The 72,089-nt window shown below is 35.6% G+C and overlaps 3 protein-coding genes and 1 long non-coding RNA gene across 4 annotated transcripts; 2 read left to right on the top strand and 2 right to left on the bottom strand.

Annotated features, from left to right (window-relative positions):
- Window positions 15,318–30,234, bottom strand: LOC109819842 (probable nucleoredoxin 1). Its single transcript, XM_020385776.1, has 4 exons — window positions 29,856–30,234; window positions 25,429–25,911; window positions 24,544–25,023; window positions 15,318–16,235 (listed from the first exon to the last, which is right to left on the bottom strand). The coding sequence occupies exons 1-4, from the start codon at window positions 29,964–29,966 to the stop codon at window positions 15,744–15,746; spliced, it is 1,566 nt and encodes a 521-aa protein (XP_020241365.1). The 5' UTR covers window positions 29,967–30,234; the 3' UTR covers window positions 15,318–15,743.
- Window positions 47,385–48,148, top strand: LOC109819792 (equilibrative nucleotide transporter 6-like). Its single transcript, XM_020385705.1, has 2 exons — window positions 47,385–47,716; window positions 47,823–48,148. The coding sequence occupies exons 1-2, from the start codon at window positions 47,567–47,569 to the stop codon at window positions 47,928–47,930; spliced, it is 258 nt and encodes an 85-aa protein (XP_020241294.1). The 5' UTR covers window positions 47,385–47,566; the 3' UTR covers window positions 47,931–48,148.
- Window positions 48,734–50,029, top strand: LOC109819793. Its single transcript, XR_002241634.1, has 4 exons — window positions 48,734–48,896; window positions 49,029–49,136; window positions 49,285–49,387; window positions 49,518–50,029. It is a non-coding gene; the product is annotated as an uncharacterized LOC109819793 (long non-coding RNA).
- LOC109821647 (RNA polymerase-associated protein LEO1-like) lies at window positions 70,271–71,745 on the bottom strand. The gene is made up of 3 exons (XM_020387819.1): window positions 71,506–71,745; window positions 71,276–71,410; window positions 70,271–70,600 (listed from the first exon to the last, which is right to left on the bottom strand). The coding sequence occupies exons 1-3, from the start codon at window positions 71,743–71,745 to the stop codon at window positions 70,271–70,273; spliced, it is 705 nt and encodes a 234-aa protein (XP_020243408.1).

Below are 72,089 nucleotides of genomic sequence, written 5' to 3'. Positions count from 1 at the left end.
ACCACAATAATAACAAGCAACTCCAATCACAGCAAGAACACACAATATACGTGGTTCGGCAAATTGTCTACGTCCACGGTGTAAGGAAAGGGGAGTTTTGCTATTAGAAATCAAAGAGAATACAAGTTAGGGTTACAAATCTTACCAAAACCCACAAATAAGCCCTCTCAATCTCTCCAAATGGCTCCAACAATAGAAGCCCCAAACCTCCTCTTAGTTCAGCTCAAAATCCTCTCTCACAAACCCTAAAAACGAGTTAGGGGTATTTATACAACTCACAAACGAAACGGGTCTGGAACCCAGAACTCAGTCCAACCCGCTTCCGGCCGCCCGCTCGATCGTGCTTTGCGCGCGACCGCTCCAACGTCCTGAGACGGGCTTAAGCTTCAGGACTCCCGGGCATCTCGCGGTCGACCGGTCCACGGTCGACCGCAGGAACTCTGCTGCAGCAAGCGCGGTCGACCGTGACGGTCGACCGTAAAACAATCAAGGGCACAGTAACCCCCGTGCACGAACGCGGTCGACCGCCAACCTGTCAAATGCAAATACTGAGCCTGAACCTACAAATATCAGTAGTCTCTTTAAGTGCAAAGCTATTCTAGTCAAACACAATATCTAGTCTGCATGATTTTTCTCTTGTATGACTGCCATTTCTCAAGCCATTTTACTGAGGTCTCATTAGTAGCTTTGGTTGCTAATCAAACTATTCCAAATTAAGATATGCTTAAAAGTAAAATTTTCATCTATCTCCTTTTTCACTTTAAGGCAAATAATATGGCAATAATTGAAGAGAGAAGTCATCTATCTGATACAACAGAGGTACATCTTAACAAATCATGATGTTCCTATTTGTCCATGGGAAAACCTTACTGTTAATTTTCTTGTAGTGCCTGAAGCATTGTTGAGATTCTTTAGTTGCTTGGACCATTATCAAATCCACACAGTCATGAAGCCACTAAAGCTATTTGTGCCTATTCTTTCTCTTAGCATCTCTATGGGCTTTAGAAACTATAGAAAAATAGCTATCGGATTTTGTTGGGAATTAAAGGAAGAGATACTTAGGATTGGAGTCGGCTTTTGAATGGAGTAATAGGCTTTGGAGCGGTTCTTTCTAATTCTTGGCAGTGAAAATAAATTCAGAAATTAGAGGGAGGGAGATTGAAGTGTACTAACTTAGTTGTGTAGTGGACAGAGCTGGAAACACTAAAAATGCAACACTTATTTAGTCTGGAAGTGTACTAACTTAGTTGTGTAGTGGACAGAGCTGGAAACACTAAAAATGCAACACTTATTTAGTCTTGGTATAGCACAAGTGTAGGTTGTAGTGGACAGAGCTGGAAACACTAAAAATGCAACACTTATTTAGTCTTGGTATAGCACAAGTGTAGGTGATCAGAACCCAAAATCTTGATTAGTTTCCTTCTCAAATGGTAGCCAGAGTTTGGTGCAGCATGAGACCATAAAGTTGAGACAAAAGCCAGCTAAAATGGTACTAATTTGTGGAAGCTATGCATTTTAATGAAAATCACGGATAATTCACTCGCGGATATGTATGGTATTATTCTAAAAAGAATAGAAGAAGATGTTAAACGAGAAGATTCCAAGACTTCATAAATTTTGAAACTTGACTTTGGTATTCAGAGAAGACCTGCATTTACAAAGAATGAATCATGCATCATGACTTTCTGTCTTCATGAGATATATGATAATCTATATAATATAACGATATGCTTACAGTCCACTGGTGGAGATATAATGGTTGGACATTGATGTAGTCGTCTACTTCATTATGAAAGTTGGGTTGACTGTACGATTTTTTAAATCATCATTTCGGCAATATTTGACACCATCCTTCTAATTCTCATGCAGGTTTCAAAGACTACTTCCTTACAACGTACACTAGTGCAAAGCAGGGTTGCCCCAACGGTTACAACCGTTGGGGCAAATCATGACCCCAACGGTTACAACCGTTGGTGCTAAAAAAAAGACCGTTGGAGCAAATTGCATTGGGGCTGAGTCAGCCCCAACGGTTGCCAAGTTTGCCCCAACGGTTCTAACCGTTGGGGCAAATATTTTTCTTTTAAAAAAAAAGAAAAACTTTTGCCCCAACGGTTGGAACCGTTGGGGCTAATATTAGCCCCAACGGTTCCAACCGTTGGGGCTGTTATACAAATCAAATAAAAAAACCAGTCAAAAATATTATGCACAAATACTCAAAACCTGTCTAAATATGATTATCATAGAACAAATTACACTCCAGAATCATGGAGAAATTGGAATTGAAAAATCTACCAATTATTTAAAAAAATTTGAAAAAGAAAACTTCATTAATACATAGCAAAATACATGATGCCTCCCATAGGTATGGGAGCGTGAACATCAAATAGTGAGATAACCTCACTATACCAAAAGTAAAAATTACAAAAACTGTCACAGAAGACTTATGGGCTTTACAAAGCTGGAGCTCCTGAACACAAATACACAAAATACTTGTGAGCTCAACATATCTAGCTCCTGAACAAACAGAATACAAAGACTGCTTAGACAAGAACTAGCATGAGAGCTGTCCACCATGTCCTCGTCGTTGATCCCCTTTGTCATTTCTGCTGGAACAAGCAAGTCCACAATCGGAAAAAAACCAAGAAAATCCACTGCTACAGCAAGATTGATATGGATAAAAAGCCATTTCCAGCAATAACAACCAGCACCTGCTACAGTGAAAACCAAAATGCTCGACTGCCATTTCAAGATGCAAAACCGAATCCAGCAAAATTCCAATGGCCGAAGCATTCATATCCAGCAAAGAGAAAAACCAAAGCCCATAGTACTCCAAAAGCCAAGCATCCCAATTCCATTATGAAAGAGAACAAAACCAAAGAAAAGCCACTGTTCATGGAAAATAATACAACCGAAGACCTTTAGGTACCCGAGGATGGTGTCATGTGTTGGAGGCAACATTAGGAGCGCCATGGCCATATCTTCAACAGCAGAGCACCCCAATACCCAGCAAGCCCACAACAAAACAGCCGAACTATCAATGCATGACCCGCTACAGTGACATACACAGCGCACTATTGCCATTTCCAGCGGCATTTCCAGCATCATATTCTTCTGTAAAACCAAACCAGCAGATTTCCAGTGATCATGGCATCCATTCTTCAGTAAAATCAAACCAGCAGATTTCCAGCGGCATTTCCAGCATCATATTAATCTTCAGTAAAATCAAACCATCATATTCTTTAGGTGTAAAGAAGAAAATCCACCTGCATTTTATATGACGTCAATGAAAAAAATTAGAAGATACTCTGTGTTTTTCTATTAACAGTATACCTGTGGCGCATGTTCTAGCAATTCCAAGAATGGACGTAATCTCAATTCATATAGTATCTTTGTGAAAACATCCATGCACAATAGAAGCTGAGTATTCTCTATTATCAGATAATTAAAAGGAAATTTCACAACAAAATCAAACAGCAATATACATGACAGAACCAAATATAAAAAGCTACAGCACACAAGTAGGAGATATTCAGAAAATTGAAGCTTGTATTAATCTGAAAAAATAGAATGGTGCAGTAAAGCTGACTTAGGCTGTATACGGAGTTTATATTGCTTTCACCTGGAGATCATATTGGAACACTAGTATAAAATGAAGAATCATGAATGGAGGAGTTGTAATCAAACTGGTCAATAACATGAATACAACGTAACAAAGTTGACTGCCCTACCTGAATATTATTGCATTTGACTCTGATGTCCGTTTCCAGTCAACGACGTAACAAAGTTGACTGCCCTACCTGAATATTATTGCATTTGACTCTGATGTCCGTTTCCAGTCAACGAATATTGGAAGTGTTAATAGATAGTCACTGTTTAGTGCATATGTCATCATCAAATCCTAGGCTGATAATTCTTTAAATTGAGCATCGGACAAAAGTTTCATAAATGATTGCTGAAAATCAGGGGCCATAGCAGCTCTACATGTGATAGCCCATTGTCAGATGAACTAATGGCCATATCCAAACTACATCTATCAGATGTACTCGAATCAATCAACCTATCATCTGCATCCAAAACAACACGATTCCCAATCTGTGTCACATCAGCTGGAATCCCAAATGATACAGTATGATCTGGAGTTTTCACCCAACGTGGAGTAGCATCACTCTCCACCCGCTACGATGTCCCAAAGATCTGATCACCACTCTCCACCTGCTGAGAGTCAAACGTGACATACCTGCTCAGAACAAAGTCAGAAGCCAATACCTGATAATCAAACACGCCTCTGAATCCCAAATGTGCTATCGAATTAAATCTCACATCCACGATGTGACCGAGTGCTGGGTAGCCAAACATCTGACGCAACCCAAAATCTGAAGCAGCTCCACCAGATCCCATATCTATACATGCAGCAGTCGGCAACCTATACATGAGACGGCCCAAACATGTCGTAGCCTGCACACCAATGCCAATGCTTGACATCAAACGCCGATCCTCCTCCAGAAATGAACAGCTGCCCCAATCTGCCATCTCGCCTTGTCGCCTCAAAGTTTCCACACCAATGAAGTGTCTCCTATTGCCGTGAGCTCGACACAAATGCAAGAAAGAACCCCTACCATAATCAGAACGTTGGGTTACCTTTCTACCAATACACTTCCTCTATTTGTTGCGGGCTTCTAGGACTTCACACCAACGGGACTTGGTTGCAACCCATCAATGCTAGAGCAATCCCCAACTGCGGAAACCACATACCTATTACCTCCCAATAATGCTCCCTTGGAAGGCTCCCGAATGCCTGAATGAACACCCCTCAGAAAACCCCTCGAATTATGGATAAAAGTGCCAAAATCCACCTCGGTCTTCTCGCTCATACTAATGGTTTCACAGGACTTCAAATTGCAGGTCAAAGCACTCATCAATAACCTATGCACGGCATTACCAATCAAATAACCCAGCATCAAACAACGCCACACTCTAGCCGAATCTGATGAAGTCGTCATCTCCCTATCAATCGCCGTGCTTCCAAGCAAATAATACGAATTGCTTCTTCTGACGTCCTTCATAACAATCATGGACCCCAATGTGATCTTCAAACGTGCATCCTCCAAGGTCACTTTATATATAGTCAGATGCCACCAAAGCTCCTAGTGAAATGATGTTCTTCGACAACTGCGGAACGAACCTCACTCCTTCCAACTCCTGATCACTCCGTCATACATCTGAATACGAACGGTACCAATACCACCAATAGAGCATGTATGTCCATTACCTATGAGCACAACATCTTCTCTTTCCAACTTCTGAAAGCTGGAGAACCAATCCCTCCTAGGGCATACGTGGTATGAAGCACCCGAATCCAATATCCACTCTGTAGAGTTGGCAACACAAACTGACGGTAGTGCAGACAATGAATAGCCTGAAGAATCCGAATATGAATTGTTATCACTAGTCTTGACAACATTCACCTCTGGAGCTTGTACAGCTTTCCCCTTATTCTTCTCGGCTCGATCTAACTTTGGGCATTCTGCTTTCCAATGTCCATCCTCTTTACAAAAGGTACACTAATTCCTACGAATCCCACGATGTGCACCTCTAGACTGCGACCTCCTGCTTCGGTTTGAACCACGGTCATGAACTACTAATGCATCTCCCGATGCCTTCTCGGAGGACTCATCAACACTCTTCCTCAACTCATAATTCACCAACGCTGAGGTCACCTCCTTGTAACTAACAGTAGTTCTTCCATTAATCATAGTTAGGACAAAAGTATCATAATCATCATCGGGCAAACCATGATATCCACATTGGTCATGTCTGAAAGTAGCTTTGTGAAGTTGTTAACATGCTCCCTAATGGAAACTTCCCTCTTCATCTTGAACTGGTAAAACCTCTTCTTTAAGTGAAGCCGATTCTCAATGCTCTTAGTAAGATACTTTTCATTGAGTGTTTCCCACATCTTCTTCGCTGAAGTCTCGTTCATCACATCATAAATAAGATCCGGCGTCAAGCATGACCGAATAACTCCACACGTCCTACTATTCATCTTCTTCCAAACCTTAGCTTCCATCTCGGCAGGTTTCTCTTGTAACTCAAGAGTCTCCTCCAAATTCTGAGCGTCCAACGCATCCATCACCTGGCACCTCCACAAACCGAAATTGATCTTACCATCAAACTTCGGAACATCGATCTTCATGTTATTGATGCTCAAACTATGTATCGTCTTCGTAAGGGATGATCCTGATGTGCTTGCTTCACCCATGTTGTCGATCTAACTCTTCAAATAGGAATCCTTCAGTGAATCCTTCAAACAAGCCTCAAGTCGAACCCGAAGCTCTGATACCAATTGTTGTGCGCGGCGCGGAAGCGGTCGAATCACACAATCCAAACAAGAGAGATCACAACCAAATAAATAAGCACAATCACCAAATAACACAAGAGATTTACGTGGTTCGATAAGTTGCCTACGTCCACGGGGCAATGAGGGGGGAGTTTTTACTATAAGAAATCAAGAGAATACAAATAGAGTTACAAATCTCTCCGATCAAACCCTAAAACAAAGCTCTAGATCTCTCACAACTCTCTCACAATTGGATGCAACAATTCTCTCTTCAAGGCTGCTCAAAATCGTCCTTGAGATACCCTAAACAATCAGGTTTTGAGTTATATATAACTCAGAAACGAATCGGGTCAAAAACCGAAGCCCAGCCCAGAAATCATCGACGGTCGACCGCGGCGGGGCGCCGAACCACAAACCCGAGGCGGTCAACCGCGGCGGTCGACCGCCAGTCTGTCTGGCTGGTTCCTTCCTGTTTCCTGTAATTCTTCATGTGTGGGGTTATTGTAAATAATTTATGTTGTAATAACTGGTAATGTGGCCTCTTGGTGGTGCAACTTGCTGCGTGCGTGTGTGGGGTTATTGTAAATAATTTATGTTGTAATAACTGGTAATGTGGCCTCTTGGTGGTGCAACTTGCCTTTTTTTTCTCTATGTGATTACAGTTTTTGTCTTGCTTCTCTGATATTCATAAAAAGTCAAAATAAAGCAATCTTTTATACTATGTTTGCTCTTTCAGGCTAGTATGAAGTATGTTGACTAATTTACTTTGAAGTTTTCTATTTGCATAGCTCATAAAGATAAAATTACTTTCTGCGGGGACACAGTTAGAAATTTTATTCCCTTCTCCGTCGTGAGCTGCAACAGATTTTGAGGTTTTTTTAATACACCGGTGACTTTCAGATTTCATCCAAGTTGGGATTCATAGTTAGCATTCTGATTTCACCCTCATCAACATTAAATTCAGAATACTCTTAATTTGCTACTGTGATTAGTTCTTATGATGGTACTCGTCTGTTCTACCAATATTCATCTCTCCTAGCTATTAACGTAATACCAATTACTCTATGTCATGTTAGAATTCGTGCATAATCGAGTGAAAATAATTACGAAGAACAAACACGAGACTAAATAATTACGAAGAACAAACACGAGAATAATTACTCGTCTGCATCGGAGAGATTTCACTATAAAAAGAGAAAGGAACACAATAACTAAAAAGGCCAAGCCCTCAAGGCTCTCTCTCTCTCTGTTTTTGTTTTTGGTTTTTCTTTTTCTTGTTCTTTTTTTTACGGAGACAATGACGGCTAATCCTCCAAAAAAAAGATATATACACATTAGTAATAAAACCCTCAATTAATTAGCCCTTAATCATAAGCGGATCCTAACCATCTCGAGAGCTGCTAAACTCCATCCGAACCAACGCATGGAGCGGCAATTTGAGTGGGCTTGGGCTTCAATGATCCAAGCCTTGGGCTTCAATAATCGAAGTAGTGTATCAACTGCCTAAGAGTCCAATATGCGTTAGGACTCAAATAATAGCATAAGAAATCCAAATACCAATGGGATTTAACGTCATAAGCTGTTGTGAAACTCCAGCGGCATAAGGGTTAATAATTTATGAGGATTATTGAGGGTTGAGCTGCCTTAGGGTGCATTTGTAGGGGCGTCGATAAAACAATATTGAGAAAGTGAAGAACTCATTCGGATTGTTGAGTCAATGTAGAGATTTTTTAAAATTATGCCTCAAAACCTACTAATAATTCCTCCTGATTATGAGCTCTTCTATAAAGAGAGTTTGGTAGCTGCTTGTGCCTTTGAATCCCATTGAAGTATTGGCAGGTGATGCCTTTATTAGAGTCATAGTTAAATTTGGTCCCCAGTGGGATTCGGATCAAATACGGATTAGTAAAAAGCATGGTTTCATTTCAATTAGTGATTTTAATTGATTGGTTGCAGCTCCTGTCATCCAACCAGTGGACAAACAAGATTAGCCTAACTTGAGAGCGAATTAGAGGTTTTTGTTACCTGTTAAACTTTCAACCCTACAAAAGCCGTCATTGTGTCTGTCAAAAAAAAAATAGTTAGAATAGAGAAAGAGAGAGCTTAAGAGTTTGAGGGTTGAGGCCTTTTGCCTTTTGTGTGTTCTTGTATCTCTTTCTCTTTTTATAGTGAAATTTCTTTGACACCTTTGCTGTGGATGTAGCCTGAAATTGGATGAATTTACTGTGTTTGCGATTGCTCGTCTTTATTCTCGTGCTCGTTCTTCATAATTATTTCCGTCGATTGTGCACGAATTCTTTAAAAATGCCAAATTCATCCCAAGCTTTACATATTTGTTAAGAATTTTGAATCTACAAAATAAAATTTGATTCATCTTTTACATAAAAATTTGGACTTGATAAATGAAACTTCAGCAAGTAACCAAACATTTACTTTGTACTTTTCCTTAAATATTACATTAATGCGTTTAGTGGCATCATTAAATTAAGGGTTATTTGCATATATACCCCTAAAATCATGGGTATTTACAAAAATATCCTATAAATCTTAGTATTTGAAAAACTACCCCTCAATCAATTTTGGTAAAAAATTACCTTCAAAGCAATTGGTCGTCAATATTGATAAGTTAATTTGTATTCGAAATGTCTAAACCATCAACAAAATAGTCAATTTTTTGGCAAGAAGTTGATGATTTGTTGATTTTAGGATTTTTTTTTTCCAGGAAGTTGATAATTTAAGGGGTAGTTTTGCAAATACTAAAATTTGGGGGGTATTTCAGTATTCATCTCACCCAATCATTGACAAATATGATTAAATGAATGTCCAAGGAGTTTGTTTCTTCCAAATTAGACTCCAAACATGCATTTGCCTAAAGACTACTTCCTTTTTTTTGTGAACATTCAAAATTGTGACCCTTTCCTACGTAAAGAATTGTAACTTCTCCCATTTCAATCTCAAGGAGATCAAAACAGAACTATCTACTCCCATTCAATACCAATCAAAAGTCTTTTGTTCAACCATACTGTTGTATCCAAGAACCAGTTCACAAAACTATCCATCCGCTCCATGAGATCTCATTAGCCTATCCGCGGAGAATACATTCAGTTCAGTCTCCTCCTCCCAAAATCCTCCACTCCTCTCATCATCACCATCGCTCACCTCTCATCATCGCTCGCTTAAGCCCTCAATCATTTCTTTCCCTTAGCTGGTCACCTCTCCACCACTATCGACTATGGCACAATGCCATCTTCGATGTCCATCCTCATTGATTGCAACAATCAAAGGAGCGAAATTCGTCATTGCGTCTATGAAACACGTATCAATATCTGATATTGCAACTCCTCTTAAAATTATTACCCTTCCTTATAAAGTCTTTGTTTCCTCTCTGTGGAGCAACTAGCAATGGTGGTCATTTTCTTGGTCGTTTTCTGTTGAATTGAGAGGGGTGATGGACACTAAGAAATATATTGTTATTATTTCTTTAGTAGTACAAACACTCTAAACTCTCAAATACAAACTCTCTCTCTCTCTCTCTCTCTCTCCTTCTTTTTTCTTCTTCTCTCTACTACTGGGATGATTTTTCCTAAGAGTTTTGGATCTTATTTATAGCGTTTGGAAAAACACTATACAATAATTTTATATTAATTGTGGTGGGGCCCACCAACTTTTTATTTTCAAACTTCACCTAAAATCTACCTAACAAGTTGTTGGCTGACTTTTAATACTCCCCCTCAGCAACAAATTTTTTACCCATGAGTCCAAGAATTCTAACTTCCTTTTCAATGCTTGGATTTCCTCTTTTACTGTTTGTCTCCATTCTTCACTCTCGTATGCTTCTTTGAAGGTAGATGGTTCCTTCACGTCTTCTATCACAGCAAAATTAGCATACTTGGGATTCTGCTTCCTGGGTCTCGTTGATCTTTGAAGTTGTTCAGTTGGCTCTTCTTCGATGTCTTCTATCTGGCTCGGGCGCTCTTCTTCTGGCGTTGTTTGATAAACATCAGTCTTCCATGGATTATTCTCCTTTGAGGATATTGAAGAACTTGGTTCTATCTTCTTTGACTGCTTCAGTTCTTCTTCTTGACTTGGCTCCCCCTGCTTCTTCTGCAACTGATCCTCTAAATCATTAGAGTCTGGTAGCACAACTTCTTTTGGAGTCCACCAAGATGAAGCTTCGTCAAACACAACATTCTTTGATGTGTAGCACCATCCGGTTGTGGGATCACAACATCTCCATCCTTTTCTTTTATTGTCATATCCCACAAATATACATCTTACAGCCTTTTTGTTGAACTTGCTGCGTAAGTGACCAGGCACAAAAACATAGCATACACAATCGAAAACTCTGAAATGGCTTACGGTTGGGTTAGTATTCCACAACTTCTGAACGGGTGACATGAACTCCAACTTTGGTTGTGGTAGCCGATTGATCACATGCGTCGCCGTCTTCATACACTCTGCCCAAAAACGTCCCGGTACGTTCTTGGTGTTGGCCTTCTTGTTTTGATGATGTTTAACAAACAATTTATCACTAATGTTGTTTGTCTAGTATTTGTGTTTTCGTATTTGTTGTAGACAAACAAAATAGTTGGAGGATGGATGAAATAGAGCTTCAACGATCATATCCAAAGGAGGTTGGCGGAATGTCGGTGAAGCCTTGCAATTCAAAGTTAAAGATCAAGTTCAAGCTTCATCCGCGAGATTACCAAGTAGAGCTTATTGAAGACCAATCAAGCTTGGGTAATTTAGTTTAGGAATTTATATTATGTGTGTTAGTACTTTAAGCTCAATCATATACACACATACACGTTTTGGATTTTGTATATATATAGTTATATATATACATATATGTTTTGGTTTGATAGTTTTCAAGTTTTACTATGAAACAAATGAATAGAATTGGAAAATACTATTTTGTTTCATGTTTATATGCCTATATATGATTTCCCCTTTAACAAGCTTATATTTAATGAAATCATATTTAGTGTTTTGAATATATTGCATAGAATATGCAAATTTATGAAAATATTGTATTTCTAGATTATAGACTTCATAACAACATGTTATATCTTTTATCAAGTCTATACAATCATTTCATAAGGTTTCAAAATGTTGTTTAAGTCAAAATATCAAAATATCAATTTTCAGGTTTTCATGTTTTGGACTATTTTGTAAAATGATGATATTTTTCATTTGGGAAGTCCTTTTTCGAAAGGGGTTTTTGGCTGAGCTTTGAGTGGGTATAAATACCCCTTTGCTGATTTCTTTTCAAGGAGCTAAGAGAATGGTTTAAAAGTTTTAACAAGGGTTTAAACTTGTTTAGTGTTTGTTTAAGTTTGTTTTAAGAAGCTTTTAAGCATTAGAGTGTTTTGGTTTTGTGATTCAATTCAACAAGAGCTTGAGGAGATAATCTATTGGTGTTTGGGCATCCAACTCTTCTCCCTCCACTCTTGAGATCTTGAGAAGTTTTCTAAACTCAAACTCTAGCTTTACATTTATATACTTGATTGATTATCATTGTTCTTAAGCTAGATTTCATACTTGAGTTTAGTTGATTTGATCTTATTTACTCATTGTTACACACACACCCACATTGAGCTTATTGTATCTTTCATACATAGTATAGTTGGGTGGTGAGAGATTGTAACCTTGAGTTGTGCTTTCATTGTGTTCTCATCTATTGTAGAGAACAAATTTATATTTGTTACATTGTGAGTGTTGTAAGGTTTTCGGTGAGCTAGAAACCGAGTGTGAGGAGTGACGTTGATCGGTGAGCGTTGAAAACCGACACTGTGAGGTGTAAACGTTATTCGGGTGAACGTAGAAAACCCGGTTGATAGTGGATTTCTCCCCGGGAGTGGGGAGCGGAGACGTAGGACGGAAGGTCCGAACTCCGTGATCATATCTTGTGTTTGAGTGTGCTTTGGCGTTTATTTATACTTGTGTTTATAATTCTTGTCGCCATTGTCATTAGCTCATTATTTATATGATCCACTATCTAGTTCATATTGTTTACCCTTGTGTTAGTTTCATATCCTTGCATATATCATAGGATATATCTCTTTGTTGTTCATATTGCTTATCCTAGCTTATATATAGTTGTTATATTTCATACTTGCTAGGATAACTTATTAATTAATTTTAATTGGCATTTAATTAGATTAGATTAGCATAAGACCCTAATCACCCCCCTCTAGGGTCTAACACTTGGCACGGAGCATGCTTCTGCAAATTTCAGCGAGATGACGATTCTTTCTTTCAGCTATGCCATTTTGTTGTGGAGTATTTGGGCACGTTACCTGTAGTCGAATCTTGTGCTGCTTCAGGTAGTCGTAAAACTCCTTTGATGTGTACTCTCCCCCATTGTCTGTGCGTAGACAACGAATCTTCTTGCCGAGTTCTCCTTCAACCTCATCTTGAAATTGCTCGAATTTGTAGAGTGCTTCAGACTTTTCCTTCATAAAATTAACCAAGACATATCTCGAGTAATCGTCGATGAAAGTGATCATGTACCGCATCCCACCGATTGATTCTTGTTTTACTCGACCAAATACATCTGAGTGTACAAGCTCCAAAGGTTCCTTGGCTCTGAACCTTTGGAGTCTTGACACAATTTTCCAAGTTCTTAATATATGCCCTAAGGGCACATTATAGAAAATTCATTTTAGAATACAATTGTAAAATTAGTGTGATTATTGACAATGCGTCATTTAGTTAAATTTAAAATTGATAGGATGTAACCCTACATGTCCAGTCACTAAACAGGCCTAAGAACCCCATTAAACAATGGCTAAATATCATAAACACCCTTAACTTTGGACGATTATAGATATAAATCCTCATAACTTCCAAAATATCAGAAAAAGCCTCCTTAAGTATAGGGATTATAAAAAAAACCTTTACCTTTACAATTTTCTGATGAAGACGCCCATTGAGATTTTATTAGAAAACCCCCTAAAAGCTCAAAGTAAAGGGGTTTTTATGATAAATCTTAAAATTAAAGGAGTTTTTCAAATAACCCCCAAACGTAAATGGTTTCTATATTTTCAAAGTTGCGGGGGTTTTCCGATCATCAAATTTTTTTTGGGGGGGTCCCGATAATCATCAAAAAAAAGGATTCGGATCCTCTCCACTACAAAAAAAAAATAGTGGAGGGACCACTACATAATCACGGCCATTGATTATCTAGTTAATGGTTGTGATTTTATCTTGTAGTGCAAATGGGGGGGGTTCTGATATTTACCCAAAAAATAACTAAGAACACTCTAGATGTGGTGCTTCATCGATGTTACATCAAATCGGATCAATTAACATGACGTATATTAATATCAAGATGATTAGAGATGGAACTAGAAATTCATAAGAGTGGTATCAAAAAAAGTATGCATAAAAAGTCTTTATATTACTTTTTCTATGGTACATGGCATCTTGAAATTAGGCGACTTAAGTTAATGAGTCGGTAATATAGGGTGACTTTATCATAATGTGATCTCACAAATAAAGCTCAATACAAAGTTTGTTCTCTATAATGGATGAGAACGCAATTAAAAGCTCACTTAATCACACCCACAACCCAAATTACACAATGTGTGATAATACTAATGAGTTTAGTAAAAATTCTCTATAGGTTGTGTGTGAAACGATAAGCAACCAAACTCAATTGTAAATCTAGCTTAATGAAATGATAAATAACAAATATAAATATGTAAAGCTAGAATTGAGTTTAGTAAAAATTCTCTAAGATGACAAGAGTGAGAGAGATGAGAGATTGAAGCTCAAACACCAAAGATGATCCCCTCTTGTGAAAACTTCTTCACACAAAACAACTTGAAAACCAAACTTAAACACCCTTAAACTTGTTTTTAAAATTCTCTTAGTTCTACAAATAGTTATGACAAAGGGGTATATATAGGACAGAATAAATCAACCCAAGAAAACCCCAAAATCCCAAAAAAAAACAAAACAAAAAAGTAGTCGTTATTGCGCAATGGCTCTCTGATAAGTCGACTTACGACAGTCGTAAGTCGACTTGCATGAGTCGACTTATATGAGTCGACCCAGCAGATAAAAATACACAACTGCACTGCACGTCATAAATCGACTTATGAGTCAACTTATGAGTCGACTTAAACGTGCACAGAAACTAAAAATGTACAATAAAAACCAACTTCAAATCTTGTTAAAAAATATCAAATAAATTTCAAAAAATGTAAAACTTTAAAAAATATTTATAAACATGAAAATAAACACGTTACAAAAAGAATTTTTCAAATTCCACTTAAGTTAATGAGTCGGTAATATAGGGTGACTTTATTTTAAGCTTAGCCCATTAAGGATTAGTGGGCTCCGAATTTGGGCACGTTGAAATTTGGCCGAGGGATATGATAATTTGGTCATGTTGGCGAGTTCACTTGTGATTCTGTTGAGAGTCGAGACTCTAAGTCGTTCTGGGCTTTTTAAGCTTGATACGAAATGTGGGTTTCATTCAGTTCGTTCTATTATCATTATAAGCGCCGCGAAGGGAAAAGAACAAAAATTAGGATTTGATAGATAGGAAGCTCATCTTAGTTGATTTTGTCGAGAGGAGTTTTGCTACAAGCAGTAGTTGTGGATTAGGTAGGAGCTAGTGAAGCAAACCCTCGTATTTTTCTCATTTATCTGTCGTTGTAGGAGCCTCAAGCTTTACTGAAAGCTTTCAAGTGTTGTGGGTGCGTCAAGGTCAAGCCCCTCCCCCCTTGTTGTGGATGTAACCGCGGGCTGTGGTCATCGAGACATCAGTAACCATACTAAAAACAATAAAAAGATATCAACATCTGCATTTATATTCAACTGCGATATGAATGCATAATGCAAAATATGTGCACGCAGACACACGCATCAATTTACTCCCCTATTCATGAGACACAAATATGCAAGTCTTAACCTGATCCCAAATGAAGTGCAAAAAAAAATACGCGATGACAAAAAGATCATCAAGAACTGTGACAGTTCCCAACAAAATATGCTTTATTAAGGAACATGTACAGCCGATCAACACGGTGTCAGAAAAAAGAGAAGACGGTTACAGCAAGAGATATTACACCTTGACATGGAGATATTCTAGCTGTTTACCATATTATCAACATAACATGGCTGGACTCCAAACCAAACATTCTTGCAGGACAGGTAGAAATACATACAGAAATCATACATCACATAATTTTTCAGAAACACCCTTTCGAAGCAGCTGAATTTGGTACAAACCGTCTAAAAAACAAGTGTGCCCCCTCAGCAGTCTCTTTAGCTTCCATATCACATATCACACATCATTGCTCAAAATCTAAGGAGCAAGCTTATTCCTCCTATCACAATACATATACAAATTATGTACCATAAACTATCACAAACGTAAGCCAAATCCCTCATACTAAGCTTTGCGGCACACATCCCCATCACATACATATCCCTCCTTCTCAATCTTCATCTCGTCATCATCGTCATCGTCGTCGTCATCGTCGTCCTCCTCATTCAACCCTAACTCCTTTAGATGCTCCTCAGTGAACGGGTAAGCCTCTGCTCCATGTTCCATTATCAAATCTCTCGCCTCCGTTGTTACTGTCTTTCCCGTTGGTCCAATTGCCACTAAGGATGGAATGCCATAGACTTTGAAGGTTTTGCAAAGTGATTCCTTTCTATCATCGCCAAAGGGGATAGCGAGCCATGGCATTGATGCGTAGTAGTCATCAAAAGACTTCTGGTCTTGATCGCTGGATATGAAGACAAGTTCAAAGTTTGGGTCTTTGGCTTTGATCTTGTTGTAGACATCAGTGAGTGTTGGGAGAAATGCACGACAAGGGGGACACCAAAGAGCAGAGAAGTAGAGGAGGATGTTTTTGCCCACAAGTTCAGAGACGGGAACCTTTTCATCACAACAAACCAACATAAATTGCTTCCTCAGGCTTGAGATTAATGAATAAATTATAAATGTCCAAAGTAGCAAATACACGTATGAGGAACATAAAGAGGACATAAATGTGGCAATAAGGAGTGAAATTTTGGATCAATTTGTAGATGTGGAAGTTTGGATAATGAGTGTGAAAAGTGTGAAAGCATGAACAGCTTTAAGGTAGAATACCATCACGCAGACATATTGCAATTTGTACATGTTTAAACAATAACAATACAAATCTCTCTCTTACTATTTATAATAAAATTGCAATTTCTATTCTGGTAGGGCAATGCAATTTACGAACTGGTAATGAATCCCAACGTTTAAGATTCTCCTTTATTCAGCAGTAATATTTTGTTAGGTTTTTATTTAATAAGTCCAAACCCATGGGTCGACATTCAAAAATTAATCACAAAAAGTTTCGACTTGTGTCTTACATTCTTAAAGGTGAGTGTTTATTTATTTAAACTTTCTAATTGTTCAGCATCTCTGCAAACCATACTCAGAGACAACCTCATAGGGTATTAACATGTATGGTATAATAATTAAACATAGAAATAGGAAATTGTAAAATTTCGGTGTGTAATGCGAGACTGAACCAATTCTGTGGGAGAACCCATGGTCAGGACTATTTATGTCCATTGCATCAATTGTGAACACCAATTTGAAAGGATGTTTTCTACAATAAGAAACAACAAGGGAAATACTTAGGACAAGAATGACCATCAGTACATCTATAAATTCATTGATTAGAGAACTTGAATTACAGGCATGATCAACATTGCATCGAAGAAACACAGAATCGTGGGGGAAAGAACGAAGCTAAACAATTCAATCAAAATTGTCGGATATTAAAGAAAAAGTTAAGAAAAGTAAATGAAATGCACTTTTATGGAAATTCCAAGGAAAATCTTTTGGAATATATAGCTTGAAATTGAATGCTCCCAAATATCAGATCAATCATATCTATTGGATGACTCCATTGAGCGAGACAGAATAAAATGCTATGAGGCATGCGGGTATTTTCGAAGTACCGGTATCCAATTCATACAGGATACTTAGTGACTTAAGTGCACACTAGTCAAATACATCCATAAATATTTGTGATGTATTCCAGTCTTCTTGATATACGTTGACTAAAAAACCAAAAAGTTAAAGAATGATTTGTTGACTCATAATTCAATTTAAGTTGCATATATCTCATTCCCTCGCATACTATTAGATGAAAAGTAGAAGATAAATAAATGTTGGCGAAATTACTTCAATTCTATGATTGAGAAGTTTATTTTGTGATATACAGACCACTACATTAAAAACTTAGTGAGGGTAGAAAATCTATACTATACTATAAAAACGCAGTGAGGTCAAAAAGTATTTTGTTGGAATGGAGGACAACTCATACGTTCCATTATTATTTTAAGGGCATAATTGTAATTTTCTCCTAAAGTTTTTATCTACACACTGAGGTGCCGTAGTGTCGTACATGGCCCCACATAAAAATTCAAAGAAAAGAAAGCGCTACCGGTGAAGATAAGGCGGTGAGAGAAAGATCTTCCAATTTTCAAAATAAAAAATTAGTTTGTTTTTCATATAAGACCCCAACCTTTTTAACTAATTGAGATTAGACTCTTTATTCTTTATATTTTGGGGTATAGAATCTCAACTCCATGAGAAAATAGTTCTCGTATAACACCCAACTTTTTCAACTAATTGAATTTTATTTAGTAGGAGCAGTGGCGACTACCCCACGTCGTATTAAAAGAATTTAACAAAACAGACCTCAAAAAGTTACAAATATTGCCTCAGACAACAAAACAAATTCGCCTTTAAAAAAAAAGCCTCAAACAAATTGAGATCAAAACTTTTGTTCCTTTATTTTTATGAGCCTCTGGGTATCAAAATTCAAAAGGAGCTCTTTGTATAAGAATTAGGATAAGCTATGTTTTAATTTTTATTGCACATGCAGTAACACTAATATTTTAAAAGAAAGGAGGAATATCCTTAAAAGCTACTTAAGACATGAGGGCAATTTTGCCATTTTACATGAATATTAAATCCTTCACAATTCACTATGTATCATCTCTCTTATACACAATTGATTCGAAACACTGACCACATTCCTTCTCTAGCAAACAACACAATTAAAAAAACTTTGAAAGTAAAACATTCTAGAAGAAGATACAAACCTTTCAAATAAAAATTAAAAATAAACTAAAATAATGCAATTACAATTATTAAACTAGGAATCTGAAATTTTCAAGAGGAAATTTTGTATATCAAATGCAAAGTAAAGATTTTTTTCCTAATCATTGTATAGCTCTTAGGATAGAATACAATGGTGGACACAGCACTAAAATATCTGTTTAATTGCTAAATAAATCTTTGAGAATTAGAGCTTTCAAAAACATAAAATGATGTACTCGAAGTATAAAATTAAAGAATATGACATAAAGATTTTTTCCTAATCATTGTATAGCTCTTAGGATAGAATACAATGGTGGACACAGCACTAAAATATCTGTTTAATTGCTAAATAAATCTTTGAGAATTAGAGCTTTCAAAAACATAAAATGATGTACTCGAAGTATAAAATTAAAGAATATGACATAAAGATTTTTTCCTAATCATTGTATAGCTCTTAGGATAGAATACAATGGTGGACACAGCACTAAAATATCTGTTTAATTGCTAAATAAATCTTTGAGAATTAGAGCTTTCAAAAACATAAAATGATGTACTCGAAGTATAAAATTAAAGAATATGACATAAAGATTTTTTCCTAATCATTGTATAGCTCTTAGGATAGAATACAATGGTGGATACAGCACTAAAATATCTGTTTAATTGCTAAATAAATCTTTGAGAATTAGAGCTTTCAAAAACATAAAATGATTGACTCGAAGTATAAAATTAAAGAATATGACATTAACATTTATAGTTATAAATTTAAAAAATATAATTTATTTTATTTTAAAACTCTAGGTTATGACTATCCATTTCTTCTTTATTAATATAAAACTTTGAAAAATGTTTTAATACCCAGCAGTTGCATTTACACGTGCAAAGTTTCCAGAATGACTATAATGTTTTAAGATATCTAGTGGGTTTCTCTCGCTCTCCCCAAGAATAGGGGAGAAAATGTCAACAGTTAATTACCAAAGGGATGTCTCAGCTATAAAAATCATACTTATCATATCTACGAATGAAAAAGACTAGTGAGTTTAGTAGGAAACTGTCTAAGCAATGAAAAACTTTTTGTGTCACGATAAATAAAAACTAATGACGTGATATACTGTCCATCTAAACAAAATGTTGTTAGATTAAGTCTATTGGGTATTGGGTTAATAGGCTGTGACCCGTTAACCATACCCCTATTTGTATGACTATATATATCTCTCTCTAGTATCTGAATGAATTAATCAAGTTAGGGTTTTTGCTCTCTCAATTATCTCTTTCTACATGGTATCAGAGCTTGAAACCCTAGCCGTCACAAATCCTCATTCAAAAACCCTAGCCGTCGCCGCCTCTTCTCCTTGCCGCCGGCACTACCGCCACCACTAGCCGTGCCGCTACAGTGCCGCCGCCGCTACAGTACCATCGCCGCTACAGTACTGCGCTGCTACAGTACCACACCGTTTGTTTTATCCTTTTTTTTCTATGGCCTTGAATAGGTGATTCGAGGCCACACATGACCCGATCCGGTCATCTACTACTGCCTATTTTTTGATCTGTTCTTAGTCTATGTTTAAAGAACAGATCTCTACTACTGCCCTGATTATTTGACTACTACCTGCCTATCACTATTGTGCAATAATATCGGAAACAGATCTCTCCTCCTCTTCTACATCTCCCTCTGCTGCTGCTGGTCAGACTTCTGCGCCCAAGGTAGTCTTGGGGACTACAATAAAATTGAATGGTACAAACTATCTGCTCTGGGCTCAGACTTTCCGCATCTTCATTGGCGCTCAGAGCAAACTTCCACATCTTCTGGCCTCTCCTCCACCCACCACAGATCTCACCTACAGTTCCTGGCTCTCGTCTGATTATTGTGTTATGATGTGGCTCCTCAACAGCACGGAACCACAGATTAGTAGCAGTGTTATGTTCTTAACCACTGCGAAGGAGATGTGGGACAGTCTGAAGATTATGTACGGAAATGAGAAGAATGCTTCCCGTGTATTTGAGATTTATGAGCGACTGTTTACGCTCAAACAGGGAGATAGGTCAGTTCCAGAGTTCTTTGGTAAGTTAAAAGGACTGATAGACGAACTGGAGATACATCAGCCTGCAGTAGCTGATGCGGCGACGCTGTTGGGATATCATCGTGACTTGGCAGTGTCCAAGTTTCTTTCTGGATTGCACCCTAACTTGCAGTCCCAGGTGAGAGGACAGATATTGGGTGGAGATATCATCCCCTCACTGACTGCTACATTCTCCAGAGTCATGCAGGTCTCTACTGGTGTTTCTTCTGATACTTCTGCACCGTCTTCACCTTTAGTGGATCAGTCTGCCATGTTCTCTAGTAGAGGCAGAGGCCGCGGTCGTGGTCGTGGTCGTGATCGTGATTCTTTGGGAGGACGTGGCTCTTTTAGTGGGAGACAGGGTGATTCTGATAGGGGTTCACGTCAGTGTGGTCACTGTGGGAGGACCAATCATATTTCTGATAAGTGCTGGGAGAAGTTTGGTCGTCCTCAATGGGCCTAAGTAGCTGATGCCGAGTCGACTCGCTCACCTATTTCTACTACTATTTTTAGTAATCCAGCTACTACTGTTCCTACTGTTCAGATTTCTCAGGCAGATTATGAGAGGTTACGCCGGCTAGAGCTCTCTCAGAACAGTCATTCGGCTACTCATGCATCCTCTTCAGGTATGGATGCTTACATAGCTTCTCCTCATGAACCATGGGTACTAGATTCTGGAGCCTCCTCCCATATGACAGGTATAAAGGATCGTTTTGTCTCTTTACATCTTTCTGATAAGTTTCCCTCTATTCGCATCACTGATGGTACACTTTCTTCAGTTCTTGGTGCTGGAATAGTTCATGCTACTTCCTCTTTAAAACTCACAGATGTGTTATATGCTCCTAAATTCCCTGTTAGCTTATTATCCATTAGCAAGTTTACAAAACACAATAACTGTAAAGTCACCTTCTTTCCTTCTTATTGTGTTTTTCAGGACCTAGCAACTGGGATGACGATTGGTTCGGGACATGAGAGAGGAGGTATGTACTATTTGGACGACAGTGTGCCGGGTGCTGGTCTTGTTGCAGCACAGCCTGATTCTACCTTACTGTGGCACTGGCGTTTGGGTGATCCTTCACTACAGAAACTTAGATAGGTAGTTATTGTTCAGTCTTCCCTTTCTTCTTTAGGTTGTGAGTCATGTGAACTGGGTAAGCATCATCGTGCTTCTTTTTATTGAACTCTTTTATAATGAAATAAAAACCCAGTTCTCTACTTCTGTTCATATTCTTCGTACTGATAATGCTTTGGAATATATGAAAAATGACGTTTTAAAATTTTGTGCTCTTAATGGTATTATTCATCAAACTTCATGCTCTCACACTTCACAACAAAATGGAGTTGCTGAGAGGAAGCATAGACATATTCTCGATGTTGCTAGAACACTGATGATACATATGAATATTCCAAAGTACTTGTGGTCGGATGTTGTCCTCACTGCCTGTTATTTGATTAATCGCATGCCTTTATCCTGCTAAAAAAACGTTTTTCTGTGATTCCTCGAGTTTTTGGTTGTACGTGTTTTGTTCAGGATTTGACTGCTAGTTTGGATAAATTGTCTCCTAGGTCCATTAAGTGTGTGTTTGTTGGATACTCACGTACTCAAAAAGGGTATAGGTGCTATCATCCGACCACCAGGAGATATTTTGTTTCTGCTGATGTTACCTTTTTTGAGTCTGTCCCATATTTTTCCTCTGGTTCCACTACCTCTGTCAGTCCACAGGTGCCACTACCTTCTACGGCTCCCACTACTATTCCGGTATCTGCTCCTGAGGCTACTGCACCAAAGCCTCTACTGACATACTCTCGCCGTCCTAAAGTACATACACCTGTCTCTGCTCCTGCTGACTCTTCTTCTCCAGCTGCAGGTCCATCTCATGTCGAGCCTCATATCTCTTCTGACTTAGATGTTCCTATTGCTCTTCGTAAAGGTAAACGGTCTTGCCCAAAATATCCTATCTCTCTTTTTGTCTCTTATGACCGTCTCACCTCATCATTTCGTCAGTTTGCTTTGTCATTGTCCACTATATCTTTACCCAGGTCACATGAGGAAGCTTTGTTAGTACCCGCCTGGAAACAGGCTATGGATGAGGAGATGAATGCACTGCTTTCTAGAGGGACTTGGGATTTGGTCTCTCTACCTGCTGGAGCGACTGTGGTTGGCTGCAGATGGGTGTATACCTTGAAATATCGTCCTGATGGGTCTGTTGATAGATATAAAGCTCGCCTGGTTGCTAAAGGAAGGAAATGAATGCACTACTTTCTAGAGGGACTTGGGACTTGGTTTCTCTTCCTACTAGAGCGACTGTGGTTGGTTGCAGATGGGTGTATACCTTGAAATATCGTCCTGATGGGTCTGTTGATAGATATAAAGCTCGCCTGGTTGCTAAAGGATATACCCAGACATATGGTATTGACTATTTTGAAACCTTTTCTCCCGTTGCTCGTCTCAACTCCATCAGAATTCTTTTCTCTCTGGCTGTTAATATGGATTGGGCGATGCACCAACTAGATGTGAAGAATGCTTTCCTTTATGGTGATTTGGACGAGGAGGTTTATATGGAGCAACCTCCTGGGTATGTTGTTCAGGGGGAGAATCTTATCTGCAGGCTGAGAAAGACCATCTATGGGTTAAAGCAAAGTCCTCGAGCTTGGTTTGATAAGTTCAGCAAGGTTATTTCTAATGTTGGTTTTCAACGTTATCAGTCTGATCACTCTGTCTTTCTTCGACGCACAACAACTGGTTTGGTTATTTTAGCCGTATATGTTGATGATATTCTGCTGACTGGGAGTGACTCTGTTGCCTTAGCTGAGACTAAGAAGTATCTAAACCGTCATTTTGTCACTAAGGACATGGGAAAGCCAAAGTATTTTCTTGGGATTGAAGTTGCATATAAAAAACATGGCCTGTTGTTATCCCAAAGGAAGTATGTGCTAGATTTACTAGAAAAAGCAGGTCTCTTGGAATGCAAACCTGCAAGCACTCCAATGGAGGTAAATGTTGATTTGTGGCGTGATGATACCTCTCTACTAGATGATGTTGCACGATATAGGAGACTAATTGGGAAGCTAATATATTTGACAGTTACCAGACCTGATATTACTTTTGCAGTAGGTGTACTGAGCAGGTTTATGCACAAACCTAGAGAGGTTCATTGGACAGCAGCTCTGAAGATTTTGGCATATGTCAAAAGTTATCCTGGCAAGGGATTGTTATATAAGAAGCATGGGCATACTCACATTTCGGCTTTCTCTGATGCTGGCTACGCAGGAGACATGAGAGACCGAAAGTCAACCTCAGGATTTTGTACTTTTGTTGGAGGTAATCTTATGACTTGGAGAAGTAAGAAACAAGATGTAGTATCACGATTTAGTGCAGAGGCCGAATATAGAGCAATGGCTCACACTGCTTGTGAGATGGTGTGGCTAAAAAAGTTTATGACAAAGCTTGGTTTTGTTCAGTCTGGACCCATGCCAATGCATTGTGACAACCAGTCTGCTATTTATATTGCACAGAATCATGTGTTTCATGAGAGGACAAAACATATTGAAGTTAACTGCAATTTTGTCAGAGATGCTTGGGAGAAGAAGATAGTATCTCTCACATTCACTCCGTCCTCACAACAACTTGCTGATATTCTTACCAATGCTACTTCTTCAAAGGTGTTTTCTACTATATGTGACAAGCTGGGCATGGTGGATATTTATGCTCCAGCTTGAGGGGGAGTGTTAGATTAAGTCTATTGGGTATTGGGTTAATGGGCTGTGACCCGTTAACCATACCCCTATTTGTATGACTATATATATCTCTCTCTAGTATCTGAATGAATTAATCAAGTTAGGGTTTTTGCTCTCTCAATTATCTCTTTCTACATATGTGATAGATGATATCTTGCAAAGGAAAATTACAAGAAATATATGGATAATGTATCAGGCTAATAATGTATCATCAAAACCTTGATATATTAATATCATTTAAGTTACCATACGAAACATAAGCTTGAGGATAGTAATTGAGGGTCATAATTGGATCATACCCTGATGCCATCTTTTCCTATAACATAATCTCGCTCCCCTGAAACAAGAAGAGACTCCAGGGTCTGGGCCTCCATTTTTGCCTTTTCCTTCTCTGCAAGCTCCTCCAACTTTTCTGGAGAAAAGGGGAAAGCCTCGACTCCATGATCTTCCACCAGATCCGCAGCATTGGAAACAAGTGTCTTACCATCAGCACCAATAACAACAAAAGTTGGGATAGCCTCGAGCTCAAAGTAACGAACGAGCCTTTCACAAGTCTTGTCCTTGAAGGGGATCGCAAGCCAAGGCATGCCATCAAATCCCAGCTTGAAGGATTCCTCCTCATCATCTAGTGAGACCAAGACAACCTCGAAGTTATGTCCACTGGCCTTTACTTTCCCGTACATCTCCACAAGCTTTGGGGTGAATTTTCTGCATGCACCATATGAGTTCAAGCAGAAGTACAGACCCACAATCTTCCCTTCAAGCTCTGACACAGGTACCTTATAACAAGAAGAGGAGGAGCAGTTCAGATTGATGAGGTACATAATCAGTAATAATTTAACATGGCTAAAATTTGGAGGTTAGCAAAATATAGAAAATGCAAAGAAGCCAGTAAATGATTGAATAAATAATTGTCAGAACTCTATACTTGAAACATCAAAAGAGGACATGGGAAGCAAACAGATAACAGTAAACAATAGCAAACAAAAGTAAACATTTATCGTATCATTTGGATATAACTTGTGAAAACTTATGAATCAAGAATAGTTTTCAAATAAATAATTAACTGCCTACTCCAAGGGTCAATAAGCTAAGGGCATATTCAGTTCTAACTGCATATCCAGTTCTAATTTCATGGGTGCTCCAACATTAAACAGTGGTGAAATAATGGGGGACTGAATTACCTTATTTCCATTGTTTGAAACCAAGAAGTCACGAGAGGGAGAAATAAAGACACTTTGAAGTGTTTGGTTCTCTTTGGCAGCCTTTGCCGCTGATTGCATCTTTTCAATCCTCTCTTGAGTGAATGGGTAAGCATCTGATCCATATTCTTCCACAGCCTCAACACCCTCATCATTAACAATCTCACCATTTTTATCAAGAACCACGAGATGGGGTACCCCTTGTACAGTGAAAAGCTCATCGAGTTGCTGACGGGTAGTAGAGTCTGAGAAAGGAATGGCAAGCCAAGGCATATCAAAAAAGTATTTGTTGAAAGATTCTTCATCCTCATCAGCTGAGACAAACACAACTTCGAAGTCAGCATTCTTCAAGGAGAGCTCAGTATATGCCTCAACCAATTTTGGAGTGAATCGGCGGCAGGGACCGCACCATGAGGCCGAGAAGTAGAGACCAACAACCTTCCCCTCGAGATTGCTTACCTTGACCTGTAAAGATGATACCCATAGTTTTAGGCCATAGACCATGGTTTTCCTAGCCTCAATTGAAAGCAATATCAATTGAAAACAAGTAATACAACAATCGTTTTAGGTAAAACTGAATTTCAATAAAGGTAAAAAAAGGAACTGCATTTTCTCAGCTAAGGCAACTCAAAGTCCAACCAAAATAGGCCATCAGCTCAAACCAGAGACTAAGAAAGTTCTTTAATGCTCATCTAATCTAATGTAGGTGGGTTTCGGCTTTTGGGGTGCATACTCCCATCAGTGAATGGCAGAGCTATCAAATTCATACAGATGACATTCTCAGTTACTGAGGCACTAATAGTACAACAGTAAGGAACCCAAACCGTAACAAGCTAGAAGTATAAGTTAGGTGTGTAAAGATGACTTTGATTTTATATAGTGGAATGAACCACCTCCATTGGCTGAAAATTAAACAAGGATCAGAGTATCCACATGCTATGCACAAAAACCCTACATACACTTGATTTCAGGCATACAATATTTCAGTCCCGAACTGCAGACAAGGAGAATCACATTTACCTACAGTGCAGGAAAACAATTCAGAAAAAAGTGCAAAACGCAGTCTTTTACACATCAGGAAGTAGAAAGGCAAAGGCGTAGTAAACAGAAAAAACTGAGGCTATTTTAATGGACGTTAATACATGCAGAAGAGAAGGAACGTTAATACATCATCAAGGGTCAACAGAAAAAATTGCATGAATAAACAGGAAGGTTTTGAGTAACTGTGGATACTACATGAATAGTTCACAAGCTATTTTAATGGTTGTGTCTGATTGAATAGTAGCAAATGTTTCCATCTCTCAGGAAAACTTCAGTACCTCATCTCTAAAAATAAATGAACAATTGGAGACTATATCAATCAAGCAATTTGCTCCTCAGAACAAATATCTAATTTAGGATATCAGTGACAGAACTGAGGCTACAAAGTTCAACACAAATTGTCTTTCCATTAATTTGTGATAAATCCTTAATTCTTTAAAGAATGACTTCATGTTGTCATAAATCTGAAGCAGCAGCAGCTAAAATCTCAAAGATATGTAATGCATTTTTCCTGATTGGACTCTGAGTCGGATTTAAAGATCTGCAAAGGGGCTATTTATATAGTTCTGACTAAATAATACACACCACAGCAATGTGAAGGAGGCAATTTTTCCAGTGGTTGTTTCTCTTCTTATGTCTTTTTCCTGCTCGCCTGTATTTCCTCAGTAGTTTAAGGACCTCAACCTCTACCTGGTTCACCATATCAAACACTAAAGCTTTTCATAGGGGTTATCTAAGTTTGAACACTTCGAAGCATTGTCCCTAGTTGCAGGAGTGAACTTCTGATTAAAAAGGTGGGTCTGCTTAGCAGCTAATTAGCTTCCAAGCTTTCTGATAATCCCCTTCTTTACTCATAGCTGCCTCGACAAGGAACTTGGAACCAACTCCATAGAAGATTGACATCAGTGTTAAATAACTGGTCACAAACCTATCAATTCATTCAAAGAAATTTCCTGAATGAGACCTGGGCTCATAACCAACGTCATTCCAATAGGTAAATACTTGAACAACAGATGGTGGGTAATGGTTCTCTTAAATCTGTAAGTGTTACTTCATACATATTTCTCCTTGTCATTTTAATCCCACTCTTGATACTAGTTAACAGTTCATGATAACCGCTATGCGCATCAAACATGCTCAATTATCTCCACTCAGCTAATATTGATAAGTTACCTGCCAGAATGACTTTTGACTCGAGTCTTAAGGCTTACAGACTTTGAGATGAATAATACTCTTAAAGAAGATCTCCTCTGTCTTCTTCGGTTTTTTGACAATTTCTTAATGGATAAATGAGTAAGGACTAGGATTCGCAAGTAGCTGTTAGAGCTTACATTGCGTAAACATATAAATTTCTTACCTTCCAATTACCTCGCCATGTTTTGTTAGATTTTAGGTAGGTCCCTACCCCTTCCACAATTTTCTTGGAAAGGAATTTAGTATGAACTGAAAGACTAAAGAGCAATTTAACATTCACTAGTCAAAATTTCCATGCAGGCTCCTCGATATGGTGTTGGGCTGCACATTTACCCTTAGCTGATGAAGATTGATAAGATCGTGATGATCAATATTCTCTCGCAAGCACAGTCAAAGTTCTTTCTAGATGTTTCCTATTTACCATTTCAATTTTCAGCTAAACTTTGTAAAAAGTACAAATTAGCATGATAAAACATCCCCAAAACCAAAATTTCTTGCATCAAACTAGTAAAAAAATGAAATATCTCCCCTCAATTTAGCTCTGTTAATCGGGTATTACAATAAAAAAAACACTAATATTCAAATTAATCAGTCAATACAATTAAAATCAAGCTCCACTAGAACGACTTGTTCAAATCTAATGGACTTAACCCTAGGAACTTTATAAATAAATATTCCTCATTCACATTATGAATCTATGATCACATAATCAACAATAAATTCCGCCTCACTCTGCTAGCTCAATTTATCAGCTAGCTTCAATAAAAAGTATCATTTAGTATGAGAAAGTAAACCCAAAATCTAAAAATTTGTACATCAAACAAGTAAAAATGTTTCCACTCTATTTAGTTCAATTAATAAGTAAATAAAACAGATAAGTTTACAAATAATCAATCAATAAAATTAAAATCAAGCTCCAATAGAATAATTGTACCAAACTAATGGTGTTAACCTCAGAATTTTACAAAGGATATATCAATAGTCAAATTATGACCATCTAATCAAGCAGTAATCTGCCAAAAAGCATCACAAAAGTTTACCTTTTTCCTGCTTTCCAACTAAAATTTTCAGCTAATTCCAAGAAAAAGAATAGGGTGTTTTTAATTTTAAACTCATTCTTTAACAAGATTTATTTTAAACCAGCCACTTCCAAAATCACTTGTACACAGTACACGCAAAACACCCAATCTGATTTATTTTTAAACCTCAATTCAATAATTGACCATTTATTACAAGATGTAACCAATATTATAGTAGTTTAACATATATTGTCGTAGTTTAAATTAAATTATAGCAGTTTACGGTACTCTATAGCATATAAATGCAGATTTTGGCTAGGTGTTCTTCTTTCTCCTAATTTAATCACAACCTAGCTCGAGATACTCTAGCATATGCTCTGAATAGTAGTAGTTTGTGTTTGTAGCTCCTAGAACTATATGGGGCCATCCAATGATGTAACAGAATGCATGTGATACAACAACCTCCAACTTATAGATATTTCTGTTTTCGTTTTCACTTTCTTTTCATTTCCACTCAAGAGTAGGTAATGGTTACAAAAATCCAACTAGTTTATAATGTTCTGTTCGAACATCAGAGATTCAGAATACAAACTTCAAAAAATATCCTTCCATATAGAATTACGCTCATCAATAATAACTTTTCAAACAATGGTACATGTTCATACTTCTAAGATGTACAGCGTATCGAGTTCAATGGGTTGTATCCAAAATTTCTTAATTCAATTTGCCTTAATGATAAGATCCACATTCGATGTTCTGAGTGTATGATGTTGGGGCTTAAACTAGGGCTATGAACCAATTTTAACCCAAAAACTATAGCTATTAGGTGTTAGCCCTAACTTATATTTTTAACCCCAAATTCCATTTTAAACCCATCCCTCTTTTCTATTCCATCTCATGTCGTACTGTACTCACTCATGAATATTCAGCATATGAATGATTTTGAAAGCTCGTGGGACTAAAAAATAAATCAGGGTAAGAGAATGGGTATAAAATAAAATATAATAAAAAGTGTCAATTAAGCATAAGACAGCAAACCCCAAAACCTAAAATTCTTCGGTCAAATAAAGTAAAAAAACCTAAATATATCACTTAACTTAGTTCGATCGATCAGTTAATACAATTAAAATTGACAATAATTGAAATCGCCGCTACCTGATCGCCGTTATTCCTAACGAGGAAATCTCTCCCCTCGCCGGAGAGGATCGACTTGAGATCGTGACGCTCAACGACGCCGTTACCCTCCGTTACTGCGACCTCCGTCATCTCTCGCCGTCTCTAGACTCTCCTCTTCTTTCTTCGTGGTGACGGAGAAGTATGGAGTTTAGCTTTTTATAGACGGCAAAGATTCGCCGCTTATTTTCCGTCATAATTGTAAATTCGGTTATGTTTTGATTCTTTTCTTCGGTGAAAAGAAAACCTTCTGTGTTGACTCACGACATTTGAGACGAGAAAGATTCAGATTGATTATACTGATAAATTACCAAGCTACTCATGTTTTGTGGAGTGGGTAATTTAAGAAAGAAGGAGATCAGAGTAATTTGGTTCACTTGCAAGAGGACGACGATGCTTTGAGCTTGGTAAATTTAGTGTGGGTTGTGCAAAAAAACGTGGTGCACAAAAATCATTAGGGGATTAGTCACCTAGAACTTTTTAAGTAGAACTTAGATAATTGATAAAATTGGATAATTTTTAACACTGAGATAATTTAGTGGAACAATGATGAATAATTCTTGAAGTTGGATAATTTGGTGGGATAATGGTGGATAATATTATGAAGAGGATAATTTGATGGGGGTAACGGTGAGTATAAATTATTATTGTTAATAATTGTATATTAAAAATAATATAAGATTGATAAGCAATTGATTAGTCTAGTAATAACTATAAAATATAATGCAATAAAGCATCACTATTCATCTCAAATAATAAAATATAGTCTAGTAATAACTATAAAATATAATGCAATAAAGCATCACTATTCATCTCAAATAATAAAATATTTTACAAGTAAATAAAAATCTAAATTCCTAGAGTGACTCGACTTCCATCATCCTACATGGCCTCTGCCATAGAATTTCTTCAAGCTCCCGCAGCTGCTCGTTGAGTCTGTTGAATCTGTAACTCATCTTCTTCATCGGAGTCATCATCTGCATCAGCAACATTTCGTGGAGCTTCTAGTGGAAGATCATAAATGTCGAAGTCATCATTTGTATTCTCCAATCTTAAAAAGTTATGAAATCCTACACATGCAACGAACATCTTTATTTGTGTGGCATACGGAAAACCTGGAGGTTGGCTCTTGAAAATAGTGAATCTAGACTTAAAAACTCCAAAGATGTGCTTGACACAATCTCTAAGAGACGCATGCCGATGATTGAAAACTTCTTTTGAATTTCATGGTCGTTGTCGATTATTAGCTGGGCCGAACTCTCAAAGATGGTACCTTTGACCTCGGTATGGAGCAAGAAATTATAGCCTATTTGGATAGCCGCAGTCAACTAGATAAAATTTATCTGCAAACAAGAATATAAATATGAATGAGAAAAATATTGTAAACTAAAAAAATATTCTTTAATTGATAGAATACTATGTAAAGATTATTACTCTGTGGAAGTGGAAGTCCGTAAGGTCTACTCATTGCATCCTTCAAGACTCTTGCATCATTAGCAGAACCCTCCCACCCAGTTAAGACATAAATGAATTTGAGATCAAATGTGCAAGCTGCCAAGACGTTCTGAGAGAGAAAACCATGTCTATTTCGATAGGGCGTCTGATCTATGTTATACACCATGCACGGTATATGAGTCTCATCTATTGCACCGATACAATCCTAAATAATCAATGTGTCAGACCATCTCAAGTGATGTGTGTGGAGGCACGCACACATGTGTGCACGTGTGTGTGTGTGTGTGTGTGTGTCTGCGTGTGTGTAAATTCTAAAGCAATAATAATTACCTTGAAATAAGGCCAAAAGCGAGATTCTGATTTAACCTTATCAGGTGGATCAGTAGGGGGTGATGCCATCAAGCATGATGCTAAAGATACCAAGGCATGTAATGCTTTATTGAAACATACATTGATGGTCCATTTTGAACGATCAAATCGATCAGTTGCAACAGAGTGTCGTTGATTTTGACTAACCGTGAGAAGAAAAATAACAATCATCTCCTCAACACTAATGTGGTATGTGTCTTCTATATGGCCCCACTCTCTCAAGATATTGCATAACTTCATGAACCAATCTGGGTACATGCAGTAAATTCTACGAAAATCTTGAGGATGATTATCCATCTTGGACTGTAAGTATGTGAGACCAAGATCTGTAATACCACGTCGAGGACTTTGAAAATTAAGCGTATTTGCTATGAACTCCTGTGATAGACATCCTGATACCTTTGTGATCAGATCTGCAGCCTCAGCAGCTAATTCGATTATGCGAATCAAAAGATTATCATCGAAGTCTTCATGATGAAAATATAAAATGGGAAAATTTTGATCTTCCTCCATCCTATTAAATAATATAACCAATGAAATATAATCAATTTACATGAAACTTATGTACATAGGAAATAAATAAAGCACTCTATTATTAGCACACAATGAGACTGATAACAAAGTAGCAATCAATTAAAAAATGTTGATATGTATGCTAATCGTTAATCACCAAACTACTAAAAAATAGAAGAAAACATAATATTGCACTACTCTCATCTAAACATACAAGAATCATTTGTTAGGATGATACATATAATAGAAACTTCATCCATTAAATGCACCAAACTAATATAGCTGACAAGTCAAATAACATAAGAACATAATATAAACAAATAAATAAAAGCATGGCAATATCCTAAAAATAAATAGTTTTGACAAATTGAAATGAAATTGATCCTAAAAATACTTTCCAAATCTTTAAAAAAACATGACATTATCCCAAGTTCCACCTACTCAATAAAAAATAGTTTGACAATATGAAATTCCACACAATCCTAACACCATAACAAATCTTAAAAAACATATAAATATCCTAAACTTCTAAATTATTGTCTCTAAACATCTCTAAAGAAATCAGAATCATAATCTTCACCATTTGGATCAGAATTGGCTTGAGTCTCATCCTTACCATCATTCATTATCTCACTGATCAACCTAAAATGTAGAAACTCATAGCGGTCTTTTGCATCCATGTCAATAAAGGCATCCTTCATGTCCTGTGAGATATTGTCACTGAGTATATTCCATTTTTGTGGCTTAGTCAATTCAGAAGTAGACATAACATCATCAACCCATTCTTTATTCCGACCTTTTCTATCTTCCTTAACTCATCAACTAACTCATGAAAAGCTTTACCTACAGTGACAACTATCTCTCCTACCTCTTACAATGATAACTGGGAAGATACAGAGGATGTGGCTGTAGTACCAATTGACCTACGTTTTCGTTTACCATTATTCAGACTAGATGGTCCAGAACCAGAAAATGGCACATTATCACTGGGAATGGTGGTAGCATGTTGCATATCTACAGTAGCATCTCCTCCATCCGAAGATTCTATCTCAGCATCAGCACCAAGTATGCCCTCCCCAACCACTTCCTCTAAGCGTGCTTCATCCAAGCCATCAGGACCTAAACCTATAGCTCCTTTGTAAGGACCATGAATTTTGATACTAGTTAAAATAATTTTTTGGTATTTTAAAATATTTAATTATGATTTTTAAAAGAGTATTTGTATTTTTCTCGATTTTCTATAATTTTCTACAATTTTCTATGATTTAAAAATCTGATTATATATTTATTTAAATGATTTTGATATTTATAAATTTATTTTGTGTGGTAAATATTTTTAGAATTAATCCGTTGTGTTACCGATACTATTACGTAATATTTTAAATAATATATTGTATTATTAATATTATTACAAATTATTTCATATAATACATAGTATTATTAATTACGTATTTTTGGTATAATTTATTGTATTATTTCTACTGTTACATATTATCTATCGTATTAGTATAACTAGTACTTTTTTCTATGTGGATAATTATCCCATAATTATTTGATTTTAAATATAAGTAAATATATTTTTATTAGTAATTATTTCTGTTTAATTATACAATATGGGTATATTTTGACTATTTTGTATCAACTGTTGTATTAGTACAACATGTACGTTTTTATTTATAGATAATTATTCTATAATTAGTTTAATTTTTAAGTATCCGTAATTATTTATTTAATTATTTTTGATTAAATACCTAACACTAACCCTAATATAATTATATATATACATGTTTTTTCTCTCGTTCTCTCTCCTCTCCTCTCGTTTACTCGCCGCCTCTTGCTCTCATTTTTCTCTCTCTCCCCAAACTCGCACGCAGCCACCCGCACCCCTTCCCTCACCGTCCGCCTTCACTGTGCCCTCCGATTCGACCAACTTCCTCCGCCCTCTCCCCTCGGTCTCGTGCACCCAGCTCCTCCTTCGTCGCCTCCAGCATCACGGCCGAGCCCGACGAACAGCAGCCGTCGCCTCCGCCAGCCAAGCACGTCGCTGCTCTCCCCTGACGCCGACCACCGTCGAGCCCCACACGCCCCCAACGGCCTGCGCCTTCGCCAGCGCCAGCGGCCACCCGACAGGCCACCCCAGGCCGAGAACCACCGCCCTCGACGAACTCCGACGCTTAGATCCCCGCTGCCCTTGCCGGCCGAGCTCGCTGCCTTTCCCTCGTCGGAGCTCTTCCCGACGTCGAGACCCCCGTCGTCGGCCTCTTCCTCTCCCCGCTCGCTGTCCCGTCAAACCACGATTCGCGACTATTCCTCATTCAACCGTCGCCGTCGTGCCCATTTGCGTCGGATCTGACTCGCACCGCGCGATGTTGAATCGGTTCGACAAAAACCCGAGGCAAGATCCCGCTTTACTTGATCTATATTTTCATTATTTACATTTTTTATGAATTATTTGCATAGTTTAATTGTGACGTATTTATCTGCGTGGGTTGTTGCTGAAGAATATTGATCTGAATAATTGATATGTGATAAATAGTGTTTTTGGAATAATTATAATGAATTAAAAGAATTTAATTCGACAGAAGAATCATTTTTAGATAATTATAATAATTTAAAAGAATTTATTTTGGAAAATGAATTAGTTTAGATTAATTGTTAAGCGAAATAATTTAAAATGAATTAATTTAGAAAAAGATTATTTTCTGAATTATGTAGATGTTGTTTATGATTTATAATTCTTATTTTGATTATCTGATATGCTATGATATTATTGCTCATGATTAGCTGCATTGATTGTTCCATGTTGTGATTGAGAATCATTAGGAGTTTTTTGTCTATAGTGACCTGTATGACACAGTTAGGATCTAGAATCTCGTGTGTAGTTGACCTGGAATTATGAGAATTGGGATGAGAAGTCTTGGTCCATGTGAGCGGTTGGGATTGTTGATGTATATTCCGGGCTCGCGCTGGTGAAGTTTTTGTAGTCATCGGGGTGGGTCTGAGGAGCTGAGATATTGTGATTGTGGTTGCTTTCCAGGCTCACGCCAGCGCCTTGTGTCGGCCTGGGGTGGGTCTGAGGTGCGGTGATATCGATATTATTGATTATTTTCCAGGCTCGCGCTAGTGCCTTGTGTCGGCCTGGGGTGGGTCTGAGGAGCAGTGATATTGAGATTGTGATTATTTGAGATGAGTGATGAGATAGTTAGTTACATGACCTCGATTCTTGGCTAAGTATAATTCTTGTGAGATGTAGGTCGGTTGTACTTCTTTCACACATAGATCGGGGTTAATATTTAATTATTTACAATTCGAGACATATGGTATATACATGAGGGTTTCATTGTTTGGATTATTTCGCTCGACGTACTACGTCTCGAGTTGTAGATTTTTAAGTTTTAATTCCATCTAGTGTATGCCCTTGTGACTTGGATGATTAGTCTGATCGCTAGCTGCATGACCTCGTTGCCTGATCGATTTTGGATGCTTTATGTTATCATGATTTAGTAGTGTTTTCATATTGATTTGTGGATTTCAGTTGTACGTTCTTTTGTTGTTTCTGTTATCGTATCGTTTGTCGCATTGGATTTCTGTTCGTTCTATTTTCTTGTGGGGTCAGGTCTTGCCGTGTGCCATACACCCTGACGTACACCTGTTTTCTCTGGTGTACGTCAGACTTAGATGAAGAACAGGTCTAACTTGGAGATCGTCAGGAACCAGAGGATTCGCAGTAAGAGTGTCTTATAGACGGAGTAGAAGACAAGCTAAAGCGTAGTAGTTCTCTTCTGTAGTAGCTGATGAACACTAGAACTCTTTTACAGCATTCTTTAGTTTGATGATAGATTTAGTTATTTTATTTCCTTTTATTATGGACTATGTATTCTTATTTCCTAGTTGAACTGTTGTTGTAATAAGGGTATGTTTGACCCGTATTTTATGTCTCGGATGTTACCCCCATTTGTGATATGATATTTCTTTATTCTGAGTTTGTCTATTATATTCTTGCTGATTGTGATCGGGGACCTGTGACTTCGCATTTTTTTTATTTCCAGACGCTTAGCGTATTGGATTGAGAAGAAAAGGAAAAAAAATAATAGTGTATATTTCTTCTCAATCTAATACGTCGCGGGCTTGTTCACGTTCTGATTCCCTAGTATTTTGGGAAGCGGGGCGTGACATCCTTTGCCAGAAGCGCCATGATCTCCTCATACCATCAATATATCCTCAAAATTCTAGAAAAGTTTATCCTTGAGATTTGGAGTATTTGGACGTGCCTAAAATATGACATATGAAAATAATTAATATTATGTTCAAATTAATATATATGAAACATGACATAAACCAACTAAAATGACATTCCACACTTCGTCGGGACATATAAATTTCAATGTGGTAGGGTCTCAACCAAAACCAGAGTTATTTTTCATCAGGATCTCCACAGGTGTAATCTTTCCCTTTCATTGCTTTATCTTGTTCATTACATTATATCTAAAATCTTTTCCAAATTTTTCAACTAGAGGGGGTATCACATTCTTCAGAATCACATACTTTTTAAAACTGCCATTTGCTTGCTTATTTCCATTCTTAACTTCCTCTACTAATAGTCTAAGCAATTCGTTAGCCACTGCTTCAGTCCATGTCATATAATCCATCCTTGCTCTTTTCTAACCCTCACTTTCTAGACCTCGAAATATTTCTTCTTGATGCTGACTCTGTGATCTTATGTCGATGCTATAACAAATTCAAAAAATAACTTTTCAAAATCTCAAATATGGAATTGGATTAAAATATTGGTGATGATAGATTAAACATGATGGTGAACAAAGTGAGCTTGAAGTTGCACAAACAACAACATAAACTTGATCATAGCAGTTGTAAATTTATGGATCATGCTAATATATTTCAGCTAGTATTATTAGCACTTAGTTGATTGTTGTGCAAACATGGTGGAAGCTTAATATCATATATTTAAGCAGTATCATGTTCTAATTATAAAAGCTTGCATATCATGTAAGCTTGCATATCATACACAAGATGTTATGAAATTTTTGTCTATTGCAACATAAACCCTAATTTCATATAAACCCTAATCATAAAAGCTTGTGTATCATATAAACCCTAATTTCATGTAAACTTATTTTTTGTCTATTGCAACATAAACCCTAATTTCATATAAACCCTAATCATAAAAGCTTGTGTAATGGGTTGTCCACTTTTCTCAGCATGTGGATCCGATGAGAGGATCAGATTTAGACCCGTATAAATTAAATAATTTTTTTATCAAACATAAAGAATTATCTATTGATTTTTATTTATTGGATAATCGGTGTATCTTAAGACGTACGAGGACGTTCTTGTTTTTTCACAAGGATTAAATAGTGTAGTTGAGAATTTGTATATTAATTTCAAAAAACTATTAATTTTATTCTTAAAATATTAACTGACTATCAATTAATTGGACATTGATCTGACAAAAAAAGAATTTCACCACTGCTTGCACTATTGATACGTAGAAGCTATAAAAGAAAAAGAAAGACATTACAAAGAGGAAGAGACAGAGAAAACCATTAAAATACCAAGCACGGAGGTTTTCCCCCTCTACCATGAGTCCATTCATAGCATACGAACGTATGACAACACAAAATTAGATGAATAAGTTTGAAATTAAAATCCAAAGCATTGAAGTTTACCTGATCTTGTGGATGGGAAAATCATGGAAGCGCCGTTCACTTTTTTCCCGAATTGTTTCTTTTCAATGTGTAGGATAATTTTTGAGAGGGAGACTTATGGCTATATATATATGTAGTAAAATTAGTGGGATGATTATGATAAATTATCCCAATTCTAATTCAAGTAGAATTCTACTTGGCTAACACACAAAATAAATAATACAATTCTAGTTCTACAAAAGTTCTACTTGACTAACACTATAAAAAAATATCTCATTTTCTAATTCTATGTGACTAACACCTTAAAAATTTATCACACCCCCCAATTAACTTCCACTCTGTTTGGATACCATAGTGTTTTACTTGTTTCCATGGTGTTTTTATCAAAAATAAAACACCATGCATTTGGAAGCAATGGTGTTTTTTGAGCTAAATCACCATCAAACCAAAAACACAACAATTATTTCAAAACACCTAAAAGGTGTTTTAAGTTTGGTGGTTTGGTTTTGAGTTTGAGAAAGTGTTAATATAACATCTAAAATAATATATTAAATGTAATATAGAGTTATTATCAACATATTTATTATACTATACTATATTATAGTTAATCTAATATATTAGTAATATTTATTAAATAATATAAAAATATAATAAATAAAATATCTTATATAACAATATAATAACAAATTAAATACTAGTATTTAATATGTTAACAATGTATTATATAATAATAAATAATAATAAAATATAAATAAACTAATAAAAAATAATAAAAAGTTATTGACAATAAATAATAATATAATAATAATATAATAATATGCTACACAATAGTATAATCGCTATAATATTATTAACTTTTTAATAAATAAAATAATAATATAATAATATGCTACACAATAGTATAATCGCTATAATATTATTAACTTTTTAATAAATAAACTATACTAAATTAATGATTGTAATATATTATATAATAGTAACATATTTAAAAATAAAACAATAATATAATAATAATTTTATAATAATATATTGTATAGTAAATGTAATATAATATATAAAATATTAATATATTTTGTACTAAATAAAATAATTTATTGCTAACAAATGTTAATGTAAAAATAATATATTCATAAAATAATAATATTCAATATAATATTATAATATATTATATAATTTTATATTATATTATATTTAATACTTCTAATACTATAATAATGTAAACTAAATATTATAACATTTTATTTATAATATATTTTATTATAATTAATATATAATATATTAATAATATGTTTAATACTAATGTTGTAATAGGTCAAACTCGTGTTGACCAAAAATACTTAACATGGTGTTTTGAAAATGTTTTAAGAGAAAAACACAACACCATGGTGTTTTTTACAAAAACACAATAAAAAAATACCATGGTACCCAAACGAAGTCTTCATAAGTAGGGTAATTGTTACGAAATCGAACATCACGTTTGGTCAATTATGGAGATTAGAAAGTACCCTACAACATTTTCTTAACTTACAAAATGGCTAAATAGCACTTATATACCATATCATATTGTTTCATATACTTTTCACTTATATACCCTCTCACTTGTATTTGGTAATAAGAAAATATTCTAAAAATTTTTAAACTTGCACTTATATATCCTCACTTGGTTTTGGTAGCTGTTATATACCCTGAAGTTATTAAAACTTAGACTTAAATACCCTACTAAAGTTTTTTTTAAAATTGCACTTAAATACCCTCGAATTTACATAACTGAGGGTATTTATGTACAAGTTTTAAATACTTTTGGAGAGAACTTAAAGATAGAATTTCTAAGGTTTGTAAGAAAAATATTGATTTGTGATTTGAACCCCCAAAGTCTCAACAAACTCTTTCTCGTTGTGCTCAATATCTTCGGATTATCTTAGCCAGAGGAGTTTCTCTTAAACATCTACATCGTTCTACATTGAGCTTTAATTCAATCTTTTGAAGAAATGTTTGCTATTCAAAAATGTTGTAAGATCTTTTCAAATTTGTGCTTAAACTACTTTTAGTGGTTTGTTTTAAACTTATTTTTATAGCATACACAAGACGGTGAGGATTTATAGTGAACTCAAGCCAGTGTTAATTGAGGATTTATGGTGTACTCAAGCCAGTGTTAATTAAGGGTTAGGACTAGCTACGACTACGTGTTACTTATTATGGAGAGTTAGGTTAGACAACTAGTTTCGAGTAGATTTCAAGATGTAGTATTTGTAAATTTACTGAATTGGATTGTGATTTAGGAGAATTCATGGTATACTAAAAAAGCCCCTTCATGAGAAGGAAGAGTGAATGTAATATTATTATCTGAACTACTATAAAAATCTTGCATATTCCTTAATTAGTTTCAGTTTAATCATTCACTTTTATTTTTTTTATATTTCCACTACATATTTTGTGTTTTAATGAAAAATGATAGCAAACCTATTCACCCCATCCTAGGTTTCATATCAGATCCATCAGATTACCCATTAAGAATTGCACAAATAATAATCCATGAGTGTGGATCTTTGACCATCTTTTAACAAAGACATTCAATTTCCGTAGATTTTAGAAGATTATGGATCTTTGATCATCTTTTAATAAATACACTGTTGGAAAAATATCAAATAAAAGTTATAGCATGTAAAATAAATCCAAATAAACAATTAAATCTGGCCTGATGGGAGAAGTCGTGTAATCACTACCTTAGAAGATTGAGGACCTGCCTATCGCCCTAGCGCAGATTATCCTCTCCCCCCTAGCGGTAAAAGCCCCTGAAAAAATGGTCGGTCTCTGTACTCGGGCGAGAGTACAGAGCTTCAGCTCAGATGAAGAAGATTGCCCGTTAAAATAACAAAATTTTAAGAGGAGAAAAATAATTTTTTTGAAACCAGAGGAGATGAGAAAACTTTATTTCTTGTGTGTTAGAATGTGAATAATGGGTGTAAATATAAAAGGTTGAGGGGGGAGAGAGTTTATTTCATTTTCCGATGTGGGACTAAACACAAAGGAAAAATTGTCTTTTCTTCAACAAAAAATCCAACAGCCCCCTTCCCAAAGGCAATATTTGACTGAAAGTTAAAAACAATAAATAAATTATAAAATAAATATAGGTTGGACAACCTTTCGTATTGTGAATTCGGGAAAGGTAGCTTCCAGCTTTGAACATTTCCTTAGTGAGTTCATCGCCACCTGAGGGATATAATGAACTAGGTCTTGAATTAGGCCCCTTGAATCAGGTATTGATAAAAACACACATAATACATCTTTATTTATTAATCAAAGCGGGATGAGCGTTAAAGGTCATGCTCACAATAATCGACTCATGAGAGTTTCTAGGGGTTATCTCAGCCGTGGCCATCACTATTCCTCTCACGTAGGTAAGTCCTCAAAGAGTACTATAGCTGGTTATTTTAATACCCTCCGCAATACACGCATTGGATTATTAAGAGTAAAACTCAGCCTAACCAGCTGTATCATAAGAGCATTGTCATCATAGAAAAGGGATAGTAGCACATGTTATATAATGATATATGAATATATCTGGTCGATGCTCCACACGAGTGTTACTAATCCAGCTTGTTTCTACCACATTGAACCAACATTGGGACTACATCTCCAAATAAGGGTTGGGTTACCACTGTTAGTGACCTCACTTATGGGTTTAACCCCTCCTCCCTCGATGAATCCAAAACCACACTTCTGGATAGACCTTTAGTCAAAGGATTAACAAGATTCTTTTTAGACTTTACAAAGTCCAGAATCATAACTTTGCCTAGTAGGCATTGTATAGATTTATCAAGTCCTTAAGTTATTTTATAATTAGTCCTTCATATTGTTTGAAATTAACATTAGGTCCCCTTCTTGTTAAGTTATTTTAAAACTAGTCTCTCAATGCAAGAGTACAAGTAGCAAGAGGAGAGATTAATTTGAAACAACTTATAAGAATAAGGGAACCAAATAGCAATGTTAATTATTTGATGGACTAATTTCAATAGAACTTCATGATTTTGAGCTTTTATTCATCATATAGATAGAAGTTATAAGATATACCTCTTGATTTGATTTTCTAGGACATTGATTCATCACATCTTCTGTAACTAGGCATACTAATTGACAGAGCATATTTATATCAACTCTAATCATTTCCTAAAATCTCAAGAGAAAGCATTTATATGTAGTCAAATAAAGAGCTATAAAATGATTCTTTCTAGTCACTATCAAAACATGTTAGCATATTTATTGATGTCTCTTATCAAGAAACAATGGATTATAATAATTATACATTTTCATTTTAAATGTCTAAACAAAAATTGATATGTGTTCATATCAAGTAGAAATTGTAAATATTATCAAGGAAAGAATAGAAAACAAAAGCACAAAGGGTTTGCCGTAACTTCCGGGTTCTTTGGGAACACAATATGTTGTATATTTAAAGAACTAAAGCCCAACATTGCTAATAGAATCTTTAGTGTTCAATAGATAGAAGAATCAATTTAGCAACAAGAAAAACTAAACAGTAGTTTTGAATGTAACATGTAAGCATAAAGGTTACGGTCTATGTCTGGAGATGTAACTACATAGGGTTTGTGCAGATTAGAATTTGGCCCATAATGTGGAACTAAAATACTTTAGTTATATCTTCACATGCATGTATATGCACATATATGAATAACATTACTAAAAGTTACATGCAAAGCATTGAAGAGAACCTTATAATAGGATTTCGTATATTAAAGTATATATGCATAATTTTTTTTAAATTTTCCTATTATAAGAGGTTGCAAATTGGTTGCCTACAAAAAAAACCTTCCAAATTTAATTAGTTGTCTACAAAAGAGACCTTCCAAATTTAAATTGGTTGTCTACAAAAGAGACCTTCCAAATTTACGTGGACATTTTCTAGTACCACCTCTTAAACATATCATTTTGACATTTTAAATATATTTAAATATTTTTAAATTTACATTCTTGCATAAATCCTTATAATGTAAGAAATGCGAGTGATCTAATATGACATATGAATATCCATCATAATGCAATAAAAGAGGTAAGCTTTACATTTGAAGATTTAAATATAATTCACCAAAAAAAATTTCAACTCTTGATTTTGGTTCGTTCATATATATATATATATATATATTAATATATATATAATATATATATATATATATTATATATATATATATATAATATATATATATTATATATATATATATATATATTATATATTATGAGATTAATGGGTATCCTTGTCATAGGAGGGGATTCCTCCTTGACGCCTCTAAAATCACATGATTGAGCGAACATTGTGGATGATTCGCTCGTTAAACTTGATCTACATATTCTATAAAACCCTAACAACCAAGTTTGGGGTGAACCCGTCGTCGTTTGACCATTCATCCACATCGTATCAATTTTAACGGTTTTGAATTAATAGAAACTTTTCACATGGCTCGGATGGAGGGTCAAACGACACGGGATTCACCCCAAACTTGGTGTGTTGGGGTTTAGAATATGTAGATCAAGTTCAACGCAGCGGATCATGCCAGTAATGTCGCTCCATTCATGTGATTTAGAGACGTCAAGGGAAAATCGCCTCCTATGACAAAGATACCCATCAATCTCTCTCTCTCTCTCTTCATCTCTCTCTAATATATATATATATATATATATATATATATATATATATAATATATATATATATATATATATATATATATAATATATATATATATAATTAATCAATCATCTCTTTTTGAAAGTTGATAGCTTACAAACTAGCAATAATTTTTTTTAAACAAAAACCAGTAACTTAGAGAGGTTCTGCTGGACAAACAATAAAATACACCAACAATAATCAAATCCATACGAATCTCATCAAACATGAGATAACTGGATGCTATGTCAGTGAAGTTGCTCGTGAACTAATTATAGAGCAATACATCATGTCGTTGGATACCAATCAAATTCTCTCGTGGAGACATTTGTTCTGCATAATTCTACAAGTCAAAGGGCTAAAGATTTGTTAAATGCAGACTTGCTGTGAGCTACAGACAAATGATAATTTAACCTCGTATAGTTACAAACATTGGGTCATAGGCAACCAAATTAGATTTAGAACGAGGAAACCCTTACATTCACCAAGCAACAGATTGGATAGGTCAGGTGAAGACAAGAACAATAGTTAGATCAACATATATGTGGTTTACTCAAAGAAAATCCCATATATCGTAGCTTAAAACTTCAATTACAGAAAAGCTTGTGATGATTAATCCGCTTCAAACTTGCTGCAAGAGTGTTGAAATAATCTTGTTTAACAAAACAACCATATAAGGGTCTACATTTAGAATCTTATACAAGGCTATCACTACAACAGACAGGTCTTTTAGCGACCAAATTTTTTGCGAGAAATTAATTTTCCTCAACAAATATCAGTTTCGACGAGGAAAATATTGTTTCCTCGGTAAATATCAGTAGGTCTTCTACGAGGAATATATTTTCCTCACAGTAGACCACCTTCTACGATGAAAATTTTAGTTCCTCACTAAAGATGATCATGATTTGGTCTACTAACTAGTTATTTTATTGGTGAGGAAATATGAGATTTTGGCGATGAACTTTTTTATCGCGAAATGCACATTTAACGAGGAAATAATCATTTCATCGATGTTCTTTTGGCGGAAAATAGAGGAAAACCCGCCAAATGTAACAGCGACAAAGTATGATTTCCTCGCTGAAGATCCATAATCTGCGAGGAACCATTTCCTCATCAAAAAAATCAATTAGTGAGGAAATAATAGTTTCCTCATTATTAGTTTGGCGGGGGAAAAAAACCCGCCAATTTCAATGGTGACAAATTTAAGGTTTCCTCGCTAAAAGTTTTTGCTTTTACGAGGAACCATTTCCCCGTTAAAAAGAACCTATTAGCGAGGAAATTATAGTTTCCTCACTATTAATTTGGCAGAAAAATTTACAACGCCCGTCATATTTATTGACGATAAATTAAAGGTTTCCTCGCTAAATTTTTTGTTTTACGAGGAACTGTTTCCTCGTTAAAAAAACCAATTAGCGAGGAAATAATAGTTTCCTCATTATTAGTTTGGCAAAAAAATGTACAAAACCCGCCAATTTTAATAACAACAAATTTAAGGCTTCATCGCTAAAAGTTTTTGTTTTACAAGGAACCGTTTGTCGTAAAAAAGAACCTATTAGCGATGAAATTATAGTTTCCTCATTATTAATTTGGCAGAAAAATGTGCAACACCCACCAAATTCATTGATGACATATTGAAGGTTTCCTCACTAAATTTTTTTGTTTTACGAGCAATCCTTTCCTCGTTAAAAGAATCAATTAGCGAGGAGATAATAGTTTTCTCATTATTAGTTTGGCGAAAAAATATGCAAAACCCGCCAAATTCAATGACGATAAATTTAAGGCTTCCTCACTAAAAGATTTTGTTTTACGAGAAATCATTTCTTTGTTAAAAAAACCAATCAATGAGGAAATAATAATATCCTCATTATTCGTTGGCGAATATTTTGGTGGGAATTTGGGTAAAAAATAGGCGGGGTTACTCAAAGAAAAGAACGGGCCTCTAATATCAATGGACTAACAAATGTCCATATATAAGTCAACAATCATGGGCCATGCTAGTAGAAATCTCAACACCCTAGATGGAACATCCTAGACGATGTATTCCGTCAAGGATGCTAGGTGCCAAGGACTGGGATCCTCTACTAACGAAAACTTCCTAATATATCCTAATAATGAGATCCTGACCTTTTATTTTCATCATGGCCTTTCATTTTGCCACTCATCCTTGTGGGCCCCCCTCCTTAGTAAATGATCTCAATTTAGGGTTTGTTTGTTTGCACCGAAGTAATTGTGAAGTAGCTGAAGTAAAAGAAGTAAAAGCTACTTCTGCTACTTCCAAGCAAAAAAGTGTGTTTGGTTTTCTGAAAAACTTACTTCCAATACTTTCCTAAATGCTTATGTGGCGCCTACGTGTCATCCTTACTTCCAAAATATTTTTCCAATCCTCAATACTCAGAAGTAGCTCGGAAGTAGTTGAAATGCATATTAATTAGGACATAAATAATTTTTTTTATTAATATTTCTTTTATTAGTTACTTCAAACAACTTTTCATTGATAAAATTACTTCCTAGTAATATTTCCAAATGTTATCCAAACAAAAAAAATAAATGAAGAGAAAGAAGTTCTACTTCTATTACTTCTAAAAATATATGAAACAAACAAAAAATGCGATTTCCACTACTTCCTACTTCATAGCTTTGAAAGTTACTTTATAACCTACTTCTTAATTCTAATACTTGATTACTTTCATTATCGAAACGGGCCCTTAGGTGCCAAAAGGCTCGTCTCCAAAACACCGTCAATTCCGTCTAAGATAACATCCCTGTTCTATTTTCGTTTGGGCGGGTTCGCAAATTTTCCAAACCCCGCTTCTAAAACGTTTCCCCCAAATTTTCAAAAGGCTCGTCAACAATGCTCTTCTTCATCTCAAACCCCAAATTCTCAAACCCTAGAACCTGAATCCAATGATCTGAGATAGTTCGGCGGCGACGGCAACGATGAACTCCGCTCCGCCTTCTTCGAGATCCGGCTCTTCTTATCTGAGATAGTTCGGCGGCGACGGCAACGATGAACTCCGCTCCGCCTTCTTCGAGATCCGGCTCTTCTACGTCCGTATCTCCCCGCGCTCGATCGACACCGTTCCTTCATCCCTAACCCTAACTCATCTCCGCCGTCCAATTGGAGTCTGCCTCGAGATCAACGGCTCAAAGATCCCTTCCTCCGATTAAACCTCTATCCTCCTCCGTCGTGATCGGATCGACTGCGAGACGTTGGAAGTGACCAACGTCAGCACCGACAGCGTCAAGCTCACTGGCCCCGTCGATTTCGAGGTGATTGATGATCGAGGGAACCTAATCCTTTGTGGATCGCTGGAGAAGATGGAGGCGTGGTGGAGCAACGGGAGTATTGGATCCAATAAGGATCCGAAAACAGGGTGGAGCATGGACTGTTATTTGGCGGGTCGATTATTAATGGATCGGGTTTATTACAGCCGAAGTTGGGGATTGTGAATCCGTTGATTGAGGTAACAAACTTACCTGTAGATGTAGATAGGTGCTTGTTCAATTTTGATATCATCTCTTTCTCAGCAGCAATTTTTTGTGTGCATGTGTTTACATGAACATATTTTCCACTTCAATTTGTCTCTTTTTGTTGCTTTTATGTTGAATCAGCAGCTTTCTTGCTAGTTCTTTAGTGCAATAGTTGTATATTCACATTTTGTGCAATTTGGCAATATGTCGCAGGATAGGGTACCTGCATTTTCACCTGAAAAAATAAGAACTTTCATACAAAACGAGTTGGGTGAGCCTATAGATGTATTGTTCAAACAATTTGAAGATCGCCCTATAGCTGCGGCTAGTCTTGGTCAGGTGTTTGCATTGGAGCATCATATTCACCTATTTCCTATAATAACAACATAACAGTACAATTTTTTGTTTTGTACAATTGCAAGTGGTTTTCTCTGTCATTAGGTATGCACTTGTCTTGATTGCTATGTGCAACGTATGAGATCTCATTGGAAGATATATACCTCTAATAGAATGTCTTAAGGATAAAATCAAGGAAAGGCCTGATGGCTGTAATTCTTTCTCGTTTCTCACTAATTCCGGCATTCTACCTTACTGCAAAATATGGAGACCAAGGTTGGATGATACTGTTGACATCTTTCTTAAATGGTCACCTTACAGTCTGTGTTATGACTGAAGCACCCACAGGTTACAAGGTCAGTGAACTAAATTCTAATAATGCATATCAATAGTTAGTTGAAAGTTGAAACTATGTTTATTGATTGTGACTATGAAGAGAAGTTCTGGTTTTTTGTTGTACAGGGACCTGAGCAGAATGCACTTGGAAATCTGCTTGTCACTTTTCTTCTTGCTGGTATATTCTCAGGAGTTGTACTTGACTGGCTGTGGCTCATTGATAAAGGCTGGTGATGATGATGTAGTGGCTTAAATATTTCAAATTTCTGAGCATTAAAAAAAGTATTTCTCATTTTTGTAGTTTAAAGGGTTATTTTCAGTAGCTCCTTTTACTTGTATTCAGGTGAGTAGTTCCTCAATTGAATATACACTGAAAGATGGTTTTTAATGGGATTGAACCATCATTCATACTTCTGTTTCACTTGTATTTTCTCTTAAACTTTGAAATCATAGTTTGCAAATGGAGTTTGTTTAGAATATCTAAACTCTCATTTCCCCCCTTGAATGTCTAAACTCTCATTTTCTTTGGAATCAGGAATATGATATTGCCTTATTTTATGCATTTCACTCATAATTATCTAAACTCTCATTTTCTTTGGAATCAGGAATATGATATTGCCTTATTTTATGCATTTCACTCATAATTTGCAAATGGAGTTTGTTTAGCTTGTACAGGAATATGATATTGCCTTATTTTATGCATTTCACTCATAATTTGCAAATGGAGTTTGTTTAGCTTGTAATTTGCACCCCATCTAATTTGGCATTATGGTTATTATCTAAGGGATGTTTTAGTTTGACATATGATAGAAACTCTTGCTATTATAAATTAGTCATCTTATTAATTACTTTAGTATGATTTCTAGGTCTTGTTTCCTCTATTAGAATTACTTTAGTATGATTTCTAGGTCTTGTTTCCTCTATTAGAAAGTTATAGTTTTGTTTTTAGTTGTATAAGTAATACTACCACTATTTGATTTGTTTTTAGTTGTATAAGTAATACTACCACTATTTGATAATGATTAGAATCCGTGTATTGCATGTATTGCATAGAATCACTTATTGTATTGTTTAGTCATCTTGATATTCAAATAGATGAATGTTACATTCTTTTGTATTTTGACCATTCTAATTGTTTGATAATAAATAGTGAGAAGATGTACCATAACAAAGCGCCTACCGTTCAGAGGTCTACTTCTGGTAAGTAGTGCATATTTCTCTTATAATTCATGATTCATTCACTTGGTTGATTAGAATATGCAATCTTCATTTTACTGCTACAATATTTAAGTACCGTTAGTTTTTACTTATTTAACAAGTGTGTGTTAATAGGTACAAAACATACTCGTATGCAAACTTCTAATCAAGCATGCCAAAATTCTGTAGCAAATGGACTGAATTCTAGTAGTACTGGTGTCACCACGAAATGAACTACTACTGGTAAGTGGTGTTGAATTGAGCTGAATTCAGTTGAATTGAGCTGAATTGAATTATTTTCCTCTAAAAGGTGTAGAGAAGTTGAATTGAATTTCATTTTCATCAATTACAAATTAGAAGGGTATACCTAAATTACAAACTCGAATGACAGGGATTAGAGTTAGTGCACGTCTTCAACAACAAAGTGCTAATGATCAGCCAGTGGTAAACACAAAAAAAGAAAAGGATGAGACTCGGGAGCAAAGGAAAAATGGGTAAGTAACGTGTCATTGATGTATGCTTTTATAATATTTTAAGAATATATGTGAAATTGACATTACTGTTCTAAAGAGGATTATGTTGATTAGGTTGTAATTGAGAAGTTGCATATTTTTTTACTTATAGGATCAAATGATAAAGATGAGAGCAGATACCACTCAACCTGATGGAACTCGAACAATGACAGATGAGGAAATATGTGCAAAAGTTCTCAAAGTCAAATCAGGCTACATTAAGGGTTGTGGTTTTGGCCCTAGACCACCACTATTAAGGTTCTCTCCTTCTTCGATGAGTGAAATGTCTGAAAAGAATAAAGAGTTGAAAGAACATCTTCAAGAGACCCAACAACTTGTAGGAACTCAACAACAAAATATCGATGCGCGAGGTAATCCAAAGATTGGAGGAGCAAGCCAAAAAGTTTAAGGAGTTTATGGCTAATTTTTTCAGGCAACATCCATCAGCTTAGTACTCTTAGTGAACTTAAACTTGGAGAAATATTTCTTTGATCGTGTTGTATTTGTTATTGCTTTAGACTAGCATTGTTACTTATGGTAGAAACTTGTTTGCTTTATTTATTTTAATTGTTTTGATGTACTGTGGTGACAATTGATGACAATTATTTATATTTTGAGCTTTTTTATTGTAATAGTATTATTATTGATAAAATAAAATTTTCTCATTATAAGTTTTCTTGCTATATATTTAGGTCGATGGGAGTAAATTTCCTCGAAATAGACAATACAACTTAAGGTGACGAAAATATGTTTCCTCGCAATAGGTTTCATATTTACGTCGTCAAAAGTATATATCCTCATTATAGAGTATATAACTTACGTCGTCAAAAACATATTTCCTCGCTATAGCGATATAACCTACAATGACGAAAGTAATATTCCTCGATATAGACCATATAACCTATATCGACAAATGTAAATTTCCTTGTAATTGAATTTCTTTGGCGAGGAATATGGGGTACAACGTACAATGACAAATTTAAATTTTCCTGTCTTTGAGTCCCTTTACCGAGGAACTGTTTTCATGGGAAAAAGATACATATAATGAAGAAAATCAATTTCCTCGTTAAATATTTATCTTTGGTGAGGAACAGTTTCCTCGCTGAAAGATACTTACAACGACGAAAATTGTTTTTTTAGAACTTTTATTATATATAAATTAAATATTATTCACGTATCATTGGTGAGGAAACTGTAGTTTAGCGATAAAAAATGTATGAGATTAGGCGAAGAAAAATATCGAGGCTAAAGAGTAACAACGAGAAATGAATATATTCATCGCAAAAAGGATTTCGCGAGAAATTATGATATTCCTCACAGAAACTTTTCTTGACCACCCTACCGCGAGGAAATGGTGACCAAAGTTTTTCCTCGCCAACACACTACGACGAGGAAATCTTGACTTTCAACGACAAACTTGTTCCTCGCGGATTAGCTTTTCTGTTGTAGTGTATAAAGATGATGCAGAGAAAATTAACTTTTCCCCAACACAATACTGATACAATAAATCATAATAATACTTTGAGTATATAGTTTAAAATAAATCATAATTATAGTGCAATTATTACAGATGTACTGCATAGCATGACTATGCTTATTACGCTGGTGTCCTGATGGTTAATTTTAACATACTGAACTACGACAAAGATATCTTCATCTTAGATATATGTTCATATCAAAAACCAATATTAGCAAATCCTAGAGGACAATGTCCAGAGTACATACTCTTACAAAAGAAGACCTCTGGTTAATTGTAATTAAAAATAATTATCATTAATTAATTACAACTTAATGAACAACAATTAAATGAATGCAATAAATGCAGTAATTAACAGTAATTAAAGCAATTAATTACAGCAATTAATTAAATTAACAAAAATACTTAATTACAAATTTTGGATGAACAGTAACCAGAAAAAAATTCCAATTTTTTTTATTTCGGATTTAATACTAAAAATATTATTAATCTTCTAGATTGTTGGAAAAATATCAAATAAAAGTTATGGCATGTAAAATAAATCTGAATAAAATAAATAATTAAATATGGCCTAACGAGAGCAGTCGTGTAATCACTACCCTAGAAGATTGAAGACCCGCCTATCGCCCTGGCGCAGATAATCCTCTCCCCCCTAGCGGTAAAAGCCCCCGGAAATAGCCGACCTCTGTACTCGGGCGAGAGTACAGAGCTTCAGCTCAGATGAAGAAGATTGCCCGTTAAAATAACAAAATTTTAAGAGGAGAAAAATAATTTCTTTGAAACCAGAGGAGAGGAGAAAGTTTTATTTCATGTGTGTTAGAATATGAATAAGGGGTGTAAATATATAGGGTTAAGGGGGAGAGAGTTTATTTTATTTTCCAATGTGGGACTAAACACAAAGGCAAAATTGTATTTTCTTCAACAAAAAATTCAACATGCACTTCATTATTTGCTCACATTTTGACACAGATGCATTTAAGTACTTGAAAAGAAGGTTGTGCACTAGTGAAATTAAAAAAGGTCAAAAACACATTATATAAACCGAAATACCTAAGAACTGGGTATGAGACTACAACTCAACCATTCCACAATAATATACAAGATAAATATGAAATAAAAATATGCAAATGCCATATGAAGTGTTTCATGAACTAATATATCATGCGGTTAACATTTGATCACTGTGTATATAAATATACATATATAGATTAAAAATAAATGTGAACTGTGCACATCATATTCATACTTGTATACCAATGAATAGTATTATCTAAAACTATCTCACAAAAGTTGATACATAAGCATGTCCCAAATTATTATTATTGTTTTTTTTTACATTTTCTTGTTGAAGAGAAAGCAAAAACAAGAAAGAAAGAAAAGAATAAGCAAATAAAAATAAGGGTTTATATGGAAATCACCTTTAAAATGGGGCTGTAATACAGGAACCATATTTATTGTTTAATTTATACACAAACCATCTTAAAAGTATATTTTATTTTAATCAACCACCAAAAATCATTTTCTGTTGACTTTTTTATCAAAATTCCTTTAATACCCATATTTTTACTGTTGCCCCCCCACCCCCACCCCCCCTTCCTCCTCCTCCTCCTCCTCCTCCTCTTGTTCTCCCCTCTCCTTAGGGCTCCCCCACCCCCTCCTTCTTGTTCTCCCCTCTCCATCTCCCTCCTCTTCTACCTCTAGATTTAGGACTCTTTCTCGCTCTCCCCTCTCCCTCTTGTTCTTCCATCTCCCTCTTCTTCTACCACTATATTTAGGGCACGATTACAAGAGGGAGAGGAGGGAGAGGAGGGAGAGAGAGTAGGGGTGGACGTGGTTTGGGCCAGTTTAGGCCCGTAACCTGGCCCATTGGGTTCAAGGCAAGGTCGGGTCGGACCTATTTTCTTGATCCCGGGTTTGGGATTGGACCTAGTCCGACTCACGACTAGCCTAAGGGCAGGTCGGGTCCGGCCTAACCCACGGGTCGTGGATTGACCCATGGGTTCTTTAACTTTTTTTTAATTTTTATTTTTTATTTCTAAACTATATTAACTCTATATTAGTATCTATTAAATTGTATTTAAATTATTTTTTCTATCTTACTCTTTATTTAAAATTATATATATACACACATTGTACAAAGATAAACATCACACAGAAAAATATCACAAACACAAAGATATACATAGTTCGGACTTTAAAGAAAGACCTACGTCCACAGGAAGCTAATTACTTTCCTTTAGTTTAAATTTAAATTATAAATACTAGAGAAAATAAGAAAAAATATTAAATAAAAACTAAAAACTAATAATTAAATTTCCGGGTTAGGTCGGGCTGGGCCAGGCCCAGTCGACGGTGGACCGGGTCAAGGTGGATCGAGCCTATTTCTCTAGTCCCTGATTTGGGGCTGGAATCAGCCTAACCCAAGACCTGCATATATCACGAGCCGGGCTAGGCCCGACACACTACGAGTCGGGCTGGGGTCAGGCCATAACTGTAGCAGTGAAATTGCCTATAGGTCTCGCTCAGCGTTAGGAAAAGATGACGAACGTTACTATTTGGTTCACAGAAGATTGATTGGTGTCGGTGAACGTTTGAAGTGAATCGACGAACTACGTAAAATAACGGAATTTCAGAATGACGAAGACACAAACTGATCGGGAACCTCGTGTCGTTCAAAAATGGCGAAATACCCTTCGTGTCTCATTTATTCCACAGATTATCTAATCATTGGAGCTTATAGAACTCCTCGTCGGCTTTCCAACGCACTTTGAATCGCTCAAATCCGAGAAATCTGAGTTCGGATGAAGAAGTTACGGCGGAAACGGACAAACGTGCATGATAGAGCGTCTCAGCCTGAGTTGAGACACCCTGAGGTGTCTCGGTTCACGCCGAGACACCCAAGGGTGTCTCGGTTCACGCCGAGACACCCAAGGGTGTCTCGTCCTGAGCCGAGACACCCAAAGGTATCTCAGACTTTGTGGAGTTGTTTTGACCATAATTCGTTTTGAATATGAAGATATCCAAAACATGAAAGTTGTAGATCTTTTTGTCAGCTTTCCAACCCATCTGGAATCAGGTTATTTGGAGGTCTTATAAGAAAGTTATGACCAAAATAGCCGAGACACTCACAAGTGTCTCGGACCTGGCTGAGACACCCAAAGGTGTCTTGGACTTTGTGGAGCTGTTTTGACCATGATTAGTTTTGAATCTGAAGAAACTCAAAACATAAAAATTGTAAATCTTTTTGTCAGCTTTCCAACCCATCTATAATCAGGTCATTTGGAGGTCATATGAGTAAGTTATGACCAAAATAGCCGAGATACTCACAAGTGTCTCGGACCTGGCCGAGACACCCAAAGGTGTCTCGAACCTTGTGGAGCTGTTTTGACCATGATTCGTTTTGAATCTGAAGAAACTCAAAACATGAAAGTTGTAAATATTTTTGTCATCTTTCCAACCCATCTGGAATCAGGTCATTTGGAGTCATATGAGGAAGTTATGACCAAAATTGCCGAGACACTCACAAGTGTCTCGGACCTGGCCGAGACACCCAAAGGTATCTCGGACATTGTAGAGCTATTTTCACTATAATCCGATTTGAATATGAAGAATCTTAAAAGATAAAAGTTGTAGATCTTTTCGTTATCTTTCCAACACAACTTGAATCACCTCATTCCGAGGTCGGATGAAAGAATTAGAGCCAAAATACTAAAGAGGGTACAAACTGTCTCGCACATGTGCGAGACACCCCGAACTGTCTCGCACTTGGGACGTGTTTTTGACGGTTCTCGATCAGTTTTAACCGCCCGGATCTCCTGGAAGCCTATAAATACAGCCCCTGGAGCCTCAGATTTCAGAGCTGGAATTCTCGTGCCTCGGCGAAGCCCTGCCGGATTGAAGACTTAAAGTGCACAGATTTCAGAGAGGAGGAGGAGTTAGATCTGCAGCCCGGTTCGTTCCTTAGGATTATCCCATTGCGATAATCTTAAGAAGAGTGATTATCTCGCTTCGCCGAGATAAGAGCTACGGTTTCTCGATCCCTTCGCGGATAGACGAAACTCTATCCAAATATTGATCATTCGGTGATCCACGGAATAACGCGTCCCCGTCACAGGCCAAGATCCCACGCAAGCAGCGGGCGATAAACACCCGTTGCGTTTGTTTGAAGAGAATTGTATTTTTTTTTTTTGTGTAAAAGTCTTATAAAAAGACTGATTTTTTTGTGTTCGTTGTAAACGTCTGAAGTATGTAATGAATCCCACAATGAAACAATCAATTTTCCCCGCAAACAATAACGGGCTGGGCTAGGTCAACCTACAAGTCGATCTGGCTCGCACCCAACCCTTAGAGAGAGAGAGAGGAGGAGGGGGGAAGAGAGAAGGAACCAACACTAAGCATAAGGGTATTTAAAAAATTTTGATAAAAAAGTCAACATGAAATGGGTTTTGGTGGTTAATTGAAACGAAATATACTTTTAAGGTGGTCCCTATAGAAATTAAACAATAAAGGTGGTTCTTGTATTATACTCCTATATTAAAGATGGTTTCCATGTAAAAATCCTAAAAAAACAAAAACAAAAAGCAAATGAACAAAATCGAAACAGACATGTACTGATGCGGCATAAACATGTAACAAAAATATTATAAGTGTACAACTGTGTCAAGTTATAGTATAAAGATATCGATCCACAAGGAAGGTGTTTTGTAGGAGAAAATATAAAATCGGTTCTTATGTTGTGTGTGTGACAAATAGGACTGATGAGTGAATGTGATTGTGGAGAGATAGAGAGAATGAAAATGATTGTATAAATGAATATATTTGAGAGTGGAAGGGATAATATAAATGTGATCAATAAGGTAAGAAGGAAAAATCAAGAACAAATAAAAATCAAGAATGTAAAGATAGCGGATTCAATTAAAGATATGGGTTATCTATAATTGAATCCACTTCTTAGAAAAATATGATTCCCTAGAGGGTTCTAGCCTAAAAGTGAATAAAAAAAAAAAATCAACAAAAAGAAAAACTAAACCCAAGAGGGTTCTAGCCTCAAGGTGAATAGTACAAGAAATTAAAATCTATTCTAGCCTCAAGGTGAATAGTACAAGAAATTAAAATCTAACTATAAAATAAATTGTAAAATCTAAACTATAAAATAAATTATAAGAATTAAATATAAGAAAATAAATCTACTCTATAAGCATGAAATAAATCTAATCTATAACCATGAAATAAATCTAAGGCAAGAGGGTTCTAGCCTCTTGGCTATTTAAACAAGAAAATAAAATCTAATTACAAGTATAAAAATAAATCTAAACTAATAAGCATTAAAAGAAAAATAAGAAAAACAAACCTTCAAATTAATCTCCATCTTCATCTTCATCTTCATCATCCAACAAAGAGAAGAAGAAAAAATTTTAAAGTGGTGAAAAAATTATTTTATTAATTATAGCAAAAGTTATAAATTTGAAAGGCCTTCTCAATTAAGAGTGGCACTCATCTCCAAATGGAGTTACAAAAATTTTTACACCTCTAACCCCTCACTCTCAACCTATATTTATAGTAAACATCAGTGAATGAGAGCCCTTGGATCAAACTTGAGCCCCAAGAATGCAATTTCGACCGTTGATGAATTCTGGATGACTTCGCATCGATACAAACATCGATGCCCGCATCGATGCTAGCATAGATGCTAACATTGATGCTCTAATAAAAATTTTGACTTCACGGTTAGCTTTGTCTCGTCGAGATAGGCGATTTTCATATATTATATGTTAAATTCCGCCTTCCGGATTGGGAGATATCGTCGTTTCTTTGCGGCCAACTATCTTGAATACATTTTTTTCATATTTAATTTTTTTTATTTTCTCCGGCTTCTAGAGGCTACTCAGCTTAATTTTGGGCTTAGGCTTTTTGGCTCTTGCTTGTGTTCTTCATTTAATTCATGGGTTTTTATTGAGATAAGAGATCTTGGGCTTTATTCTTCATTAACCTACAATTAAAGATAAAAACAATTATTAATAGCATATTTATTCATATAAAATAGATAATAATGGTATAAAATTATAATAAAATATGATTATCGAATACCCCCACACCTAAACTTTTGCTAGTCCTCTAGCAAAGAAAAAAAAAAGAAAACCTAACTCACTTTCGCAGGAATCACGGTTGTATTTAGCACATACAACAAGTTTTTAAACCCCTAGGTTACCCTAGTGGACGAGTTATAGTCTCGTGAGGATTTACAGTGAATATACCCACAAAATTCGGTCTACTTGCCAAATTAAAGAAGTCAGTAAATAACTAAATTTACTTGATAACTTTAGACAATCTAATTGAAGCTAGTTATCACTCAAGAAAACGTTTTTATAAATAAGTTTAATGTAAATTTCCTAAAAAATCTTCTCATTATAGCAATACAAAACCAAGTCAAACTTAGAAATTTAATTTAAAAGTTTTGAAAAGAACATGCTAACTCTTTGTTTAAAATAATATTCAAGTTGCTTGATCTAAAATATTTTCCAAAACCATATATACAAATATAACTATATATATAAAACATTTATTTTTATTATTATATTTTTTATATATTATTTTTTTAACTCTTTCTTCCTTGGTGATTTTTTTCTACTTTAACGAGCTTTCTAAGCGACCATTTAATGAGTTTTGGGCCAATGGATCCCAACCCAATTGGGCTTAGGTCATTAAGTATGAAAATACTCACTGGGCTTAATTACTCGGTTAACTTAGGCTTTATAAGATAGAATCACCTTGAATTTAAGAGTTTTTTTTGTGCCTATTTTTTGCACTCTTCTTTTGTAATTTTTTTATGTATATGTATATATATTCTGAAAAATATGTAAGTCAAGACATTTTAAAAAATTATTTTTAACTCTAAGCTAAGCATGCATAAATTCTATTATTTTAAATAAAAATCTAAGATAAGGCTTAAGTGAAGTATACTACTTTGAAAATTATTTCTTAAGAAATTTATTTAGAGTTATCATAAAAGGTAAACTTGAGTAAATAACAAATTAGAGATTAGAAAATTTAAAATTTATTAAATAAATCAATTATTACATAACTCTATCAATTTGGTAAGTGGCGATATTTTTATATTTTTTTAAGGAAAAGGAAAAAAATGCAACTAAAAAAGTAAAATAAAGAGAAAAAATAACTAATTCTCACCCCCATACCTAAATTTTGTATTATCCTCAATGCAAACTCTATGATGCACAAAGTAAAGTAGATAAGAAGTGAAGTACTTACATTTGATCAGCTGATAAAAATATGTAATTACCTTTGGTCTGAGGAGGATAGATACAAAAATTTATTATTCTCTTCTTTTTTCTTTTCTTTTTGCTTTTTTTCCTTTTTTTTTACAGCTGAACAAGAAACTCTCAAATGAGAGAAGAATAAATTCTTTTTATTATTCTAAAATAAACAAAACAATTAATGTAGAAGGAATTATTCAATACGAAGAGCTCGTATTCTACATTGAATCCTACCTTATTGTTGAAAATTCTTCCCCGGATTTTAAATAAATTCGGAATAATATAATCAATAATATAAAATTCCAAGCATTTCGGGGTGTTCAATAATTCTTGCAACAAAGTAAGGTAGGTATTATTGGTATCATGCATTTTGTATTTCTTAATAAACTTAGACTCTTGTACTGTGAAGTTTTGTTTTCTAACAACTAATTCTTCTGTAGAGTTCTGAAAATTTGGTTGTTGATTATTCTCCAAGAATCTAAGTTCATCAAGAAAGAGTTCTTCAAAATTTAATTCAAAGCAGCAAATGTTTAACACGGTTTCATTATTCTTAAGGACCTGATCTGCTCCTTCTAAAAACTCTAACTCTTCATCAAAAATTTTCTCAAAACCCAAATCAGACTCTTCTTCTTCTTCTTCTTCTAATGTTTCCTGAATGTAATTTATTTCTAGAGGCTGATTATTTGGTTGGTCCCCTGGATTAAAAATGTTAAAATCAGCAGTCAAATTCCCAAAGGACAGTTTCATTTGACCAGTTCTACAGTTAATGAGAGTATTAGAAGTGGCTAAGAAATGTCATCCTAAGATGACAGGTGTCTGTCCTTTGGGATTGGAAACAGGCTGTGTTTCCAAGATTACAAAATCTACTGGAAAAATAAAATCTCCAACCTTAATCAGAACATCCTCTAACTCACCCATAGGGACCTTAACAGATCTATTAGCCAACTGTAAGGTGCATCTGATTGGGTTCAGTATACCTAAACCCAATTGTTGGTAGACTGAATATGGAAGCAAATTAACACTGGTCTCTAAGTCCAAAAGCGTCTTATCAATGTGAGTATTACCAATGATACATGAAATGATGTGGAACCTGGATCTTTACATTTCAAAAGTATGGGATTTGATAGCATTTCACTGATATTGGCTGCTAAAAAGACTTTCTTTAGAACATTTATTCTCCTCTTCTTAGTGCATAATTCTTTTAAAATTTTAGCATAAGATGGAATTTGTTCAATTACATCTAAGAGAGGAATGTTGACATTAACAAGCTTGAATGTTTCTAGGATCTTCTCCTCCTGAGGAGAGTGTTTCTTAGGCCTGAGTCTATCTGGAAAGGGAGCAACCGGTCTAAATCTATCAAAAGCAGGCTCAGGTTCGGGTTCAGGTTCTTGGTCATCTGAGGGGGGTGATTGTTGAATAGATTCATCAGAAGGAGAAGGAGAAGCAATTTGTATTGGATCAAAAGTTTGACTTGGCGGAGTTCTCACTTGATTATTGACCTGTCTACCTGACCGAAGTGAATGGATTGCATTCACTTGAGCTTCATAGGATGAACTGCATCCTGTGTCTTTAGAGTTGACCACGGGTTGACTCAAAAATTTTTCTTTCTCTCTTTCACTCACGGCACTAGCTAGTTGACCAAGTTAGGATTATAATCTAGCTATAGCTTGACTGTTGGAGTTGAGCATTTGTCCAGTTGATTGCATGAAAGAATTTAGAGTGTTAGATGTTTGAGTCAACATATTTGTGGTTTGAGTGGAGGCCTTAATTATGGTTTCCAAACCTCTTTCCAAGACATTGAGACGTTTATCCTGATCTGGATTGTGATGAGTCTGAATTACAGCTTGATGAAGAGGAGACTGATTTTGATACGGCAGATTGGGTTGTTGAAATTATGGATGAGAATTAAAAGGAACTGTATTTCCCCTAGGAAAATGTTGGGTCGAAGCGGGAGTAAAGTTTTGAGTTCCGGAAGAATTTTCTTGATTCCATGCAAAATTGGGATGATTTCTCTAACCTGGATTGTAGGTTGGAGAAAATAGATTATTTCTAGGGTGCTGGAATGCAGCGTTTATCTGTTCTAATGCATGGTTGTTTCCTAGGAGAGGGTATTCCTCTGAAACGTGGGTAGGAGACTGACAATTATGACATCTTGGGATAGAAACATGATTGATTTGAGCTAGAGCTCGTTCCTTAATTTCTAAGGCTTCTAACCTCCGTAGAATTGTCGCCATCTTTGCTTCAGAAGTAATGTTTGACTCTAAAGAAGGACCACTAGACTTAGAATGGGGAACTGATAAAACCATGTCATCACAGTGTTCCCATTGTATTGTTTTCTCGGATAGACTCTCTAAAAATTTCTAAGCTTCGTCGGTGTTTTTCCTCATGAAATCCCCGTGGCATATTGATTCTAATAAAATTTTTGCAGAATAATTTAATCCCTCATAAATTATTTGGCACAATCGCCATTTTTCTAAACCGTGATGAGGACATTGGATGAGAAGATCTTTAAATCGGTCAAAATACTTTCAAAAATGTTCTCCCGAGACAATTTTAAAATTCATAATGCTGTTTCTTAGCTTCACCGTTTTATGGACAGGAAATTTTTTTTTAAGAAAAATAGTGATAAATTCCTCCCAAGTAGTGATGGAATTTACGGGTAAGTTATACAGCCATTTTTTTACTTTGTCTTTGAGAGCAAATGGAATAAATCTGAGTTTGATCGTATCTTCTGTTAATTCTCTCATTTTAATCATAATACACACTTCCTCAAATTCCGAGATAAAAATATATGCATCTTTTGTTTCATTTCCAAGAAATTTAGGAAGCATGTTTATGTAATGCGGTCTAAGCTTAAAATTTATTCTATTTATTTCGGGGAGCCTAATACAAGAGGGGATTGCATTCCTAATGGGATAGCACATATCTTGAAGAACGGGTGGATTAGGATACGTCATTTCTATGATTGGTTCAAAGCGAATTAATCGATGTGTATTATCCCTAATCCACGATTGCATACACCAAAACTATTTCTTTTTATACTTTTTTTTATAAAAGTTAGTTTTTTTTAATGAGGAGAGAATGGAAAAAGAGGAAAATCCTAACTAAAACAAATCAAAATCAATCACTTTTCAATCACTCTAACTCTAGGGTTAAGCCTAACTCAACTAGACTAGCTCCTAACCAAAAACTCTTAAAGTGAAAAAATTAAAGTTTTACCCAGGTAGTTAGCCAGGTAAGGATAGTACTAGAGGGTGATCAGAGATCAATTAAGTATCTCGTTCCTTACGGAGCGCTTTACGCAACCTCTAAACATTGCCTTAGACACCAACTAATCCAAGAAAACTTAAACCGGTTCACCTAAGGATTCTTTGTTCCTTATTGAGCTCGAATCCTTAGGGCCAACATCTAATGAGTTTTATTAGGCTTGGGTGGTGTAGTGAGGAATTAGTAATTTTTGGGCTAAGAAAAGCGTGATAAAATCCCTCACCTTATCTTGATTATGGGGTTTTGCCCTTAAAAATATTTTTAAGTGTGTGCCAAATCAAGATGCTCAAATTAATTGGTGAATTCCTACTAACAATATGAAATGCAACCCTATGAATTAAAAACAACTAAAAGGATGGAAAAGAAAAAAATCTTTTTTTAATTAGGATTAACAATCAAACAAATGAGAAGGGGGAAATTGTTTGAATTTATTATCTTGTTAGTAAATGTCAAAGTGGAGGGTGAATTTTATTATGGTCAACGAAAATAAAAATCTTTTTTTTAAGTCCTAATTGTCTCTAATTGTGAAGAAGTAGCTAAAGGGTGGAATTAAAAATTCTAGAAAGAAGAGTTACCTACAAGCAAATCTTCAAATCCTAGTTCTCCAATCCGCGATCTTCAAGCTCCAAGCGTTTCCTTCACAATAAACACACAAGTTAAAGAACCAAAATAATTAAAACCTACTTAAGCACCTTCCCCGGCAATGGCGCCAAAAACTTGATGCGGCATAAACATGTACCAAAAATATTGCAAGTGTACAACCGTGTCAAGTTATAGTATAAAGATATCGATCCACAAGGAAGGTGTTTTGTAGGAGAAAATATAAAATCGGTTCTTATGTTGTGTGCGTGACAAATAGGAATGATGAGTGAATATGATTGTGGAGAGATAGAGAGAATGAAAATGATTGTGTAAATGAATATATTTGAGAGTGGAAGTAATAATATAAATGTGATCAACAAGGAAAGAAGGAAAAATCAAGAACAAATAAAAATCAAGAATGTAAAGAAATAATATAAATGTGATCAACAAGGAAAGAAGGAAAAATCAAGAACAAATAAAAATCAAGAATGTAAAGATAGCGGATTCAATTAAAGATATGGGTAAAAATCAAGAACAAATAAAAATCAAGAATGTAAAGATAGCGGATTCAATTAAAGATATGGGTTATCTAGAATTGAATCCACTTCTTAGAAAAAATATGATTCCCTAGAGGGTTCTAGCCTAAAGGTAAATTAAAGAAAATAAAAATAAACAAAAAGAAAAACTAAACCCAAGAGGGTTCTAGCCTCAAGGTGAATAGTGCAAGAAATTAAAATCTAACTATAAAATAAATTACAAAATCTAAACTATAAAATAAATTATAAAAATTAAATGCAAGAAAATTAAGAGTGACCATCATCTCCAAATGGAGTTACAAAAATTTTTACACCTCTAACCCATCACTCTCAACCCTTATTTATAGTAAACATTAGTGAATGAGAGCATTTGGATTAAACTTGAGCCCCAAGAATGAAATTTCGTCCGTTGATGAATTCTGGATGACTTCGCATCAATATAGGCATCGATGCCCACATTGATGCATGCATCGATGCTCTAATAAAAATTATGACTTCACAGTTGGCTTCGTCTCGTCGAGATAGGCGATTTTCATATGTTATATGTTAAATTCCACCTTCCGAATTTGGAGATATCGTCGTTTCTTTGCGGCCAACTATCTTGAATATATTTTTTTCATATTTAATTTTTTATTTTCTCCGGCTTCTAGAGGCTACTCGGCTTGATTCTGGGCTTGGGCTTTTTGGCTCTTGCTTGTGTTCTTCATTTAATTCATGGGTTTTTATTAAGATAAGAGATCTTGGGCTTTATTCTTCATTAACCTGTAATTAAAGATAAAATAATTATTAATAACATATTTATTCATATAAAATAGATAATGAGAGTATAAAATTGTAATAAAATGTGATTATCATGTACAAAACAATAATGCACCAAAAAAACATGTGAAAGTACCAAACCAACTATCCCATGGTTTAGGCAATATAGTTAATATAGACTAAGTATCTTATGTATCACATAAAAATATATACAAATCAAAAGAAGAGAAAGAAGAAGAAAAGTTAACAAAGAAACGACCTCCTCCAATACGTAGTGCAAAAATCTCATCCCAATCCTAATCAGCATCTATATCCTCCTTCTATGTCTTTATATGAAGACTTTGTGGATCTTGCGTGTAGCCTTGGGGATAAGGGATCTAAAGGAAAGAACTTTCTCATATTTAGCTTGATCAAACTCAACAATAAGAGTTTCGACGGTTGTTCCAGCGAGATTGACATAGGATTGCGCCACCACATTGTCATCAGAGAAGCTTGTCCCCAGCGGAGTCGCCATCTTTTGTTTGGTGGAAAATTTATAGTAAATAAAAATGAAAGAAATTTAATTTGTATTCTCTCAATCTCAATTACAATTTGAATTCCCGATTACAAAAGAGAGGAGAATTGATCTGAATTCTCCCATTTGTTTAAGTCTGGGTTCTTCACGGTAGCGATGAGATGCCTCCCTCGAATGCTCGTATCGAGTTTGCTTCTCGTTGATGATCTAAATGTCTTGTTTCACTGGAACGATATCTTCTCCTCATGATTTGACGCTGTGGAGGACTTACGTGGCAAGTTTGAAACTTTGAACGAATTGATAACTCAGAGCGAGTTTAAACTCTTGTAAAAAAGTTGATTGATCTTAACCGTAATTGGTTAGACAAGCCAAGCACGAAGATAGCCGCAAGAATCTATTGCCGAGAAGATGATCCGAAGAAGCCAATCTCTAGATCTCTAAAATTCTCAAAGATCTAAAGATATCCCCCTCTCCTCTCCTAAACTAAGCTAATCTTTCAGCTATTTATAGACGATTAGGGGGTGTAACCGCCTCTAAAATCGCTCCTTTGTGGGGCTAATGGGATGTAACCACCTCTTAAATCACTCCTGAGTGGAGTTGTGATCCCCTCAGATCGTGGAAAATGGTTTTGAAATCGTTCAGCTCGTGTTTGAACGAGTCAAATAAAAAATCCACATTCTGGCGTGAATTCTGTGTTCAAACGCAGCGTCTGGAAGCTCGTTTGCAGCGTCTGGAAGCTACGTTTGTAGCATTTGGAAGCTACGTTTGCAAAATTTTGGAAGCTGTATTGGCAGCTTGGAAGGTGCATTTGGCAGCTTTCAGAGGCTGTGTTTGTGGCCGAACATGAGCTGCATCCGTGGGCTTGAGCTACGTCAGCAATGGCTAATAAGGAGTGCGTCCGTGGTTGAATAGGTGATGCGTCTTGATGCTGAAACATGGGGAGGACTTTCGCGTCTTGGTTTAAGGAGACTATTAATTTATAGTCTCTTTTTGTCAGAGCGTTGCAAAGATCGTTGTTTTGTAATCTTTGCTTCAGCTCTTTGATATATGAGAGTCGTCAAGTTGTAACTCTCGTTGTTGATTGTGAAGACTATTGATCAGAGCTTTTATCGGTTATTGTAAAGTTCGTCAGGCTTATGAAGAATATGGGTTATGATTTCATTCATAAGCAGGGTTTAAATTTTGGCAGAGGGATCCGGACACGAATACGATCTGCATATATATGTCACGGAAGGAAAGCCCGAAGATTATTATCACAAAACTCGTAGTGGATTGGGTTATGAATCTCCACTGTTTATGCTGCGTTTCGGGACTAAAAGAGAGTCAGATGATGATTCTTTCACCTCGTCTTCCGAATCCGATTGCTGGGAGTCTGATACCAGTACAGGAGCTGTATTCAAAGTACTCATGGCTAACATGACCTCGACATCTTTGATAGAGAATCAGGAAGATGATCAATTACTTTTGTTTAACGATCCATTGAATCGACAGCTCGGTATACAGTGGGAACACCGTTTTGAATAACACGAACCCCCTACTGATGACAATATGATTCAGGTGAACATGGGAGATGAGATTAATCCAAAACCCATATTCATAAGTGATAGTTTATCGCCAGAGGAGAAAGAAGACCTCATTACCCTAATTCGAGAATATATTGATGTCTTCGCTTGGAATTACGAGGACATGCCTGGGGTTATCTTGTAACCTTTATCTTGACTCCTTAAAAATATAAGAGTTGTTAGATTGTAACTCCCGATGTTGATTGTGAAAACTATTGAATTAGAGATTTCATCGATCTACGTGAAAGTTTTTAAATTATAACCTTCTAGAAGTCGTCAAATTATAACTTCCATCGTTGGTTTTTGATGAGGATAAGCTATCTGCAGTAATTTTTAAACAGTCTACACTCTTGTACAATTTTCTATGCAGTAATCCATATATCCCCTCTAGTGGCGAACATGTTTCTCATTCACAAAATCCATCGTCTTCACAAAATATGTCTCGGGAAATTAGGAGCTCTAGTATGATTCTCATTATATGGCACAATGCTATTAGAAGTGTTGGTCAATAATTTGATGATGTTGAGCGTTGTCGACAGAGTTTAAGTAATTACTCTATTGTACGAGGATTTAACTTTGAATTTGTAAAGAATGAACGCAAAAGAGTGACAACAAAATGCAAGGCCGACAAACTGCGAATGGATGGTTTATTGCACCCGTCGTAGAGATAGTGATCGATTCTATGTGAAAAAACTATAGTTCTTATAGTTGCTTGGGAGGAGGCATAGGAAAGGAAGAATATCACCGGGCATCTTGTAAGTGGAATGCTAATCATCTCAAGATCATATTGAAGGAACAACCCACTTATCGCCCAATTGATTTCTAGAAGAAGCTTAAAATAAAATTTGGTTTGGACATCCCTTATTATAGAATTTGGTGGGGGAAAGAGCTAGCTCTGTATGGTGATTATAAATTTTCGTATGACCAACTCCGATGGTATAAAGATAAAGTTATAAAAACTAATCTGGGATCAATTGTTCACTTAGAGCATGAAGACAGAAGATTTACACGAGTATTTGTGTCTTATTATACTTGTTGGAAGGGGTTTATGGAGGGATGTAGGCTAATGCTGTTCTTAGATGGTACACATCTTTTTGATAAGTATGGTAGAATTTAATCTAATCAAAACTTGTATTAATGTACCACTTCATAGTAAAATATTATACTTTGTTTCATGATTGTTTTTTTCTTTTATAGGTATAAAGAAACCTTATTTCCTGCAACTGCTCTAAATGGAGATGGATGTATATTTCCCGTAGCAATTTACATTGTAGGATGGAGAATGAGAGTAATTGGGAATGGTTTTTGGAATGCATTCGAGATATTCTCTTCAATGATAAAGATCCATATACTCCAGATGATGAACTAGTGTTAATCTCTGATAGGGACAAAGGACTTTAGAATTCCGCGAAGAAATGTTTTCCATGGTCACATCACTCTTATTGTATTCGTCATCTTTTGGCTAATTTTAAGAATAAGTCACATCACTCTTATTGTATTCGTCATCTTTTGGCTAATTTTAAGAATAACTTATCGAAAAAGGCATTATACCACCTTTACGAGATGAATGCGTCATCTTTTGGCTAATTTTAAGAATAACTTATCGAAAAAGGCATTATACCACCTTTACGAGATGAATGAGTACAAATTATGAAGAGGGCTGCTTATGCATACATTTCTCATTTCTATAACAATGAATGCAATGAGCTACGGAACAAATCAGAGATCGCCTACAACGAAATGTTGAGGATGAGTCCAGAAAATTGGGCTAATTGTTATTTTTCTAGGAAGAGATTAAAATATAAATTTATGCAAAATTTTAAATACAAATCTTCATGATATATGTTCATGTTATACTTACTATTTATTGACATACATGCAGATATGGATGGTTGATATCAAATGTAGCGGAGTCATTCAATTTTTGGATCAAAGAAGCTCGTTATTTGCCAATTACCCAAACAATTGATAAAATTCGCAAAAAATAATGAGGATGAGTTTTAAAAGGTGGGAGTCATCCCACAAGTGGACCACAGCATTTGTTCCTACTATAAAAGAGCACCTTATTCATATTAATGAGCAATCATGTTGTCTTTCTGCAATTCCTTCTACTATAGGAAGGTACGAAGTGTATGATTTCCCCACTGTTGAAGTAGATTTGAATGAACGCACATGCACTTGTCATGAATGGCAATTTGTGCTGGCTACCTTGCAAACATGCGGCGATGATTATTTAACAGAATAATGACACATTTTACTCCTATATTTCTCACTACTTTAGTGTGGAGACATACTGCAAATGCTACTCTTTTCTGATATACCCAATTCCTGACGATGAAAAACCATATATAGATGATGAAAATATGGTGATTCGACCACCGACAATATCAATTCTTTGTAAAAGACCAAGGACAAAGTGCATTCCTTCAGCATTGAATCAGGGTAAAGAGTTCAAATGTAGTAGATATCAACAGTATGTTCACAACCGTAGAACATGTAGACAACCTATTGCAGACTATATATATTGTACGCTATACTTTTGGATGTAAGACATGCTATACTTTTGGATGTAAGACATGCTATAATTTTTAGATGTAAGACATGCTATACTTTTTAGATATAGGATAACATGCTATACTTAGAGTATAACATGTTATTTTTATAGTAAAATGTGCTATAGTTATAGTAAAATGTGCTATACTTATAGTATAGCGTGTTATACTTACAGGTTAACGTGTTATACTTACAGGATAACGTGCTATACTTATAGGATAACATGCTATGCTTATAGTAAAAGTGTTATACTTATAGTATAACATGCTATTCTTACAGTAAAATGTTTTATACTTACAGTAAAACGTGCTATACTTATAGTATAACATGCTATACTTATATGATAACATACTATACTTACATGATAACGTGCTATATTTATAGGATAATGTACTATACTTACAGTAAAACGTGCTACACTTACAGTGTAACATGCTATACTTATAGTATAACGTTCTATACTTACATGATAACGTGTTATACTTATAGTATAACATGCTATACTTCCATGATAATGTACTATACTTATAGTATAATGTGCTATACTTACAGTATAATATGCTATACTTACAGTATAACGTGCTATACTTACAGATTTCGTGTTATACAAAAAAATGCAATGCTCCATCAAGGGAGAAGAAACTAGATGCAATGATCCAAGTCTTGGCAAACATCTTGTTTAGCTCCTTAGCTTGTCATCAACCAAAAAAATGCTCGTAATACGAATAAAATAGACTAGAATATATCTATCATTAAATCTACCACAGAAGCCACAAAACACCAGTAATTTAATCGAAGAATGCAATTGATAAACTATATACAACATCCCAGAATTATGGCGGAACATTACATAACCAATTGCAACAGTAGTCCCACTAACAAACATATATTCATACTGACAAACATATATTTATACAAATACTTTACTAATCAATTTCCAAACATATATTTATATACACAAAAAATATTGGATATCACATTTGGCATCTAGCATCCGAGGAATTGGTCTTGAAGATCACGTTGATATCCTGAAATCAAAATATAAGCGGATCAAAAGAACAATAGACTGAATATAAGCGATTCAATTAACATTACACTTATGGAAAATATACTTTCAGATAGAAATAGTGCAACGATACAAGCTTTATGTCTTGTACAATCCTTTTGGTCAATTAAAATTGGTTGATCGGAAATGAGGCTAAACATGTATGCCATCAAGAACACCCCACAATCCAAGCACTGCAAGTTCAAATGTTTTTAATATCAATATAACACTCTTGGCCCGCAATATATAGTTTCTATGTGTTAGCACATACAAAAAAACAACAACATATGAATAAGTCGAATACACTAACCCACGTTGTTGAGGTATGTTAAAACTTTCTATCTCTTGACAAAAAGTAATGTCCAAATTCCAAGCATCAGGAATGGTAGAAATAAGCTTCACTCTAAAATCACTAGCATCAGACATATATCCGCGAAGAAAAGAATAATGATAAAATCTTCTATCCTTTACAGAGAATACCAATATATGCCAATGAAATGAAGTTATAAGTGGGAAAATAATCTTATCAAGTGCATGGAATCGAGTAGTCGTTATTGGCTTAAACATTCGATCCACACTCGACGAGTTATTTTTATTGATGCATCTCTAAAAAAACAAAGAAAGTTAAGATTATGTATTTAATATAGCTTATGAATAATACTTATAATCTCAGATTGGATTTCTACTTACAGTTACCGTTGGACTACATATGTGTATGTCCTTTGCATAATTTGGACGCGTCTCCATCAACCTATTTAGAAGCACAACATAGGAGGGTATAACCTAAAATGTAGATAATAAAATTATAAATATTAGTGTTATATACTACACGTGCATTGTGTGAAGCATGAAAAGAACGGATACTTACCTCGCAACTAATTGCCTCTCCTTTAAGTAATTCCAGTACATCCTTACGTGTTATCAACACATCTCTAGATGATCACACTAATATCTCACTATATATGAAACAAATTTATAACATGTATTAATGAAAAAACTTAGTACAAGTTGAAAAGTAAATCATTCAAAATACACTTACGTGACCATATTCTTCTCCTTCCAAAAGTTATCTAGCAGTTCTCTCTCGTCATCCCTTACTTCCTTCCCAGATAATTTGGTCATCCTTTTCTATTAATAAGCAGGACAAAGGGAGAATGCATTGATGGTCCAGCATGCCAAGATCTCGAGAGAACTGTTCTTTTGATGGAAGGGGTTTTACGCATGCCTTCAATCAACCCAACATCGCGCGGGCTAAGAACAAAAGGCGTCGTCATCCACTTTCATTGAATCCATGCCCACTTAATCATTACCACCATCCCCACCATCATCTTTATCTACATTCAATCTATCAACATCTTCACCAACCTCCGCATCCCCACCGACATCCTCATCCATATCTCCACCATTCCCCTCCTCATCCTCCTCATTCCCCTCATCACCCCCCTCCTCATCCTCCTCGTTCCCCTCATTATTTCCCTCCTCATCCTCCCCATTCCCCTCATCATCCCCCTCCTCGTTCCCCTCATCCTCATCACCACCATCACTATCATCCTTATCATCCATGCCATCCTTATCTGCTCCATCACTATCAACATCCTCTTCCTCCTCACCAAATTTATCCCTCCTTATCTTTAAGAGAAGGTCTAATTCTACTTTTTTTCAAGTATGAGCTGATCCAACTCAGCTTTGGTGATTACCTATACATAAATAACCCAAGTAAAGTTCAATTCATGGGTGAACATCAAATAAAAATTATTTTATAAAAGCATGGGGAGCAATTAACTAACATGGAATAAAAATAAAAAAATATATATATACCTCTCTCTCTCTTCAATCTTGTAGGGACAGATTCAGTAGCAGTGGATGTAGTGGTAGCTTTTCTCTTTTCAAATTTTAGAGCCCTCGATTCGATAACATGCTTCCTAAAATTATCCAGGTCTCTAATTAAATCTTGTACTGTACTCCTCCGTAAAGATCTCGGACTCTTGTAGAAGCTTAGGATGGATGGTAGAGATTCTGCTCCAACGCGATGACTTAATTTTCCCACAAGCTCATAAAATCAAATCTGTGAGAAAATAAAAATTTTAGCTCAACAATAAACATGACTAAATGACATAAATATATACAATTCAAATCTGTGAGAAAATAAAAATTTTAGCTCAACAATAAACATGACTAAATGACATAAATATATACAATGGAGAATGACATAAAAAAAAATTTTAGCTCAACAATAAACATGACTAAATGACATAAATATATACAATGGAGAATGACATAAAAATGTAGTAAAGGTTAACTTACCACCAAAACCGAGGCAAAACCCCTCATATAACCACCTCTAGATCGATTTCCCTCAGACATCTTAGTAATGGTTTTCTTAGCCTTATCCATCGCAGTATGCAACACATTGTATACTAATTCAGCCCAATTATACTCCTTAAGAGTGCCCAATTTTTAGTATATCTAAATGCAAACAAGGGACAACTCATACTAGCTTGAGAGCATAATATAAAGCCTATAATGAAAGCCACGAGCATCTGTAGTAAAAGAGGTTCTCTATGCTCGACCATCTGCTTGATAAGTTCACTCATTCTATCTCTTCTAGCACACACAATATTTTTCTTACCCTCATCACTTTTCTTCTTTCCTCTTCTAGTCCTACGCTTCATATCTTCTTCAATTTTAGCCTTCATACTATATGAAAGCACAAGCTTATAGATTGTATCACGATCACTTCTATAAAACCGCGTATCTACTATAGATCCTCCCATCGGAAGACCCGTAATTCTCCCAACTTCTTCAACACAAAAGGAGGTTCATTTTCCTCCAATTTTGAAACTACTTTTTTCAATATTAAATACTCCCAACAAACAATCCACTATAACTACTAGTTACATTGGAAGATCTGGAACATCTAAATACCCATAAAATAGAGTATCTCGAAGGGCAGTTTGTTGGTCTTCCGATAAATTATCAGAAATTTAGTTTTGAAGAAGGTCCCAGAAGTACCCAATGTTGGATGCAATTCATACTAAAGCCATGAAATAGAATTTTCTGCAACCATAAAACATAAGACAACTTTAGTTGTTTATCAATATTATACATAATTCCTTCA

The sequence above is a fragment of the Asparagus officinalis genome, chromosome 8 (genome assembly GCF_001876935.1).
Source record: "Asparagus officinalis chromosome 8, Aspof.V1, whole genome shotgun sequence".
Lineage (NCBI taxonomy): Eukaryota > Viridiplantae > Streptophyta > Magnoliopsida > Asparagales > Asparagaceae > Asparagus > Asparagus officinalis.
Note: the sequence above shows the minus strand (reverse complement) of the source record. Positions and strands in the feature narration are given on the sequence as shown.

Coding starts and splice junctions, on each gene's coding strand:
- LOC109819792 (XM_020385705.1), top strand. CDS start 47,567: ATGGCTGTAATTCTTTCTCGTTTCTCACTAATTCCGGCATTCTACCTT. Junction 47,717..47,822: donor AAGCACCCACAGGTTACAAG/GTCAGTGAACTA, acceptor TTTGTTGTACAG/GGACCTGAGCAGAATGCACT.
- LOC109821647 (XM_020387819.1), bottom strand. CDS start 71,745: ATGGGAGGATCTATAGTAGATACGCGGTTTTATAGAAGTGATCGTGAT. Junction 71,411..71,505: donor CTCTTTTACTACAGATGCTC/GTGGCTTTCATT, acceptor GGCACTCTTAAG/GAGTATAATTGGGCTGAATT. Junction 70,601..71,275: donor GTTTTGCCTCGGTTTTGGTG/GTAAGTTAACCT, acceptor CTTCTCTTAAAG/ATAAGGAGGGATAAATTTGG.
- LOC109819842 (XM_020385776.1), bottom strand. CDS start 29,966: ATGACGGAGGTCGCAGTAACGGAGGGTAACGGCGTCGTTGAGCGTCAC. Junction 25,912..29,855: donor TTAGGAATAACGGCGATCAG/GTAGCGGCGATT, acceptor TCATCTTTACAG/GTCAAGGTAAGCAATCTCGA. Junction 16,236..24,543: donor TAGGAAAAGATGGCATCAGG/GTATGATCCAAT, acceptor TGTGATGAAAAG/GTTCCCGTCTCTGAACTTGT.